Source organism: Thalia democratica, chromosome 9, assembly GCF_965202585.1.
Source record: "Thalia democratica chromosome 9, ktThaDemo2.hap1.1, whole genome shotgun sequence".
Classification (NCBI taxonomy): domain Eukaryota; kingdom Metazoa; phylum Chordata; class Thaliacea; order Salpida; family Salpidae; genus Thalia; species Thalia democratica.
In genome coordinates this window covers 10,094,314-10,166,402 of record NC_139173.1, presented here as the reverse complement: position 1 = coordinate 10,166,402, position 72,089 = coordinate 10,094,314, and the positions used below count along the sequence as shown (strand labels likewise).

The 72,089-nt window shown below is 25.7% G+C and overlaps 4 protein-coding genes across 6 annotated transcripts; 1 reads left to right on the top strand and 3 right to left on the bottom strand.

Moving 5' to 3' along the window:
* Positions 1–19,695: 19,695 nt before the first annotated feature.
* On the bottom strand, positions 19,696–21,868 carry LOC145844449 (caM kinase-like vesicle-associated protein). Its single transcript, XM_082951850.1, has 2 exons — positions 21,736–21,868; positions 19,696–20,856 (listed from the first exon to the last, which is right to left on the bottom strand). Exons 1-2 carry the CDS (start codon positions 21,858–21,860, stop codon positions 20,088–20,090), a joined length of 894 nt encoding a protein of 297 aa, XP_082807976.1. The 5' UTR covers positions 21,861–21,868; the 3' UTR covers positions 19,696–20,087.
* Positions 21,869–28,535: 6,667 nt separating this feature from the next.
* LOC145844165 (somatostatin receptor type 5-like) lies at positions 28,536–36,238 on the top strand. Of its 2 annotated transcripts, none has more exons than XM_082951534.1 (10): positions 28,536–28,625; positions 29,481–29,601; positions 30,563–30,715; positions 31,158–31,387; positions 31,628–31,691; positions 32,144–32,302; positions 32,943–33,112; positions 34,384–34,579; positions 34,974–35,105; positions 35,620–36,238. In XM_082951534.1, the coding sequence occupies exons 1-10, from the start codon at positions 28,550–28,552 to the stop codon at positions 35,714–35,716; spliced, it is 1,398 nt and encodes a 465-aa protein (XP_082807660.1). In that variant the 5' UTR covers positions 28,536–28,549; the 3' UTR covers positions 35,717–36,238. The 2 variants fall into 2 exon arrangements, with proteins under 2 accessions (XP_082807660.1, XP_082807659.1); XM_082951533.1 differs by having other exon boundaries at positions 35,617–36,238.
* A 2,033-nt stretch (positions 36,239–38,271) lies between these two features.
* Positions 38,272–43,102, bottom strand: LOC145844793 (choline/ethanolamine transporter flvcr2a-like). The gene is made up of 8 exons (XM_082952214.1): positions 42,832–43,102; positions 41,911–42,032; positions 41,289–41,508; positions 40,927–41,094; positions 40,653–40,726; positions 40,173–40,276; positions 38,619–38,724; positions 38,272–38,346 (listed from the first exon to the last, which is right to left on the bottom strand). The coding sequence occupies exons 1-8, from the start codon at positions 43,100–43,102 to the stop codon at positions 38,272–38,274; spliced, it is 1,140 nt and encodes a 379-aa protein (XP_082808340.1).
* A 4,911-nt stretch (positions 43,103–48,013) lies between these two features.
* LOC145844764 (cytosolic 5'-nucleotidase 1A-like) lies at positions 48,014–66,549 on the bottom strand. 2 transcript variants are annotated; one of them, XM_082952184.1, is made up of 8 exons: positions 66,439–66,549; positions 66,169–66,264; positions 58,045–58,212; positions 56,124–56,253; positions 54,640–54,762; positions 50,352–50,518; positions 49,176–49,337; positions 48,014–48,693 (listed from the first exon to the last, which is right to left on the bottom strand). In XM_082952184.1, the coding sequence occupies exons 2-8, from the start codon at positions 66,262–66,264 to the stop codon at positions 48,454–48,456; spliced, it is 1,086 nt and encodes a 361-aa protein (XP_082808310.1). In that variant the 5' UTR covers positions 66,439–66,549; the 3' UTR covers positions 48,014–48,453. The 2 variants fall into 2 exon arrangements, with proteins under 2 accessions (XP_082808310.1, XP_082808311.1); XM_082952185.1 differs by having other exon boundaries at positions 48,019–48,693; positions 49,191–49,337.
* Between the last annotated feature and the right edge of the window lie 5,540 nt (positions 66,550–72,089).

Genomic DNA, 72,089 nt, shown 5'->3' with positions numbered 1-72,089 from the left:
CAGGTGCTGGTTACTTGATGCAAAGACTCCTGCTGCCGACTAAAATGGTCGGTAACTGCCACACTCCGTGCTGTTTTTTCGCAAACAACAACCTTTTTAAAGTTAATGAACAATTTTAACTGCATTTAAAAGTGTACTGCTTAGCAATAAAGCTGTTAAAAATTATATTTAAAACAAATAAACTAAATAAAACCATCAATTTAACATTTCCATAACTTTTATTATGTATTTACCAAACAGAGTTTTATAATTTGATAATTTTTTTTTGTTATAGACACATGATGATACTATCATTTATAAGTTTTACAAAAATTGCTTTGTGTAATTTGGTACTAGACTGTTCAAAAATCTTTTTAAAGACAAAAAAAACATTAAAATAATTATACTTTTTTAGTTTCAGCAAACTATTACAGTAAGTATAATTTATACGCAAAGTTAATATACATATTGTAATTTTATGCAAGCATTAGAACCTCAACAATGCTTTTTAAGTTATAAGTAAGTAAAATAGTTGAACTTATAATAATGCAACAACACAAGATCATTGATTAAAATTTGAAGCTGCTACGAGCATATACAGCACTTTTTAAAATACTTTTTGTATAAAGGTATGTAAATAAATTTTAGACTTAGACTTAAGTTGCATTAATTTTTTTTGTTATAAAAACAAAAGGTGTTGTGCTTATTTTTTACACATATTAGCTTAGCAAGGTAGTTCTAAAAACACTGTTTTAGTTTCTCAAAGCAAAAGCTTAATCTTACATATACTATAGACATTTTGTAAGTTTTTTTTATAATAACTTGATATTTTAAGAAGATACATACTTTTTTTGATTTAAATTACACACAATGTTATTTAAAATATGACTATACAACTTTCTAACTAAAGATAAAAACCAAGTACGTAAATTTAATATGTGATGTTTACACAGCTTGGTTAAAAGTTTTTTAATGTTGCAACAGAGGCTAAGATAAGAATACTTGTTTAAATTATGAATTTTGAAATTAATTAATATAACTAGAAACAATTTACGATTTTACTTTCAATACTTGGTACTCAAAAGAAAATTATTGACAAAACTAAGTTGTCAAAAAAGCAAAGAACAGCAATAATACTTTTTTAATTGCTAAAATTTATTCAAAGTTGGACTAACTGTATTTGAAATTTGAATAAAATACAAATTAACTATCAATTTTGTTTATAAACTTAGTTAGGTTTAAATTTTAACAAAACTAGTAGGACTTCACATTTTTCGAGTTAGACAAAAGTGTTAGTTCTATAAAAACAGTTATTTTTTATACTGTTAAGTCTGTCAAACTTTAGGAAACAACATTTAAAGATAGTTTAAGTTTATTAATTGTTTAAATTAATTTAGTTGGATTAGTTATTTTAACCAGCAAATTAGAATAAAAACAGTATGCTGTTGCATCAAAAGTTATAAAAAAGTTAAGTGTCTTTTCATACATTTAAAAATCAATTTACCTGATTTTTATAAAATACCATTTGTTACCAAATGAAAAATAAAATAAAATTTACTAATTATCCTATCGCCAAAATCTTTATATCCTTTTCAAGTTATTAATCATGATCAAAAATTACATACTAATCGGAGAGTTTTTAAAATGCGTTTTATTTTTTCTTAGTAGTTATTTTATAAATTTTCCGATTCCTGCTTTAAAGACTAATAACATTTTTCACTGTTTTAAAATGTGTTTTACTAGTGTTGGTAATTTGTTGTCTCATATATTTGTTATTTTGGTTTTATTATAAAAAATTGTGTAACAAACATTTTTTCAGGTAAAAAAATATTTAAAATAGTTGTAATAACGATTACTTTAGTGATGTCATTCCAAAAGTTAAAATTTAAGTAAAAATTATAAAAACTCGACATCTTGTATACTTTTTCCACAGAAAAAGTAGTTCGAATTCCTAGAAAGCAGTTAATCTGTCTTTACTCAAGCAAGTTTCACTGTAAATCACCACTTTACATTCAATTAAGCAAAATGATCTCATCTAATAAGCCAAGTACTTCCAAGAATGCTGATGATGTTGCTAAAGTGGTTAGTACAAAAACATAAAATTCTACTTTTGTTAACTTCAGTAACTTTAATTTACATACAAATATTTTCTAAATTAGTATACTTATTTTTGTTTTTTAGAACGTATCTTAAATAAAAGCTAGAGTAGTAGAAATGAATATTTTTTATCTATTTTATATTTTATTTGAAAAATTAACAGCAACTTGAAAGTCGCTCAAAGGCTCTAACAATTATTCATAATCATCTTATCGCATTGCAAATAAGTTATCAAAGAGATTGCGCTAGACTAGCGCAGGAGTATAACGCAAAGTACTTTGATCCGTTGTTGAACCTAAGAAGCTGCATCTTACGTTCAGGGCAGAGCGAAAAACGCAAGTTAGTTGAGTTAGGCAGATATATGTTTGTATAAATGTTAATGTCAAACTTGTCAACACAGCTGATTTTAGTTGTAGTTATGACTATATAAAACATGTAAAGCTTTAGTTTTTTGGTAAAGATTACTCTTTTAAAGTACATTAATTTTTTTATATTGATCAATAAGAATAAAATAAGTTTGCGAAAGACAGTTTTTGAACTTTTATATAAACTGTTATAAATACTATCTTATCTAAAGTTATTTAACAATTTAAAAAGTTACTGTACTTAGTTTTACAGTAAAAAGTTTTACATATAGTTGTAAAAAACAAAACTAATTAATAAAAACTCCTAAGCGCAAGGTTGCAAAGTACACTCGAAGCCATAGAGGGTTCTGGCTTGGAGTCAAGTGACTGTGAATCTTTTCAAAGACTCACAAAGTATTGTAAAGGACTTACAATAGGTAACACTTAATTTATTTATATATTGTATTTTTTAGACAAGTTAGTTTTGGATTACTGAAATATTTTAAAATATTAAACTATTGAATGTTATTAATATGAAATAAATAAACTAATATAGTTATACGGTCAGTTAGATACATAAAGGTTTCTACATTGCTAAAACAAAAATACCAACACGATATTTTAAAATTTTCATTATTTAAGCGATAGTTTAGTGATATGTAATCTTATTTATGTTCAGTTTAAACTAGAAACCTATTTTCACTGTTAACCACTTAATTCACTGGTTAAGAAAAAATTGGAGAAATTAAAATATAATGTCTTATTATCTTCATATCGTAAATTATACAACTGAAAATTAATCTGCCAAACAATAATAGTTGCTTTTACATGCTGTATTAAAACTAGCGGTTATAAATAACATTCACGAAAGTAACTTCTTACGAAAGAGTTTTATATAACTTTTTTTTCATGCACTTAGTTGTAAATTATTATTTTTTTGCTTTATAAACACTTTTGAACCGTTGCTTTTACTTAAAACATTTATAAGTAGAAGATAATTCAGTTTTGCACCTAGCTGCAGTAGAATTTTAAACTTATTTTCGAGTAATTAAACAATAAGAAGTTTTTAACAACTAAAAGCTTTGATAAATTTCGAAAAAAAAAAGGTTTTAACAAGCTGAGTTTTTGGTCATTTCGTGTTTAAATCCATTTAAAACTAATGTTTTTATATAAAATAAAAAAATTGTTTATTCTTAAAAACTTAGCGACCGTAAAGCACAAAACAAGTTTTAAACTTTTATTGCTTTTAATAATTCAATAACAAATTAAGACTTATTATTGAAATTGTTAAGGCTTTTCAAATTTTACAAACAAAAATCAGTAACAAAAAACAATTTTAAAAATTAACTCTTGTTTGCCAAGGAATTTTGACCTTTTTATTGTAAATAAAAAATTATAACTATTTACAGAATCTCTTTTATCGTTTATAAACTAAAAGCTATCTTTTAAGATTAATTTCATCAGTTCAACTAGTTTAGACTTGTGAAAATAAAGTACTAAAACTAAGAATTTAAAAAAAAAAAACAGAATTTGTGTTTTGAGTAAACCTAAACAATTTATTTAGTCAATAAACCTGGGCTGAGCAGTAGGAGACGTCCAGGACATTTCTGGAAATCTGTGATGCTAAACTGCAGCCCGATATTTAGCTCATTAGTACGAAACGAGGAGCGCCAACTCCTAACTTATGTTGAGGACATAAAGTATGAGCTGATGCCGTTTAATGGGAGCAGTCACTCTTTAGAGGACAGTAAGTATTTTTTTATAAAACGAAATGAAAACCCTTTGTGGTAGTTTTATATCAACAAGTTATATAAAGTTTTATAATAATATATTCCAAAAATATTTTTTGTTTTCTTTGAATTCTGGTAAAAATATCCGAAGTAAACTTTAAAATTGATAGAAGTTAAACTTTTTTCAGGCGCAGTTCATGGTTTCAGGATCACTTTTACTTTTTGTAGAACCAATCCTCTCTTTTATAATAGGCAACTGGTGAAAGAATATTTTATAAATATTCATCCCCGGGAAAGTAGAGATATTTCATCAAGTATGCTAAGTAAGTTTTATTTAAAACATCAAACCATTACTAAGGTAAGAATTTTAATTGTTTTTATCTATAATTTTCAAGTTGTGTGATTTCTAGTGAATTATAATGTTCTTAAAAACTTTATAAGTTAAAATATTACTTTTTTAAACATGTATTTTTGCTTGCTATACGAACAAACTAATTAAAACAACAGAACACTCGGATGATACTATTTCTGAAGAGATATCTACGTACCAAGGACCCCGTCTTATTCAGATCACAGGCAATAAGATTGAGTGGGTGAATCACGGTAAGACTTATTTGTGTTTCTGAACTTTGTTTTTTTGGTATAAACTTTTTTTTTTGATAAAACTGTTCTGACTAATAACTAGATTTAAATAAAGAGGATATTTTTCGTTATATTAAAACTTGTTTTAGTTACCAAAGTTGTATACTTACTTTATACGTGTTCATAAAATTATTTTTTTGACAGTTTTTGTTCAAAAATAAGTCTAAAGACCATGTTCTGTCAAAGTTGTTTAGAACTTTTTTCTAATCATTAAGTCACAAGTTGAGTTCTAAGTTTTTAAAACTAATCAATTCTATACTAAATTAAATAAACTTTTTTTTAAATAACTTAGTTGTTTAAACTTTAAGTACTTTCTTTAAAAATGACTTCTATTTTTCTTATCTTTAAATTAAACGTTTACCCTAAGCTATGTTTATTAACAAAAATTAAAATGTACAAAACGTTAGAAAATGTTTTACTGCTTTAAAACAGAAAAAGTTTATATTATTTTTAATTCAAAACATTTTAAATATTTATATTTATCACAAAGATTCTTTTATTTTTCGTTTTGTCAAGTTTTTAACTACAATTGTTATTTTCAAAAGACTTGATAAAAAAAAAACTTATAACTTTTTTCTTTAGTACTTTTTTATAGAAATTTTAAAACATACTATTAATATAAAAAAAAATATTTAAGCCCTATTTATCGAAAACAACAATAAGAAAATAAAAAAAAAATCTTTTTATATGCTTATAATTTTTGCTTGTGAAGCAATGTTAATTGAATCTTACTAAAATGCAACAAAAAGTAATTAACTTTGTATTTCTTGATAATATCGTCCTAAATTTTAAATAAACATTTAAAGTACTTTTTACTTGTATGTATATAGTGTAACCTTTTTTTATTTGTCATTTATATTATAGATATTTATAATTTGTAGAACATTATTATTTTAGAAACTGCTTAGTCTTTTTTAATTTTTAATTAGATTATATATAAAGATGTTGATTTAACACCAGTACTTACAGTTTTTATAAAACAATTATCGCATTAGAGTACAAAAGGTACTCTGAGATTAAAAAATTTTTATAATTTTGATAAAGTATTAACTAACTATGTAAACTGTTATAATATCAGACTTTTGTTTGACAATTCTTAATCACCGGATGATTTTTTAGTAAAATTTTAGTAAAATTTAGAACTCATAACCTATCCTACTACATTCATGTAAATCCAATTTAAAGTTATTATTTTTTTTTTCATACAGAAGACAGTTTAAAGTTTGAAAACCACACGACGTTGAACAGCCTAGTTTCATTTTTCCAGTTTAGCTGGAATGAAAAGGAAGGATTCAATGAAGATGCCGAACGGTTTGTCAACAATATTTTAGCTAATTTCAATTAATCTATTTATTGCAATCAGTTCGTTACTTTTAAATCCGCACCATATACTTTAAGTGTGAAGTACGCTAAGCTCATAACATTTTTTCTGAATAACTTTTGAATTTATAAAAGACAACAAAAACTTTTTTGTACTTATAAATGTTAAACTTGGATCACAAATAATCTCAGTTTTATAATGTTTTTCATTCATAGTTTATAAATTTGTATGTTTAAAATAACAAATCAGATCAACATAATTTTATTATTTATTAAATAAACTAAACAATAAATTGTTTTTAGTGACTACATGGTGGGTACGTATATGAAGGATATCATGATCCCTAACGCTTACTACATCTATAAGAAGATAAAACCAAGTTAGTTGAAACTTTTAATTTTTTATTGTTTAAATAAAAAAAATAAAAAAACTTTTGTGTACTTTAAACTGGGTAGCTGTCAAATTCGCACGAGCGTACAAAATTGCACGAGGGAACAAAATTGCACGAAGGTACTTTTGCACAAAGACACTTTGGCTCGAGGGTATAAAATTGCACGAAGATAAATTTGCACGAAGACACTTTTGCACGAGCAGACAATTTTCTACGGGTTGAATTTTCTATTTATTTTTTAATTTAGTTTTTTTTTAACTTTCACTGTTACCCCTGACCCTTACCCTCGGTCGGTAGCTTTTTTAAAGTTTATTTTTATTTATTCAATTTTATTTTTCTTAATAATTTTATCTTTTTTTTTAATTTTTACTATCACTGTTAACCCTTACCCTCGTTCAGTAACTTTTTTTCAGTTTTTTTACTCTCGTGCGAAAATGACCCTTCGTGCAAAACTGTAACTCGTGTAAAATTGACCCTTGGTGCAAATTTTTCTTCGTGCAATTATATCCCCTCGTGCAGTTTTGTCTTCTTCCAGTTTTGACCTGTTCTTCTTTAAACTATCTAATGCTGCTAACTGTAGGCTAGAAAAAGTTGTAAGCATAACCTTGTATGTAATTTATAACAGATAAATAACATTCAATGCCTTATAGGAATAAAAATGTACGAAACATACACAAATTTTATAAGTTATCAAGTAGAATGTTTTCTAAAAGGAAATATTAAGATAACATAGTTGTATGTAAAGGTACTTACGCCGTAAATTGGCGTAAATTAGTTATTTTTACATAAAGTTAGTAATACTAAACAGTATTATTTATTTATAAAAAAATTCAATCTTATAGCACCTATACAAGAAGAAAGTCCTTCCCAGTCTTCAGAACTGCTTCCATTTAAGTTCAGAAAACCAACTTCGACATATAACTTAACAAACAACTCAACTCTAACTTCTAACCAGCTTCAAGCTAACCAACCCATCCTAGTGCCAAGCGCAAAAACTGACAAAAAAGATCAGACATCTTCTTTGAATGAGCAATCACAGATGAGTTCGGCACAAAAAATAAACAGCTTATTTCTTCAGTTAATTTCAGAGCTGAAAAAGTCTCAAGGAGAAGATTTACCGGAAGAAGTAGAATACAACGTTCCGATGCCAAGCTCAGGGTGGTGCAACAGCAGCGAATCCGACGTAGAAGAAGCAAAGTCGCTAGCTGAGACCTTGAGTGAAAGTAATATTTTAGAAAACTTATTTAAAGAAGCTACAAATGAAGTCGAGGTACCAATTAGCTTCAAAAATTGTACTGGACTGAATCATAAATCAAGGTCTGAAGAAATTATCAGTCATGCGCCTATAAACTATAAAAAAGTAGTAAGGAAATGTAAATCACACCACATATATCCTACATACAATAAGCCTTTGCTGAAAAAAGTATCACCGATTTCGTCGAATTCAAGTATCGAATCGGAAGATGTCGAAAAATTTGTCGACTCGTTAGTTAAGGGCAACACGAATGTGTCAATTGCGGAGTTGAACCACCTTGCTGAAAAAGATTCACGTTCCTCTCTAGAACCCATTTCATCGCAAAGTAGCATATCTACTATAAGCGAGCCTGCAAGCACTAGTACTCCCAAGTCAAACTCTTCAGTTGACTTGACCACTTTACAGGGTGTCAAAGGTGAAGATACTTGTTTGAAGTCTTCAACTGGGGAAACTAAAGATAAAATTACTCAATACAAAAAAGTATCAAGAAAACGTCGTACACCTTGGTAAGCTTTTTAGAACATATTGAAATTCCTTAATCTAAGAAATATAAGTAATAAACATTGCTGTTAATTTAACAGCGAATCTGGTTCAACTCAATCATCAGAGCTACCAAAAAGAAGAAAAAGTTCTGTGATCGAAAGTCAAAAGCATGAGTTAAAATTGTAAGTAATACAAATATGACATTATTTTGTTTATTTTTATAAAAGAGGATATTGTTTTTTATTGTAATTATTATATTTTTCACTTAATCTAGAGAAAGTAATAAATTTAGACATAGTATCGAGACCGAAAACAAGAAAGATTGCAACAAAAGAAAAATGAAGTTAGTTAAACAAAAACTTTTTTCAAAAACTTTATATAAAACAAATTAAACTTTTGTCTATTTTAATTTTAAAAATTTAACCAATTAACCGCTGTTACACTGATAAAAAAACTTATTTTTAACAAAAATTGATTTTAAACAGAGATACAAGCAACAACTATGATGATAAAAGACCAAAACTATGTAAGTTAAAAGTATATTAATGAAAATTTATATACCTTGTAATAAAATTTACTATTTTTCAGCTATGGAGCAAGTTAATAAACCTTTAAATACTAAAAGAAGGCGACCTGGTTTTTTCAAAGAAATTTTTTTGATATACAAATATGGTTAGTTTTAATGTTGTAGTTATTTGTGTTCTAAGCCTTAAAAACGTAAACCTTTAAATATGATAGTTAGTTCTCTGTAGTCTAGACATTAATTGGCAGCCAAATAATCCTTACTTATTTATATTATAATGGCTTGTACTTAAAAAACTTAAGGTATAGAATATTTTCGTCTAAATAAACATTAGAATTTTAAAAGTAAACATTTTCTGTTAAAAAGCCATACATCTAATTGGCAATTGACATTTTAGAAATTAAACAAAAGCTGGACAATAAATAATTTATTTAAAGACTCAAGGAAAGCCTTTTTAAAGCTAAAATAAAAACAATATCTCACAAAAACTAACTTTGAAAAATTAAAATACATTTACCCTAAATAATAAAATATTGCAGCTGCAACTTCAGCGTTCAATTGGACGTTCAAGCAGAAATCAAACAAAAAATAATTTAATAGATGAATGTTTTCTGTTTTATCTCGAGATGTCTGCCCAAAATTGGTTAAAAAACTTTGTGTTTGTATTTGTTTTTCAAGTTTTTATGCCTCACGATGTTAATACAAAAAAAACAAAAATACGTCTCTTATTCTAATATTATTTCAGTAGATGTAAATTAAATGCATAATTAAAAATCATAGAGTTTTATTTTATTAACTTGTTAATATTTAATATTGATTCCTCAAATGATTCCATATTTAGTTATTAGTCACTAATAGATATTTTTAGTTCTTGCTTAAGGTAAGTCCCTAGTTTAGAAGATTGAGTGTTTTCCAGAATAGAGCTAGTTAGAGCAGTGTTGAGACTGTAAGATCTTATTCTATGTCTGGTTGTTTATAGTTTGTTGTTTTTTTTTTTGTCGAATGCAGAATGACGGTTTTGCTGTTTTAATGAACGAATGTTTTCATACTACTTTATTTAATTTCAAAAGCTTATGTTTCTAGTATTATTCTTAATCTTACAACCTAAAATCGGTTTTTACAATTAATTACTTAAGGATAATATTAGATAAATACGAAATTATAAAACTGACTTTGTACCAACCTTATTTAGACAAAAATTATTTAGATTAGGTCGATGTAAAAGCTTAACAATTAAGTTTTTTCTGGTTATCATTATACATTGTTTACTAAAAAAAACCAGAGAAAGTAAAGTGAACTGACTTTAAATGTAGATAAAAACTAACTGAATTGATGAAAACTAAGAATGTTTAGACTTATTTAACCTATAGATCCAGAAAAGACATATCATTCTCCTGAACTGTTTAAAATTACACAGCACTCTTTCTTTATTAAACCAATACATGTTTCTGTTTGTTAACAAGTTGACACACTTCAACGGAGCAATATAAAAATAAATATTGTAAGGAAAGAATAGAAGCTAAAGTAAATTTGTTATTATATGTTTTAATGAACTTGTTTCGCTTGGATCTCTATTAGCAAGCATTAAAATTATGAATAGAAAACACAATTGTTCGTGAGTATAGTCTTTTCATGTCTTGTAGTAAAAAAACATTATGAGCTTACTCAATAAGTAAGCAATAAGTTTAAGTACATTTACTAAACGGGCGATATTCTACCTCAAATCAGAAAACTACTAGATTACATGATTGATACTTAAAAGATATCATGAAATAAATTCGTACTTTATCCATATTGGACACTAACCACTGCGATTTTTTCGATAGACTCTCTAAATATTGTAAAGGATTCGCACACTTTATGGTGAGAATTAAGGCTAGATATATTTTATTTATCTTTACTTTTTATGTATGTTTTAAATAATTTCTTAAATTCAGTCAAAAAATTTTCTTATAGAAATTAGTTTTAAGTAAAAACCCTACTTTGTTGCATTTATAACAAAAATAATTTAATAAAATGGTTTAATAAAAGAATAAAAAAAGAACGTACTTAAAGTGACCAACTTATAAGTAAGGTTTTACATAAAATAGAAGAAAAAGTAATAAAAACTAAAAACTGGTGTTTGAGATTAAAGCTCATCCATTATAAAATTTTAAAAATGTGAAAAGAATATTCCTTTTTTATACATTAAAAGTCCTTAAAGTTTAAGAAGTCATTGAGTACAAAACAACAAACTTAAAAACAGTCGTAACAAGATGCTAATCTTTTATCTATATAAAGTTATACAAATTAAAAAATGTTATGAATCAAAAGTTAATAGACAAACTGTTAGAATAACATTTTATGTTTAAAACGTTTAACGTGAAATACTTCATAGAACTTATTTTTTAATGAGCTCTTGGCTCTTTTTTTAAAATAAAACTTTGTAACAATTTAGTTTTACTAAATATTTCAAGGAAAGTCTTCTTCAAGCTCTAATGATACAGATATATTCAAAAAAAAACTTCTTTCAAAACAGTAAAAAAAGATATACTTCCTAATAAAACATTTAAGCTGCAACTTCAGCATTTAACTGGACTTTCAAACGAAAACAAAAATCAAACAACAAATAATCTAATAGATTAATGTTTCCTGTATTGTCTAAAGATATCTGCTCAAAATTGGTAAAGAAACTTTATATTTTTAAAGCTCTTATGCGGCACGATGTTAATAAAAGTCTCTTGTTTTAATATTATGGCAATTAAAAACAAGTTGAACTATAACTAGTAAATCATAAAGATTTTTTAACTTGTTAATGTTTATTGAACGACAAAAAAGCGCTCAAAATATTTGGTACTAAGACCTTGTGCACAAAAAAACCTTTCAGTTATCGAGTCGCACAACACGGATACCTTTTAACGTATTGTCCAGGAAAAGATGTCTGTTAGTATTTAACATTGATAGAAACTTTTATACAAGAACATCTCTGTAATTCTGAATTTTTTTGTTTAACTTTTGTGATATTATACTAAATTACGATAAGTAGTTATAAGAGTTGTATATAAGTAAACACAAAGACTTTTTTTGTGAAAAGTTGTTCAAGTATAAAGCATACCTTATTGCACTTATAGAATACTTTTTTTGTTGTAAAGTTTGTTGGTTTAGATAAGAAAAAAAAAAGTTGAAAGTAAACAAAATAATCAACCTAGATTAAAGGTTTTAGATAAGTAGAAAAAGTCAAAAAGAAGAAGATGTAAAAGTAATAAAAAAATGATGTTTTTGACTAAAAATCTGTAGAAGTTAAAAAAAATGTGAAAAAGCATAGTCGTATTTTATACATTTAAGTTTTGTATAACATTAAAAGCCATTGAGTATTAAAGTTAAGAATTAGACATAAATTGACAAGCTCAATTTCCTATAAAATAGTAGTGAATGCTTTTACAGTTTTGACAAGATGTTCATCTTTTTTATGTAAACTCATGTAAATTTAAAAAGGTATCGATATCCATGTTAGAATAACATTTTTCCGTGCATAACGTGTTTTAGAATGTTTAAATAAAGCACTGCATAGTACCATTTTATTTAGAGAGCTTTTGGCAAACGCTGTTCAATAATGATTTATGATTAAATAGTAATATTGTTCATTGAGCGACAAAAAAAGCGCTCAAAATGTTTGGTAAAGACATGGTGTACGAAGGAACCTTTTAGTTTTTCATACCAAAGCAATAAAATTGTTTTTCAATCGTGAATTAAGACTTTATAAAGAAAATAAGTTTCTTCAAGTGATATAAAAGATAAAAAGTTAAAGTTCAAAAAAAGCCTAATAGACGTACCAGTACTTCAACTATTTTCCGTGAGTTTTCGGTATATCTTTTAAGGATTTTAGTTTAAGTACTGATGAGCTCATTGAGCGAAACACTGTTTGCATAATAAAATTTAGAAAGATCTTTGTTTGTTGTTTTTTGAAACATCAAAACGTATAGTAAATGAAAGTAAAACTTATAAAGTTTAATTTTTGAAAAGTTAATATGACGTAATATTACAAGAAAGTGCAAAATGTGTTATTTGATTTTAAGCCGTTGAAACGAAAATATGTAAATATAATTTAGGTTTTATTTTAACTATCATTTGGAAATCTTTAATAAGTTTTAAATTTTATTAAATAAAACAATGTTTCACTTGTTTGAAGACGAGATCTTCAGTTGTTTAAAATCTGTAAAAATTTATATAATAACATGTAGGAAGACATTATGCTAGACTTGAAACAAAAGAAAAATAAATAAAATTATAACAAAAAACTGAATAAAATTGAATTAAAACTTATAGCTACGAAGGTTATGTTGTTTGGTTAGATTTAGATAAATGTCTACAATTGAGATTTCGTCTTCAAACGAGTGAAACATTGTTTTATTTAATAAAATTTATTATTGATCAATCTCCTTTTATTTTATTTAAATTGAGAACTTTAATTGCCACCTTTAAAGTATAAAGTACGCAATTTTGTAATCTTAATGATTTAACTTAAAACTACGTTTACATTTTCAGGTCATGATTAAAGTTACGAGAAGTTTATCATGTTTTACGGTTTTACGCCGCTTCTAAGTAAACTAACAACTATGAGTTAAGCAGTTGTATAATACAGTAAATAATTAGGAAACTTTCATCACGTCCTTGTAAGCCAATTGTATATTTGCAGTTACTAATATCCATTTATAGATATCATTATTTTAAACTGTTAGCACTAAAATATTTATTATTCTTAATGTGTTACTTTTAACAACTCTTATAACTACTTTTGCATAAAAAAAAACCTTGTTAAGATTTTATAAAAAAATGTGTTTTTAATTTACTTGTATATAAGTTAAATGATAATTGATGTTGTTTAACGTTTTCATTTAACACTACTAAAAACACTTTTGCATTTAAAAAGCAAAAAAATTTATCTTGAATTAAAAACTAAGCATTAAAAATTTGAAAAGTAGTGTATGCCTAATTTTTTTTTTAATATGTTTTAGCTGATTTTACTAAAGTATAATCGTTTCTACTAATTTTAAAGTATTGTTAAAATTATCAATTTATTTTTTTTTTTCTATAGTATATTATGGGAAATATCATCTCTTTTAAACTAAATGTTTAGAAACAATGGATATAATTTATTGTTTCAACTTGATTCTATAGTCATGCACAAGACGTTGAAAGGTATCCATGGTGTACGACTCGATAAACGAAAGGTTCTTTGTACACGCTGGTCCTAGGACCAGACGTTTTACGCCTTTTTTTTTGACAATTAATAAACTATGTATATATGTTTATTTATAATATTTTAAAGAAGAGTATTATAAAAAAAAAATGATGCAGGAACTGTTGTTTGTCTTGGTAGTTTACTTTTTAAGTCATTATGAATACAAATGTCAAAGTAAAAATTGTCTAAGTATTTGTAGCATATATTTCATTTAGATACTGACTTTAACAAATAACGAGCTTTAGTTTACCAAAAATTTAAATTTATGGTAAAATAGATTAGATGTTGGGGTTTAGATACCCTTGATATACTGCTCTGCTGTAATACTACATTTTGTCTAATACTATAAATGAAAAAAAGTTAAACCCTACCTCTGTAATTTAGCCATAATTATGTTCTACAAAAGTTAAGTAAAACTATATAAACAGTTTTTTGTTTATTAATTTTTGTTCAAAATGATTATGTGGTACAATAGGGATAGAAAACATACATTTATTCAGGTAGGATCCGGCCTGTGACAAAAATTTTAATAATAAACATTTTGTAAAAAAACAAGGAGCAGAAATAATCTTTTAGTAAACTTAAAATATTAATTTTTTTGACAAAAATAATATTTTGTTGTATTTTTATGCAAACTAAAAACTTTATTTAGATCAGTAGGTTTTTTACGCGTTTTTTAAGGATACTAGTTTTGAAGTTCATTAGTTTAGATACTTAGATTTGCTCAGTTATAGCATTATTTTACTACCTAAACTCAGTAACCGTTAACTTTAAATGACTAACGGTATCTAAAAGACAAACTTATTTGCAGGACAAACTAATTAACGAAAAAATATTTCATTTTGCATGTAGTAATCTTGCTTAGTATTTATTTAAATGTATAGAAAAAATAGACTAAAATTTAGCCTCACTGAAGAAAGTGTTTATACCAGTTATATTATATAAGTTAGTGTATAAAATTTAAAGTTACAAGAAAAGTTTTTGAAATTCACTAAAATAAATTTGCTTAAATTTCTGAAATTAGTTAAAATTGAACATATATTTTAACTTGATAACATTGTGCATATTTTTTATAATATATTGTCACGGCCTTAGTTTTAAACTTCAATATGTACTCACAACAAATAACAAGGTGTAAAAAATCATAATATTTTTGTTTTAGAATTTAGTTTCTCCTAATTTCTTAAATTTTATACTTAATGATTTAGTTTCAATTGATTTGTTAATTAAACAAGTTTACAAAACATGGCCGCTAGAATGAACAACTTCTTTTAGAACTAAGAAATACGGATGCTATAGCTAAGAGTGTAAGTACATAAAAAAATTCATTCTTAAACTCATCAGATATATGAAAGTTCTAAAATTGTAGGATAAATATTGAACTATTCTTTTCAAAAACTTGTTTTACTAGTCCAATAGGTCTTGAATTTAAAAGTTTATTTCTTTTAAAGTTACATTTACTAACTAAAATAATGTGTACAAACATAAATATATTTAGAAACATTTAACATCGTAAATCTAATGGGTAGATTTTAGTTCATCTGGAAACAGCGAAACATGCCAATTAATTCAGCAGCTGTAGTTAGACCACAAATCATTTCAACTCCAGTTGCCACCAACAAAATGAGTCTTTTGTTCACACAAACACTAGTTGCCATCAACAACAGGAATCGTTTGTTCACACAAACACCAGTTGCCACCAACAACATGAATCTTTTGTTCACACAAACACCAGTTGCCACCAACAACATGAGTCTTTTGTTTACACAAACACCACTTGCTACCAACAACATGAGTCTTTTGTTTACACAAGCACCAGTTGCTGCCAATAACATGAATCTTTTGTTCACACAAACACCAGTATTGAGAGCATCACCTGTAAGACCACTAAGTTATCAGTCCCAGGACCAGATGTTTTATGCCCTTTTTTTTGTCGATCAACAAACAATATATATATTTTCTACTTACCACGGATGTTTTTGTGTCAAAATTTTATTCCGACTAACGGCGTTTCACTGCTCTCAAATAAATTTAAGAACAGATCAACGGAGTCTATAAAACATTAATACACATTAGAAAAAAAGCATGTATAATATGTATAGTGTTTATGTGAGTAGTAACTATAAACGAACTTAAATTGAGAGCATCACCTGCAATACCACTAAGTTATCAGTCAGAAGTGCGAAGTATACCGAACCGAGTGGAAGAATAAAAACCGTTGCAAGATGGTCGACCGCCAAATACTCAGCAAAAAGATCTTCAGAACCAGTGTTTTAATTTCTATTCTTAGATTGTTAAGTAAAAAGTTTATGTTATTTTTTTACTTTGAAATACATTAAACATACACACTTTATGTCGTGGAATGTTTGTAATAAATTTAAATAAAAACAAAAAGTAATGAAAGAAATCATTTGATTTATGGGGTATGTTGTAGTTTGTAGCTATCAAATTGAGTTTTATTAACTTTATGGTACCTTTTGCTATTAAATAATAATTTTAAGATGGTAGATATTATATTAATCTTATATTAAATTTTTTTTTTTTGTAGAACTATTATAATACTGATAAAGTTAAAAAACTAATTGTTTTAAATATAGCAAGTAAGAACTAAAAAAAAATGTGCGAAGTGTTTTAAATGTTCGGATTAAAACAATTGACAACAAATAAAAATGTCCATAATTATCATACGAGGTCTTCAGAATTAAATAAATTTTTCCTACCTAGATTCAACAGAAAAATAGGTCATAAATCGTTATCCTACTAAGGAAGTGAGTTATGGATTAAGCTACCATTATGTTTAAAAACTATAAGTCATTTTGGAAAGTTCCCGGATAAACTTAAAAGTTATCTTTTAAAAAAAGGTTCTCAAGGTCTTTAGTGATCATTCCTACTGTCTATTTACTTTTGTTTAAGGAGTTATTAGTATTTGTCATTTAATACCCAAATTTTTATTTATTTTTCTATATTTTGTTTTTTTTTTTGATCGAAAGTTGATTCGTTTGGTTTCAGTAACATTGGTTTAGTCTAGGTTTTAGCATTTTCTATCTAGTTATTTTTTAAGATTATTCTTTAAGATTACTAATTTAATTAAGTTCAAAATACTTACAAATTTTTTTTTTCTTTCGCTTACAAACTTTTTTTAGCTTGCAAATGTAAAAAAAGTAATTATAGATGTTTTACTTTAGCAGGAGATAAATTATTTAAATAGTAAGCTAAGAAAACTGTTCCAAGCAAACTTAAGTTTAAAAATCTCTTTTTTTTTGAGGAAATCAAGGAAAAATTCTTCTTTTTTATGTTTGCAAATGTTGCTTGCTTTCTATTATTACAGTTTTAGACTTGGACAAGTATTCAAAAGGTAAGTTTTAAAAAACAAGGAATTTTGTTGTTGTTAATATTATTATTGTTAAAATTTTTATTTTTTTTTCTTTTTTTTTCTTATTAAAACCATAAATTTTACAGTACTTATCTTCATATTTTCATTTATAAAAGTTAAGTTCAGTAATTGTGAAAATCACTTCTTTAAGGTTCTGAACAAAAATTAACATTAGTTTACTTAACTATTCAAATGTAATTTTTTTTACTGTTCAAGTTAAACTATTAAATAAAATAGAAATGACATTTTTAGCACAAAAAACCTATAAATTTTTTTTTGTAAATATAATCAGCATATTACATTTTACATTCTTTAAGTTGTAACCTATAATTCAAGTATTCACACGTTTGTTATTAATGTTGTTTATATTTTTTTTAAAGTTAATTTAAAGTTAGATATGTTTTCTAGTTCTTATGTTACTAAACAAGATTCATAGTACATTATTAAACACAAAACTCAGTTAATTTTCGTTTAGTTTTATTTTATCTTATTTTTCTTTTCGTTTAACTGATTGTTTTATTACTAAATATTTAAATGATAAAAAAAAACTATGTGTAATAGCTCGTAAGAAACTTTATAAGCATGTGGTGTACGACTCGATAACCGAAAGGTTCCTTTGTACACCAGGTCCTTAGACCAAACTTTTTGAGCGCTTTTTTTTATCCTTCAATAAACAACAAGTCATCTAGGTTTCCAATTATTTTTATTCAAATTTACACTATGAAGTTGTTTTACAAAACAAGAAAAAAATCAAAAGTTTGCAAAAAACCTTAAGTATTAATGAAGATTGTTTTTTCACTTCTTGAAAAATAAAATAAACGACAAATAATAATAATAATAAATAAAAGCTTCCTATAAAGTCAATTTTAGTGAAAATTCATAAACTATTGGTTATGACAAACTTTAGCATTTAATAAATGCACAGAATATACCTAACATGATAAGAAATGAGAAAGTGTTACCATAAGGAGAAAACTAAAAAAAAAACTGTTTAAAAATTATATTTATAGCTTAAAATGTAATCTACGGGATCCACATCTAGCCTAACATGTAAGTTGTTTTACAAAATTTTATAGAACTATTAATTGATAATTAATCTATAAGAAACCTATTTAATTAGTTTTTACGAAATTGATTATAAAATGATGAAGGCACAGATATAAATAAAACTAAATAATATAATTAAATATATTTTAAACTGGATTGAAAATATGATTTTTCACTTTTTCTTGAACTTTAAAAACTAAACATTCATTTTTATGTTAAAATTTACAAACAAATGTTATTATGAAAAACAAAAAATCGAACATTAAACTTAAGAACATTAAGTTTCAATAATTAATTTTGAAAACATCCTAATTATCAACTTTGTAATGCTATTAAATATAAAAATTTTAGAGCAACAATAGTTGAAGCGATGTTATTTTTTATCATTTAAGTTTTGGAAAAAAAAAAAGTTACGTATAAACTTTTTTTTCAATTTCAATAATGAATATGTATAACAAAATTGAAAAATATTGGTAAGAAAATAAACTAACAGTACTTTTTTTGAACAGCCTCTGTAATAATGCTTTATGTCGTGAACGTATTATTGATGCTATGTTAGATTTACAAAGAAAAACAAGTTCACAAAATTTTTATTCCGCTCATACGAGTTTTACTTATTTAAAAAATCATTGTTCCAATTATTGTGTCAAACAAGAAAGTATAAAAAAAACTTCGCAATAACAAAAACAGCGTAGCGATGATTTTTCAGACTAGTTTACTGCAGATGACAGATACGGTGATGCAGATTGCAGATCACAACTTTTTCAACCTACATTAGTTCCTGTTAAGACAGTTATCTTGTTCATAGTTTTAACATATGTAAACTTTTAGTTGTCAAGGTAAGAATCAAAGTTTTTGTAATTAAACTACATTATTAGTTAGATAAATGTGTAAAACTTTAAACATAAAATTTACATAAGAGTCAACTTATTGTAGTCTAATCCATTGTCATTTATTCGTTTTATAATGTTAAAAAAATAAAGTATTGTTTTACTAAGTCAACTTTTTCCAATATAGATTAGTTTTTTATTTGATGACAATAAGACACACTTGACACCAATTCCTGGTAACAGAGTAGAAAAGCAAAAACTTCAACGAAATAATAAGTAGTTTAAGTGTAAAACTGTTTGTAACTGTAATAGTGTTTAAGTATATGTTAAAGAGAGAGCTTAAAAGCAAGTAATAAAAACAGCTTAGTAATCTTAATTTGTTTTTTGCATTGTCTTAAAACTATAATCAGCTATGCAAGATAAAACTATACTTAAAAACGCACAAAAACAATTGTGAAATATAGACAAAAAAATTAACAGTATAGTTTATAATTGAAAAAAGTAAGTTAGTTTAAGTATGTTTTTATTAAACTTTTAGGAAATTTTCGAGTAACTAGTAAACTTGTAAACTAAACTTTTAAGTTTGTAAAACTTTAACTTTTACAACAAAAAAAAAAAAGTTTGAATGCGTATTTTCAACTTGAATTAAACTGGCTTATTAAAATATATTTAAAATTAAGACATAGAAATTTTTTGCATGACATGACTCATTTTTTCCATTTTTGAATATAATTTTAAGCTTTGTTGATTGATTTTAAATGCTTCTAAACTTCAAAGTTTTAACTTTTGTAGTAAACAGTGTCTAAAAAAGTTTAAAGCTCATTATTTTTTTATCATAATTAAATAAGAACTTATTTATTGTTGCAACTTTTCAAATTGCGCTTTCCAATGTAGCTCATCACAACACCGAACACTGTAGACCTTTTGTGTGGGTTCACGTTGAGAAGCATCGAGAGAAGATCTTTCAACACTTTGCTTCTCACCACTTTAAAGGGGCTCCCGTCTCGTTTAAAAATCACAAAGTTTACGTTATTCTTATCCATAGCCATATCCCAGAGGTAACGACCCGAAATCAAGAAAGAAAGGACGATTCCGACAGACCAGGCGTCCTGGGTAATTCCCCTGTACGGAAGTCCTGAGACAATTTCAGGGGAAAGATATTCAGGCGCCTGAACTACGTCACTAAAAAAGGCGTCAGACGAAGAGTTTTTTGAAAAATCGGCGTGTTTGAAGTTTGATATTTTCACTTTTGTTCCACAGTTGAAATAAAAGATGTTCTCAACGCAGATGTTTCTGTGGATATATCCTTTGGAGTGCAAGAAGTAAACCGCGTCTAATATCTGGAACATCGTGCTCATCACCCATTTTTCACTGTAACTGTTAGAATTTATTCGGTATTCGAACAAGGTGAGCTCGGATTTTTCAGCGACAAAGTAGCTGAGAGGCGTGTCAACGACGGAAACGTCGCCAAAGTGGTGCAGGAAGTTCGGATGCCGCAGGTTCCTGATAATTTCCACCTCCGTCAGGTTTTGTTGGTTGAACCGGTAAGCTACGACTTCTTGGTGCTTCTTTAGAAATTTCCCGCGGTATAAGTTGCACTGGCAGTTGTTGAACACATTTCTGTTAGAATTTAAAAACATTAATTGAAAATACTTTTAAAATATAAGGCAAATTAGCCATAACGACTTAAGTATACACTATTAAACATTTAAACAATATTTGTTACAAGTTTAAGCTACACTTCTTTTGAAAGTCTGTTTTATTTTTTTTTATGTCATTAATCAAACCTTTTTACAGCACAAGAAAAAAAGTTATAATAGTGAGTTATTTTAATACCATTATTATCAAAACAAGCATATAAATATTAGGTATGAAATACTACTAGTCTTACAGCAATCTCCTGTACTTAAAGTTTTTATTTTTTAGTAATTCTTATAAAACGTGTTTAATTAGTTTCAAATAAAAACAACTCGTTCTAAGGTAAACATAACTGATCAAAGTATATTGTTACTTATTATTTATTTTTAACTGTTTCATCAAACTGTTACACTTATTCAATTTAACTTATATTGCAATTTTAAAGTTAAAAAAAAATATTAATACTTGTAAAAAAACTAAATACTTTATAATAAAAACAACGTTTTGCTTAATAAAAGTTTTTTTAGACACCGATCAAAGATTGTAAATGTCATGTTAAATAATATATTCTTGACCCTTAAATACCTAAATATTTAACCCATCGATAGTAAAAGTCTTCTGAATATCACAACATAATAATTTGCTGAACAACAAAAAAAAATAGTGCTTAAGGACTTAGATTACAAAAAAAAAGACCTTTCAGTTACCGAGTCGTACAGTTTTATCATCTTGTTAAAAACTAAAGCTACACTAAGAGTGCAGAGTGTGTTATATATTTAAGACTTACGTTTTTGATCTTTTTTAGAAAAGGTGTTATTAATTTTGCTCAACAACACAGTTACAATTGAAAGCTTTACTTACTCTTCATAGCCTTTAATGTTGTTTCTAATTTCAATCCATTTGTCTATAAACTCGTCAATAGCTACTTTGGTTTCAAGTTTGTCTTTCTTTTTGTAGTTTTTAATTCTTTCGAATCTTCTAAACATTTTGTATAAAAAATACTGTTTGTTTTTAATTTATAATTTTAAATATAAAGAATAAGATTTTTGTTTGACTACTACTTTTTTAAAGTCTTATATATAGTTATTTGTCTAACCTAAAAAAGATTGCTTAATTTACTGAAATGTAAAGAGCTTATTTAAATAAAGATGTGCAAAATTGTTATGTGCAGTTCACTATTTTATTCTACTTGAAAAAGTCGCAATTTTTTGTCACCGAAACCTGGTTGTAAATAAAATATTTAATTTGCACATCTTTATTTAAGGTCTTATATAAAAACGAAATAAAGTTAACCATTTCACTCCATCTAACTCAAAATCACTTACTCATTAGAAACACAGTTTCATAAAACGAATCTAAACAAACATGAAAAAAAAGTTTATGCATAAAAACTTTAGTAGTAATTATATAACTTACTGCATTATTAATGACAAAATGATTTATTTTTAACAGTAGAATATTTGAAAAGATTAACACTGCAGCTTAAAGACTACTTTTTTTCTGAAAATTAGTCCTATATTCTATATAGATTCTTTTAATCATAGACGGCAATATGGTCTTAAAAATATTATCCAAGTACTAAAATTCACAAACTACGGAAACCAAGTTTAACTTTACTCTAAGTTTACTGCTAATAAAAGTTAAACAAAACTGTTTATTTTTGATGCCTTATTCTTCAAAATAAAATTTACTATAATTGTTAATAAAAGGTTTTTAAAGCTACTGACAACAGCTCAATTAAGTACGTCGTGTGTTGTAACTTAAATATGTATAAACTTCCTTAAAGCAGTAAAATCAATTATAAACAGGAGAAAATAAAGTTTGAGCCTGTTTTAATTGTTTATAAAATATTTACAAGCGTTATTGTAAAGTTTTAAAACCATTTAGCAAACTGAAAAGTTTTCTAATAAGTAAACGTTTACTATGTAAGGTTTAACTTGTTTGTTATATTGCTTTAAAATTTATAAGAAATGTTGCGTAGGTTGCCAAAAAACAAGTTGTTTTTTTAGTAAGAATGGAAACATTTAATTACTAAACTTACATGAGTCCAAGTTTACAAATATGAAATTTTTCTATGCTTTACAAGTTTTCAAATATTAAAGTTAAAAGGTATTTGAGCAAATCTTAAATGTCAAAAAAAACAGTAATACTTTAAATTACCTAGTTTCTGTAACGGTTTAAATTATTTGACAACATATTTCATTTAAACAGCACATACATTTTGTTGGTAAGTTTTAATAAGTGCATATAACGTTTTTATATGAAGATTTTTTAACAATTAATTGTAATATAATGCAATTTACCTGTCATACCAACTACTTTGGACAGGTTATTGTAGCAAAAAATTAAAACCTAACAGCGTTAATTAATTTTACTAGCAATTGTTTTACCAGCTTAAATTCATAAGATCCGTTATATTAATGCAGCTTTGAAATTATATACAAATTAACCCCTTGCTATTTAGTACACTCGCTGTATATGATAAAATTTGAAAAGTGGAAAAAGTAATGCTGCTATGCTTTGGTACTTAAATCTTTATTTACTAAGTAAATTAGTCTGATTTTTCAAAATTTACAAACATTAAGAATGAGTTACTAAAAAGTCTATGGTTTTAATAAACTATGATAAAAATGGTTTATGTATATTGTAAAATATTTTTTTGGTGCTTACAAAATATTTGTCTATTAGATGTTTGTAATTTTTTTATTTAATAACCTTGAATATTATCATACTTAACAAAATTTATAAAAAAACTACAGCGTTATCAAAAATGTTTTTATTGTGCAGGAAAGTTTTAAATAAAATAATTTGATAGTTGTAAGGTATTGTTCTATCTATTTTTTTTTTTTTTTTTTGTGAATAAGTTGACTTTTAGTTTTAGTTTTTATAAGAAATAGTATTATAGCGACCACCTTAAAACCATTTGTCCTCTAGGTGTTGTTACTACGACCAGAGTAACCCGAAATCCATGATCTTAGTCGGTTTAATACAAAAAAATTCAAATACAACTTTTTACAAAAAATAATACTAACTTAAGGTGTTAGATAAGTTTTATTCTGTCATTTACAGAAATACGAGCTGTGTTTGTTTTACAAAAAAGTCTAAATATTTTAAATAAAATATTTTGTTTTTAATCTGGATATACTTTATCTTGAAAACACATTACTTAAGTTGATGACAATAGATTAAGCTAGATAAAGTATTTTTAACAATCTTTTATTACATACAATAAATACTTTTTATAACAATTATTAAAAAAAAAGTGTTAATAATTTTAAATATGTTTTTAGTAAAAATATTGTATTTCAAAATAACTTTCTAACTACAATTATCGACTATTCCTATATTTAAAGAAAGAAGTTTATTTTGATAAGCGTTTTAAGATTTTGTATACTTAAATTTTTTTTTTTTTGTAACTTAGATTTTCTGTTTTTAGAAATAAATAAAAAACACTTTTAAAATTTATTAAAGAGAGTTTTAATAATATATATATTTTTAATATATATTATTAATACTCTCTTTAATAAATAATGAAACAAATTTGTAAAGACATATAGGGAAAAAAGACTCTGAGTTTTTAAAACTAACCAAACGTAGTTAAATGAGTTTGCAAAGTATCTTATTTAACAACTCATACCCTAGGGTTATTTTTATGAGAATATATAAATAGCTTTGCCTTTTTTAAACTAGTTTTATCATTTTTAAGATTGTACAAACTTATAGTACAAAGCTTTACGTTTAAAAGGTGTTAGGGTTGAAAAAGTTTGAAGTATAAAATTCTATTCAAATTATTACTTGTTTTGAATTAAGCAGAATAATTAATACTTACGAAAATGTCATATAAAATAATTTTAAAACCTTGTGTATTGTAGCTTAAAATAAGTTTTTTTCGTTTTTAGTTATATTTTTTTATATTAGATAGATTACCTGCATTATGAAAACGTTAAGTTTTAGAAAATTTTATACTTAGTTATTAACATTATTTTAAAAAGTACTTACATTGTTATACCGTATAATGTATAAAAGCACTTTGTTTTTTTAAATACTTGAATTAATTAGACATTGCTTAGGTTTACTTAACTAACAACTTAACTAACATTGAAAGAAAATTAAAGAAAACTTCAAATCGAGATTAAGGTATTAATTTTAATAAAGATTAGCTAGCTAAACTAAAGTTATCTCTGAAGTCTGTACAACTTCGACGAGAAGAAGTTTATCAAAATAAAAACATGTTAATTGATATTAAAGTTGCAATGGAATACCAGTTACTCTGCTCTTCCAGCTAGTTAAATGCTGAAATATGTAGAACAAAGTTACAGTTAGGAGAAAATGAGTCTGATGAAATATTACTCAGGCTATGTTCAGATACATGTATACTGAGTCTGGGCAGTGACAATAGTTCTAGACCACCTTGCTGCTGATAACATGTAGACATTTGTATTATTTGCTGTTTATTGTAAAGTTCTTTTTTAAATAGTTTTACATCTTATTAGCAGTTTTTTTTATTCTTACTCAAAGTAGTTAACTCTTAATTTAATTATACATTTTCAAAGTGTATTTCTGTTAGACTTAATTTTTGTGTAAATGTTTTGACCACATCTAAAAAATTTTCTAAAATAATTTATTTTCTATTTTCAGTGTTTGATATTTTGTTAAGTATAAAATATAACCACCAAAAGTCATGCCTAGTTTGTATAAGTAGTAAAGAATAACTTTAGTTATTATTTAGTATAAGTCAAGTCTAATATATAATTATGGTTTTTAGTGCGGTTGTACACTACACTATAACCATACTAGTTTAATATTTAAGTAACCTAGATCTATGGGTTAAAAAATTTCAAAATAACTTTTTTATTTCATAACACGATATTTTGATTGTGGTTATATTGAGTATGTGTTAAATTGTTAGCAATTTCAAACATTATGACATATTTGTTAAAATCTGATTATGGCGTAACTCTATCGTTTTTTTTATTAGTCAAACGTCTCGTATTGGCTAGTTTTGGCCATAAAAAAAAGTTTTAAAACAGCTGGACTTAATTCAACTTAATTTACAACGACTCTGTTTTGAAAACGAGTTAGGAAAAATTTATGTAAATAATTAAAAACAAATTGTTTTGGCAATTATGTAATTGGTTATAATTTTCGTTGGTTGCTAATCTGTACAGCAAATTTTGTGTATGTTGTTGTCTTTGTAGGTTTGAAAATGTTTTTACAATGTGTAAAAAATTAGATAATTTATTCAATTTGAATTGTGATAAATTAAAGATAATGTTTTTGAAATTATCATTCGAACAAGTTTAAGTCTGCTTTGTTTTACTTTGAGTAAAGTCATCAGTAAATTTTAAAGTATATGTCTTTAATAGATTAGTTTTAATAAGTATTATGTCTACTGTGAATAAAAGTAACATGATTTTTTACTGCAGTCGTAAGTTTAACTTTGTTTATAAAGTTTTAGCGTACAATTAATAAAATAAACTTAGTTTTTAACTCTCAGTTTCAAAATTTATGTTTATTACTATTATCAATATTACGATTTGGTGTATCTATATAATAAAACTATGTTGTACAATATGCTAAAAAACTTAGTTTACACAAATTTTGATGAATTTGTTAATTTTTGTTATAATCTTTTATGTGTTAAATAAATCATAATTTTGGCTACAATAATTAAGAAAAGTTTTAAATGTAAAGACTATATGCTTAAAACGTTTTCTGAGTAATAAGGTGATCGAAAACTAATGCGTACTTAGTCAAGTTCAACGGACTGAAAACATTTGCTTAATCAGCAGTTTGTAAAAATTGTTAATATTTGCAATTTAAAAAGGTGTTTAAAATAAGCTAACACATTAGTTTTTTTTTAGTTTTTAAACTTTTATATCCATTATATAGTTATTTTAAAAAAGCAATTAAGCTAATCAATAGAGAAATTACTAACATATATTTTTTGAAGTTCTAGTACGTCAGTAATCCTAAAAAAATATAAAGTAATTTATAGTTATTTATGTACAATTTCTAGGCTTAGAGCCTTATACGTTTGCAAGCTTTCAATACTAAAATCTATATCTAATTATTACTCTTACTCAGTTATTCTAGTTACTTATGTTAATAAACTAATGTTGTGATATGTTCACATTATATTTGTTAAATACTTTAAAATATTTCTAAAACATTTTTTTTTAATTTCAAGAAACATTTGTTTAACATTTTAATGACATAAATAATAAATTAAAGTTTTATTTTTGCACCGTTTGATCGTTTGATCTTTGAAATTAATCGATTGTATAATCAGAAAACAAACTAATAAACTAAACTGGTTGATTTTTTTTTTGTGTTAAAGATACTGTTATATTGTTTCCTTTTTTTTTTTGCAAAAGGTTTAATTCCTTAATTTAACAGTTCTTTATATAAATGTTTTGAAAATGTTCAAGTACTTTATTAGATGTCTACTTATATGTTTTTATAATGTTATCAATTAAATCTATTTATGAGTACTTATACTAACTAACTTTTTTCTAGCTTTTTTTAGTTTGTTCAAACATTTTAGCCGTCTTAACATTACTTCTTTTTGTTTGTAAAATCTTTACTGTATATAAGTCGTTGTTTAGTATTTATTGACAAATAGCAGTCACTATTAAAAAAAACTTTTTTTTAACGATCTACTTTAATTTTACTTTATATTTCTTTTCTTCAAGTGACACAGGCTTTAATACCTCTTCAAAACTACTTACAAAGCATTTATATAATTTTTTTTTGTTCTTAACCTGGTTATAATTCAACACAATGCGGAAACCAAAATAAGGTTACAATTTTATATAATTTCACCTAGTTCTATTTTATAAAACTGCAGTAGCTTACAACATTGTTTGTAAATTTGAGAAGAGAATTTAAAGTCTTATCTAAATAAAATGAAATATAAGGTTGTTTTGTTATTTTAAAACTTAATCTTTGTTTTAGATTTGAAAGATGAAAATATGCGTGAAACTGTGTATGACATTCCAAATTATACTTTAATTAAAATTAGCAGAAAAAAGCTGCATTACTTTTAATTAAAAGTATTTAAGCTTTAATTTGTTCTGAATCAAGGTTAGTAGGGTGAATATACAACCATAAAAGTTGTTTATTAAATGTTGTTTTTCAAAAATATATTATTGTTTAGTATAAAAAGGTTAAAGTGCGTGTGTATAACTATAGAAATTTAGATATTAAAAATATTTAATTACTTTACAGTATTACGCTATATTATCGTAGCATTTAAAACTTACTTAAAACTATTTATGTGATTTCTACAAGAAGCAAAATAAGTGTTTATGAATTTGGTTAAAATTATAAAACTAATGTACTAAGTTTATGTAGAAACTTAAAGTATGTATGTATTTAGTTATAAATTGAAATATATATTTAGTTTTACTCAAACTCATTCTAAAATACGCTTTATAGTATTTTTGAATTAAAAAATTTTGCTTTTCAGTTTACTTGACAATATTTTCAATAAACAAGTATTTTAAGTTATGTTAATGAATTCAAATCGAAACTTTTTTAAGCCTACGAAAAATTTTATTTCAGCATAAAAAGATTGCAAGCGTAAAAATTAAAAAGGAAAAAAAAAATTGCTTTGCACTGCGCTATCTCAAAATTGACGTAGAAATTTGTCAGCTCGAGTGCGTGTCACAATATGAATTTATCAGAAGAATTGCCAGACTATTTTGAAGCAACTACTGTTTACGAACTTCTAAATGACTCTGCAAAAGGTTAATTGTTTACAAGTAAAAGTATTTTTTATTAAATGTTTTTTACTAAATTTCTATACCTAGTCATTTTTATAATGAACTTTTGACAATTACAATAAAAACAAATTTGAAAATTTTGGTATAGCTATTTATAACTAAATGCATTTAGCTTATAGAGTTTGAAAGTTTTGGTTTTTTAAGAGACATTTATCAAAAGATTTTTCTATTATCAATACCTCACAATTAATATGTTTAAAATCTAAACATTTACAACAGATATAGCAAATTAAAGCAGTTTGTAGCAGCAAAAATTTTCAAAATTTATAATAACTTTTAACTTTAGTTTTTTTGCGCAAAGTAATTTTAGTTCCATTAAAACCGAAGTATTTTACGTATTTTGCTTCCTACTATTTGCTGCGAAATTTCCGGCTTTTGTAGCAGTTTTTATAAAAAATCAATGTACATGTGCTTATTTTTCTAGTAAAACTTACTTTTATTTTAAAAATAAACAAATCAGAATAAGCAAAGTTTTTTTAAGGCTTTTTTAAAAAATTATTAAGCTTGTTAATTTTAAGTTTGTTATCGGAAAATAAACTTTTTTATTATCTACTGAACGATTATAGTCATATGTTAAAATAAGTGCCATTAACTGCATATGCCCTAAATTTTTACTTATAACTTTTTAGCCACTGATTTCTTTTGAAGCAAAAATTTTACTTTTGTGTTCCTAACAAAGCTTTACCGGAATTATTCTATTGTTACCTCTTTTTGTTTGTCTGTCAGCAAAAAAAATCTTTTTTAAAAAGTATCCAAGAACGAGTATTTTTCTAGTTAATACAATTACTAATTATAGTAACAAGATGTAAATGTTTTCAGAGACAGTTTCAGAAGAATGCGTTCCAAAGGAATTCACGACCATACCTATCATCTTGATATTAATATCCGTGTTGGGAATAGTCGGCAACTTGCTGGTCATATGGCTTATTGTTATTCTCCAGTGAGTTTTAAATTATAAAGTTCCATTGTCTTTTAATATGTAAAATTTTGAGCTATATTAACTATTTATCGACTGTAAAGCTTTATTATTAAAACTTGAAAATCATATTAAAATTTAATACAATCGTTTTTTTTTAAACTAAAGTAACTTTTCTAACTTCTTTTATTTAGTTTGTAGTACCAAAACGTTTGCTTAAAAAAAAAGACTTGTGCAATAAAACAGTCAACAATTTTACTTTAAAAAGATTTAGATATTTGAAGCATTACTCTTTACGACCACATGCTTACTTTTGCATTCTTTCTTCTTCAACACATCAGAAAACTTTAATTATAATGAATAAAAAAAGTTTATTAACTTACTTCTTGTAACTCTGTTAAAAAAAAATTAATGAAGGCTTAAATATAAATTTAAAAAAATAACGTTCACGTTTTTGGATTTAATTTAACAAACTAAACCAAATATTTGAGTTTGTCAATTATAAATTTTTAGATTGAACAGTTTGTAAGGTTTACTAAATTGTTTGAATATTGATAATTCATTTTTAGAAGCAGTTAACAATTTTTAGGAGTTTATATTCTTAAAATAAAATATACCTGTTTAAAAAAAATACATTATCGAAAAATATATTTCAATTTTGTTATTTAATATTTAGGTAGCTTAAGTTTACGTTTTTACATGCACTTATGTTGACCTTTATTAACCTTTTTATTATTAAATTTGTTTTTCTCATACCAAACATTAAAACTTAAAAATTGTAGTTTGACTTAAGTTTAATTATAAAAATCAAACTATAGTTTATTTACATAAAATAAAATATAATAGAACACTTTTTAACAAAACAGTTTACTTGCTTATTTTTCGAACATTATAATTTTAATACTATATATTACTTCATAAACAATATTCAAAAACATTTTTTTACTTATTTTAACCTTGTCCAATCGGTCATTTTCTACAATAGAGAATACAAAAAGACGATCACCAACTTGTACCTGGTGCAACTAGCGACTTCGGATCTTTTGTTCATGGTGTTCCTGCCCATTGAAGCAACGGCGCACGTGAAAGGAAGTATTTGGTTCGGGACTTACTTCTGCAAACTGTACCAAACGCTGAGGTTAGAACTTTATGAACACAAAAATTGAGATTTAAAAAGTACAACAAAGTGTTCACCCACAAAAGGTCTTAGAATTTACTTTGACAATATCTAGTGAAATTTGTAAAAATTTCTAAAATCGTACGTAATCTTTTATGATCAAACGATTTTAGGATATAAAAAATATGAATTTGTTCTTTCAAGAATTTATTTTACAAACCAAGTTTCGGTCAAAGACCTCGTCAGTGCTTAAATAAATTTTATTCAAGTAGAATTGAGATCTCTTTATTTGTTTTCTTAAACCCAAAACATATAATGTTATAAAAAGTATAGTAAAAAAGCTGTAATGTCTTACTCCAGATATTTTTAATTATTTTTTTATACTGTTTCTTTGACAACTTTTTATCAAGTAAATAATTTTTATTCAATTTTAAGAAGTTCTATCAAGCAAAAATGTCCACAGGTTCATGAGCTACTACTCGTCCATCTTCTTCCTCACCGTCATGTCCGTGGACAGGTACGTCGCAATCAGCCACGCGATGTCGCACTGGGGCACCAAACTGCGTTCGAAGAGGTCCGTGTACGTGACTTCGATGTGCGTGTGGGCGCTGTGTTTGGCCTGCGTCCTTCCGATCATGGTCAGGTCCAAAGTGGCAGCATGCAAGTGCTCCACCGACTTTTTAAACACAACTGGTGACTCTTTAATACTTAATTTTTTGTTTGCTTAATAAATTGTTTAGTTTTTTTTCGTCAAGGAAAATGCAACTTTTAACCGACCTAATTCAAAACAGTACATTAGTAGAATATAACATATTTTGTGTGCTTTTGTTAAGTACGTTAGGAAACAGTACAATAAAAACTCTTTTTAAATGAATTTTTATAGTTTATTTTCCTTATGTTACTAAATTGGCTTGTTACTTTTTATTTCTGCAGAAAGTTATGACTATGGTTATAGTGGGGACTACTACGGTGAAGATTATTTTAGTGGATCAGAGAGGTAAGAAAAAATAACCAAATACTTTTATTTTTTTATGCATATACTTATGAGAAAAATATTGAATACTACTTTAAACACATAAATATTTTAAGTATAAACAACTAAAACGAAATTTTGAGGTTTAATTTGTAAAAACATTGATTAGTACAGTTACTTTTAGTAACATACAGCTAAAAAATGTTCAAAAAAGTTAGAGCTTTTTTTAATTATGTGTACAGTAAAATTAGAAAACAAAAAGCCAAGTCTTTATTTTACTTGTAAAGTATTATGTTTTTTACAAGCTATAGTTTTTGTATAATTTACAAAGCTTTACTTTTGTTATAACTTTATACTTTATTAAGTAAGTAGTATTTTATCTGTTTTATCTATTTGTTTTAACAAACAACAATTTTCTGTTTCTCAATTTTTATTGTTGTAGTTTCTATAATAAATAAATGTTTTTGAACTAACAGTATTGGAAGTAATGGTACAAACATAACAACAATATATCTTAACTTGAATACAACACTTGAGAACAACACAGAAACATTAGATAAAAATAATGCATCATATTCTGAATACGGTTCTGGGTCAGAAGAGGACTTAGAGGTGTCAGAAGAGGAATACGAGCAGTTAGTTAGCATTAGTTTCTTTGTTAAACCTCAGAGTTTTTTTTAACAGTTTTTTGATGTATTAAAATTACTTAATATTCTTTGTGGTTTTTTTTTAAGTTTAATTTATGTAAATGAAACTGATTAAAACTTTTCAACAAACTTTTGTTGAAAAAAAATGTAATTATGAACCTGAAAACCTCTAGCACTTAATCATTTCTTATTATTAGTAATTATGGTGCACACATTTTTACACGATAAAGTTATAAAATGATTTTTACTAGTGACAAGTAAAGTTTAAACAAAAAATTATCATTAAAAAATGTTTAAACGTTCTAAATTATACTTAAATCTAATCTTTTCAATATTAGTTTTAGCGCTCACCTGAAACAAAATTATCTTTTATATACACGGTCTGTAATTGTAATTGGTCGAGTATAAAAAATCTAAGTAGTTTTACACAAAAATATAATTTTAAGACATTCTAAGAATAAATCATAATATTTAAAAAAAAAATCTACTTTTATTGAATTCCACCAGATTAATATTCAATATTATTAGTAGTTTACTAGATTGTAACTGTCAGTTTAGTTTTCTTTAGTTATTAACACACTTTTAAGACGTCTTTTGTTCATTAAGATTTCATTAGTACTTTTTATAGATATCTAAAAGGATTAAAAGAGTCCGGAGATCAATGTTCAGTGCAGTTCATACCGGCTGCCAAAAGAACCATACTGTTCAACTTCATCGGCACATTTACAATTCCCCTGCTCATAATCTGCGCCTGCTACGCGAGCATTTTAAAGAAGATTTTTCAGCCGAGTGTTTCAGGTGACTTTTGTGTGATGTGTTTAGTCTTCTGTTATTTTAATTTTTTCATTAGCTATGACAAAATACTGCACTATGAAAAAAAAATAAGACATTTAAGAGAAAAAAAAAAGGTTTAATGCAATATTTTGTTATGTACGCAAGTTTGCTTAGATATTTTGGAACTTTTTGAAAGTGATTTTTGACATAAAAGTGTATAAGTATATGGAAAATATCAAAAACTATGGCTATAAATAAATGATTTTTAATTTTCAAACATTAATGATAATACAACAAAGCTTAACTCCAATCACATAAAATAACATTTAGAAAAATACGATACCTTTTTTTAGTCTAGAACTTGTGCAATTTAAATGCAACTGATTCAGCAAAAGTCTTTGAAGATTGTACAAAGTGTCTTAGAAAAAACTTAATTCTTTTTAATTATCAACATACATAAAGAAATATTGTATAAAGGCTGAAAAAGTAATTCAATCCTAATAGGTGGGAGTTAAAGAATATAAATATAAATATAAGTATTTATTTAATCACTTTATGATTTAAAAGGTTGATTTTAAAAGCTTTTTTTTTATTAAAAATACAATACAGTTTTTGTACTCTCGAGTTTATTAAGTTTTAGCTATCGAAAGGGACAGGTAAAATAAACATGATGTAGTTTATTTACGCTCGAGCCCGATTTAAATATTTTTATTCTTAAAATTATTCTTTATCTCTTCCAAAGGAGCAAAGTCTCCGCGATCGCAGTTATAATAAGAATACTTTAAAAAATTAAGAGTTAGAGAATATAACATAGATAAAAAACTAATTTTCAATATTTTATAGTTTTCTATGTGGATCTTTAAAGCTAGAAAGCGTTTGCCTGACGATGTGCCAACAAAGAATACTTTATTTAAAGATATTATACAGTTTTGTTTACTATTTAGTTAATTAAGTATTAGGTATTAAAATAGTAAACTAAACGTGATGTAGATCAACTGCTTAACTGTATATAAATGCATAGTAAAGAGTGAGTCACATATTCCTTTTACAGTTAAAAAATTCCAGCCCGCACCTAAATTAAAGGATCCGAGCCCGCACTAATAACCTATTTCTTTAAAGCTTCATGTTAACCTTCATCTTTTTTTCAAGGAGCGAAATCTTTATATATTTTTCATTTACTCACGTGTCTCTATGTACAAGTGCATGGAAAACACATTCCCAGATGCTTTTAATTTATAAAAGAATGTTTCAGCGCGGTTTAGATTTTTATATTTCAATGTTTCATCTTGTTCAAGGAGCGAAGTCTTCGGGGTCACAGTCGACCAGGAAGCGGGTGACGAGGATGGTGATCCTGTTGGTGACCACCTTCATCATCTGCTGGCTCCCCTACCACGTTTTCCAGCTGATGAAGATATCGGGAGTTCCGGGGTTCACAGAGGATGATTGCGAGACTGTTGGCGAGTCCCTGTCGATACTTGCATACGCCAACAGGTGGCTATTGAATGTGTTTTGATAATAAACAAATAAGCTTTTGTCGTAAAGTTTGAAACTAATTATTAATCACGTAAATATTTTGTGAATATAAACTTTTGCCTACGCTAAAAGGTAGTTTTGAAACATGTTGAATTTTAAAGTGGTGAATAAAATAAAATTTAAACCCTTGTGTTTATAACTTATTAGATATCACAAAATTACTTTACGTCTGTATAAAGTTTTTTATATAGGTATACAGTAAATCTTTTTAATTTTATAACTAATAAAACTTAAAAATTTATTAAATTTAGTATCTGTAAACGATTCAGTCAAACTCAAAACTATAAATAAGTCCTTAAATTAGTATTAAGCGTTTTGTAGGCCAATTATCAACTATTTAATATAACTTTAGTGTTTTTAACCCACTGATGTACACGTTCATGGGATCGAACATCAGAAGACGATGGAAGGAAATGCTAAGAAGAACGAGATCTTTCAGACCGAGCATCGGGAGCAGATCGGACTACCAACCCGGGAAGGGCGCGTTAGTAACAAGTTTAATTAATTTAATAGTAGTCTAATTTTTTTGTTTAAAGCTATATAATTATGTATATAAGGTTTATTCGTAAAGTTTAAAAACAATAAAAAACTTATTAGCTGTTTTACTGTTTGAGTGGAGTTTTTGTATTATAAAGTTTTAAAAGTATAAAGAGTTTTTTATGGTACATTTCGATGTGAAATGAAATATAAATAAAGGTTTGCTTGAATTTTTTATTGATGTGGCTTTAAGAACAGTTGAGATCACTCAAAAAGGTTAAGAAATAAATAAATTTCAAAAATATTTTTTTTTAAATATTTAAACATTATTAGCTTCTGTAAAACTTAAAGTTTTATAAAAATAAAATCTAATTCCTTTAAATCGTCATATGTAAATTTTAGGTTTTTTAAAAACTAAAATTATTAGAACAAACAACTTAAAAGTGATAGTTAACATGAAGTTACTTTCTACGACTATTATAAAAAATCATTTTATTTAATTAAACAAATTTTAAAAGTAGCAAAAAATATCGATCACAAACTGGAGACTCGATGGGAAATTCTTTCAGCAAATCAAACATGAAGCACAATCAAACACAGATCAGCAGAATTTCGTAAATCAGCAGTTATCTTTTCTTACGTGAAACTTAAAACTAAAACTAGTTTGTATAAGCTGATTGTTAGGCTTCATAAATAGTTTTCTATATGTTTTAAGCTTAAAACGCTTTAGGTCTAAAGTAAGTTATCATAAAACTATAAAGTTTTCAACTTTGGTACAAAGACTAAAACAACAAAAAAATACAAACGAGGTTTATAAAACGTATAAAATGCTTTTAACATTAAGATTGTCCTTGGTAGAGAAAATATAGCTTTTTTTATATTTACTTCTGCTTATTTTACACAAGTTTTTCACAACGATATTTTGAAGCACTTACGTAAACATAAAAAATACTTCGTTGAAAAATTTTACCTAAAGCTAGTTTTAAATTAAATGCTTAAAGTTATTCTATATTTTATTACCTAAAAAGGAAGTATTTGATATTTTAATTTTTTCTATTTTTAGAGCTTTTTATGCTATGGATATACATACATTGTGCATTGTTTTTAACAAATAATTTACTAACAGATTAAATTGTAGAATTAAAAAAAAAAAACATTATTTTTTACAGATTTTGAACTTAAAAATTACAATTTAGCCCTTAAATTAGGTATTAGCTGAAAAAAAATGTTAGTTTTTGAATGTTTTCTATAATTTTCTGTTTTTAAATTCTTACTAGCGTTTTTTATTGTTTGTTCAATAATTCAGTGTAGCTTTCTTACAAGCTCTATTAAAAATAAAATTGTTACAAAAAATAAAGTAAAGTTTTTTAATATTTATTTACATCAAACAATTTAACACTGGATGTAAAAAGAGAAAATTATCATTTTTCAGTTATTAGCGATATTTTAGGTAAAAAAGTTACCGTAATACTTTATAAACGCAAAATTAAGTTTAAAGAAATATTTTTTTTGTTTCTAACTATAAATTTGCTTTAAAAAATTATCGATACTTCTTGCATGTGACTTAAAACATCAGACTTATTCATGCAATACTGTACAATGACGTTAGTATAAATGAGGCTAAAACCATTCTAAGTTTCGTATTCAATAAAATTTAAGTCGAAAAGAGAAACGTAGTTTTATGCTTTAAGGTTCAAATCAGTTTGTGCTAGCATGACTTGTTTAAGTTTATTATTTTCTTTGAAAACAAAAAAGTTAAACAAATTATACGAAAAGTTTAGCTATATACAACCAAGTTTTATTTAAATACGATGTGTTTATAACTGCGTATATTTGTTTAAAACTTTTAAAAATCTAACATCAAGAATGTTTATCGTTAATATTAAACATAATGATTTTATGCCTTAAAAATATTTAAGACTATATTTGTTCAAACAAAAAATATTTTGTACTACACAAAAAGTTTGGAAAAATACAAAGGTAATTAAAGATTTTTATATGTTTAGCTTGAAACTATAAAATATAAAACTATAATAACACGTAAAAAGAAATTAAATTGAAAATTGTCAGAAAAATTTTGTAAATTTAGTTTAAAATACAGTGAGTTATAAGAATTTACTATCATTTATGAAAAAAATTAGATTAGTCGATGTATTAATGTTTTAAAAGGTTTTCTTTAATTTTTAAAAAATAGTTGAAGTTACTTGAATTTAGAAATAGTTTTTTAGTAATATTTTTGTTTAATGTTGATCAATTTTATTTTAACGATGCTAATAATTAGACGTACACATAAACATTATAAAAAATATAAACGATTTAAGTAATACTTGTTTAAGAACTAATAAATTTAAATAACTTTAAAACAAATCAATATTGAAAACATTTTTACAGTCATAAATAAAAATAATAGCATTTTGTTTATTTTTCCGGTGAGCTTGTTTCAAATGTGTTTCCATCAAACAGTGTTTTTTTTAATTTAGTACAAAATTTAGTACAAATTAAATGTAAAAATTTGATAAAGTTTGTGTAAAGCATATAAATTAGTGCTAGTTTTAACAACTAAAGCTGAGTATTAATTTTAAAACAAACAACTAAGTTTAAAACACTTCGCTGTTAACAGGTAATTAGTTACAATACATTTTGTATTTATAAAGTAATGAGCTTGAATAAAACAAAATTACTTTAGTTAGTTATTAATTCTTTTTAGCAAAATAAAGTTAAGCACTATAGGCTAAATTTTATTTTTCTGTTTCTATCCACTTAAACATTATACTACAGTTTTATTTTTATTTCTATAGAACTAAAATACAGTATTTTGTAATAAAATTAAATGCACAATAAATTGTGAAAAATCGGCATTAGTTATCGTTTAACTTTATACTGTAATACAAAGTATTAAAAAAGTAACTCTGTTAGAAACTATTTATTATAGATAACTCATACTAGAATTTAAGTGACAAATTTAAACAAGGAGCTTACATACATCGCATTTACTACTAATTTGGTTTAGATTTAAATCGCTTCACTAAAGCTTTGAAAACAAAATTTCACAACACGTAAAAAACAAATACTAACTTGAGTTAAAAGCAAATATTATTATTAGCATTAAGCCTTTTAAATTTGGAATTTATAGATGTGAGCAACAAAGCTGCTATCAGTAGAATTCCCGCCATTTACATACTTGCAGCGATAAAAGATACTTGGTACATCAGTCCTTCCATTACAAACGTCGTTATTATTGTGAACACCTATTGAACGATTTAATAACAATATTGTTTTGTTTTTTATAACAGAGACATAGTTTTAGTATTTTATTAAAGTTCTTGATCTATAAAACTTAATCACCTTGTTTTTACAGCTTATGAAATTTAAATAACTTGTTTTAACTTTGTTTCTGAAATTTAAAATATAAATTTTGTTTGTTTTGTTACAATCAACACAGTTTTTTTTTTTAGTTTTTATGAACAACTTTTATGAAGCTTTTGAAATTTTTACAATAAATTAAAATGAATAAGTTAACCTGAGCTGATATGTTGAGAAGTCCAGTAGAGATGGCCTCAGTAATTGGATAAGTTATTTCTCCTGCTAACTCATATCCCACTGGTAAAAATCCAATCATAGTAAAACTGTTTGTACTTAAATGTTAAATAAATAGTTATGAGCTCGATTCGTAGTAGTTGAAGAACATAGCAGTTTGCAATAAAACTTTTGAATAAGCAGTTTTGCAAGTTAAAAAAAATTAAGTTTTAAAATGTTAAAAGATTGATTATAAATGATAAAATTGATTTTTAAGTAAGATTAATTGTTGAGTTATGACAGAAACCATAAAGAACTTACTTAAGTTGAAATATAACAATGACAACATATGTTTATTAAAGAACATTCTTTGCACTTTAATTCATGCAAACAATATCTAGCTTCTATTACAATATTTTGTAGAATTTTAAACTAATTGCTCATCTTTATTTTTATTTAACTTAAAGTTTTATAATAGTCTACTAATTTAGTGTTTAATAAAATAATTAAAAAATATATAACTAGTTAAAGTTTTTTAATAAGAGTTATTTTAAACACTAGTTAGAAAAGATAAATTTATAGGAAAAAACTCTAATTTATTTAAAACTTTATTATGCTATACTTAAAACTATATTTTCTTATTTACTACTAAAATTTTTTAACTAAAGTAGTTAGAAAATACATACTTTTTTTAGTTTCTTAAACAAAAAATAAAAAAGTATAAACATAACCTTTCTTTTTTAACTTACATTTTATAAATAACTTAATCATCTTTATTTAGCTTAATTTAAGTATAATTATAGCACTTCTTATGTAAACATTTTTTTAAATTAAAACGAGCAATCTTCAAATGTTTTTAATAGGTACTAGGCAACTTTTAAATATTTAACAATTAAGAAAAAAAACTTGCAACACGTACCTAAGCATTCCTAGGATCAAATAATAAATCCACATCTGTCTCAAATGCATAGTAATAGCGAAGATAGTAACGCCAAAAGTTGTTAGTGTCAACAGAACTATTGCAGTTGATCTGTTTTAATTTTTGACCAATAGTACAAACACAAGATAAGTTGTTTTAATTTAATAAGTTATTTTTTTACTTTGAGATTAAAATAAGCTACATTTTTTTAAAAATAACTTATTTTTTTAATATTTAATATTTAAATATAACGTTTTGCATTAAATAAGAAAATGAAAAATAGAAGTAGCTTTGTACTTAGTTGTGTCTTTGTCTTTATTTAGTAAATATTGCTTTACAGAAACTTAAAATTAAAAAAAAGGTATATTACTTAACATTTTTTCAACATAAACAGTTTTTGAAGTAAGTAAAAAAAAAAAATTCTAAGTTAATACCGAGCATTGTAAGTCTAAAATTTATTATTTATTGAATTACAAAAAAACGCTCAAAAAGTTTGGTTCAAGGATCTGGGATGCAAAAAATTATTTCGTTTAAAAGTCATTCACCACAGATACTGTTTAATGTCTTGTCCAGGACTCAATAAGTTAACAGTTTTAGTAGTTTTAAAAAAAGTTATATTTATTATATGATACGACTAACTTATAAGCTTTAGTTTTGTCGAGTAGGAACCCAACTGTTAGAACCCCAATAACACCCGTGGCCACCATGAAAACTGCGGAAATGTTTATCAAGCTACCATCACCCTGTTTGTGCAATATCCAAAAAGTTATGAAAATGAAACTTTAAAGCTTAATTCAAATAAACTATTTTTAAGAACTTTTTTTGCATATTTGATCTATTTTTTTATTTAATTTTCAGCTAGTTTACAATTTAAAGAAAATTAAGATTTATAGAATATTCTATCCTTAAATAGAAATAAAAGTTTGCTTTATCGTTATATGGTGTTTATGCATATGAGTTTATATTTTCTTTTTTCATAAATCTACATATTACGCGTAAAAATAACTATTAGTTTAAGTACAACTTTTTTAATAATTTTAGAGTAAACTGTTTTATTAGACATTATTTAAACCCAGAGGTACTTTAATTTACTAGTTAATTGTTATGAAAAATTCCAACCTGATAGTTGAAATAGGGAGCAGACAAAGGGGTTAGAAGTGTACTTATTGCGTTGTATGTACCAGTATTTATTCCTGCAAAATTATTTTTTTAAATTTTGAACAAACATACACTTTTTATATTAACCTAAAGTAATTAATATTTGCGCTTTTAATTTGTGTGATATACTTGAGTTTTGTCAGCATTGATCACAGTTTTTTTGCATAATAAGTGTATTTAATTTAACGTTGCACAGTTTAGATGAAAATAATAAATCTATAAAAAATTAAATTACCAAACGAAATTAGAAGAAGAATAAAGTGCTTATCAACACACAAGGTTTTCAGTGATAAAAGAAACCCTCCATCACAAATGTTTTTGTTTGAAATAACAGCATTTATTTTGTTTGAGCTTCTTCTCGACCCGGCTCTGCTAGGCGGACTTGATGGTTCATCAGTTACAACTGAAAAATGTTTTCTCAAACATTGTTAGAAAAATAAAATATCTTCAAGTTTTACATTTGTTCTCAAAACTACCTGTACTGAAAAATTAACGTTTAATACTAGGGTTTCAAAATAAATAAAAAACTTACTTTTATACTATTGTCTTATTAAAAAATTAATAAGAAACTTAAACTACTAAATGAGGTCATACTACCGACAAGATTCAACAAGGTAACAAGCAAGCAAACTCCGACAGCAGTGAGAAACACCAGGTTCATACCGGCTTGAACCGCAGGTCTCTCACCGACCTCTGCTGTCTTGTTCATCTTCACTATGATGTGGTTGTTTGTGGTGTTTAAACTCGTGAAGAAGACTCGGTTCGAATATGACGGTACTACGAATGTCGGAACTAGAAACCCTAGTCCTATGCCAATCTGTGTTTTTTATTAAGCGTTGTTTACGACATATATTTTCAAAAAAGTATTTTTACAAAAGTTTGCAAGCTAAGCTTTTTTTGTTTTTTATACAGACTCTCTAAGACTTAGAGTCAATAAAAAAGTTTTATTTTCAGTTTAACTAGTTAGTTTTGTGAAAGCATAAGCATAAATTAAAAGCAACAAACTCGATTTAGTAAATAATTTTCAAAATATGTTTAGTAATAGCCTAAAAAAGTAAAAACTTGTTTTTTTTTACAAGCTTCTTATTTATTGTTTTTTCAATCTGAAAAGTGTTATTACAGTGTTTTGAACTAAACATATGCTGGTTTTAATATGTATTTTAGGTTGAAAAATAACATTAAGTGTACAACTATTTTATAAAAGCAAAAATTGTCGTACTTGGTTTCCGAAAACTCCAATAGAAGTTGCTGTAGACACTTGTGAAGATTCGAACCACAGTGAAGCCAGATAAGCAGGTACTTCTATTACAAATGATTGAGCAATTGAAGCAAAAAACTGACCTTTTAATAATATTTTTTTGTGCATTATCTATTTTGTTAACAATAGAAATCTCCATTTAAATTACAACCAATGTAGATTGTTAGGTTACTTATTACTACGATCATTAAAACTAAAGTTATTAGCTTCTAACTAAGTTATTTTCTCAAACCATAGAAAATGTTAAATTTAGTACTTATAAAAAGATGTTTACGTATAATGCTTAGCTTTAAATATTCATAAAATTAATAATAATTTTTTTGATACACTTTTTAGTTTACGTTTTGTCAAAGAATTTTTATTTTTATGTTTTGTTTTTATTTTAGTACGTTTATTTAAACCTTATATAGATTTGCACAGTGCTATTGCTCATATATGCTAAACGTTAAAACTATAAACATTTATATACAAAGCTTGTACCTTTTTTTTTCATAGTTTTTGAAAATATTATTACTTTTTATTAAAATACTGTGTATTAAAAGTTTAAGACTTTAATGCTTTGGAATCAAAATATTTGTACAATTTTTTTTGAATACTTCGATTTTGACAGCAAAATTATTTTCAGTTATCAATATAAAGAAAATGTATATAGTTTATTAAAAAATCACGGTTTTATCAAATATTAGAATAATCTTAAATCTACAACTGTAAATTAATATTTAAGATAAAAAAAAACCATTTAAAGATAGCAAGGAAACATAACGATTAGGTACTAAACGGTTTTAATCATTAAATTTTTAACTCTAACATTAAAAAAAAAGTACTCTAACAATTAAAACTTAAAGTAAAACATTTTTAAGACTTTTAAACTATTAAAATAACCTAAAACGGTAAACGTTAGCCTGTGTGGGTCCACAGAGACGACCTTGAGCAGCGACCCAAGCAGGCTGACCAGCGCGCTGAACACCAGCACATTCCGCAGCCCGTGTCTTTCTAACGCCCACGACGCGACGAATATCAGCGGGATGGACAGGCCGTGGGACATCAGTGTGAGCGAGGACACGACCACCTCATCGGTGGACCAGTAGACGATGGCCGAGGAAGTGAGAGTGTTGTACTCGACCCATTGGTAACTGCAAGACGCTGATAGCATGCAAAAAACTGCGAGTATCAGCCATCTGGGTCATCGAAAAAAAAAATAATTCACTGTTAGTATTTATTATTAATTTGTATAAAGGTCTTTTTTTTTTGATTTTTTGAAAATATTTTTGCTTTATTTTTTTTTAATTTAAACAGATAAAAACTTTTTGCTGATATTTTTTTTATAAAAATATCTAGTTATGACTTATTTTATACTTGTTTTACTTATTGTACATTTCTATGTACAACGCTTCCGAAGTTTGTTAAAATTTAAATTTCCATGTATGCTTTTAGGAAATTAAACAACAAACTAAAGTTGTTAAATAAGATTTTTAAGCAAAATAAAGTAACGCAAGCTATAAAAAGACACAATAATAATTGTTTTTAAAAGGCAATATAAAACCACATTAAGAAAATCTAAACATATTTTGTTTTAACTAAAGATAGAAACAAATAGCTTGTTTTTGTCAGAAAATCATAACTTTCTCTTTATATTAAGAACTTTTTTAAAGGTTAACTTTCTTATGAAAACTAATTTAATTGGTGCTAGTTTAGACTAAACTTTTGTTTACTACTATTTTTGTTCATCCCTGAAAGTTAAAAGCTGAAAATATTATAAAAACTTAAAAGTAACAGTTATAAATTTATACACCTTTTTCTATAAACTTTGATTGTTTCGTAGTTCTGATTTTTAAAACTACTTTCCTCTACTGAGTAATCTTGATCTTCACTGCTTTGAAAAGCATTGTAAACACTGTAGTTGTTTTTAGCATTTATCTTACTTTTCTCATCATTATTTTCTGATTTTAAGCCCATCATTCATCTATTTTTTAATAACCTTTTTTTTAAACTTGGTATTAAACTACTAATTTATTGATAAAAAATCTTATGTTAAGTTGTTTATTTTTATTTTGTTTATAAATTCATAAAAAACTAATAATACTAAATTTTTTTTTTTCGTTGAGATGGAAAAAGTTGTTTGATTTAACTTATGTTTAGAGCATATTTTAAATATGGGTATTATAAGGCTAAACAGTTTGTTATTTGATCATTAATCTTTGATAAATTTATACACAAGTTCTTTAAATATTTAGTTTTGTTACAGTTATTTTGTCAAAACTTTATCTTTTTTTTGTAAAACTTATTAAAAATAGGCGCGTATGACCTACAACTATATTTTTTATTGACACCTTCTTTCAAAAAAGACAGACTGAATTGGAATGTTTGAATTTCAATAAGACGGATGTTCAGTACACAGTATGTAGTCTTTTTAAGAGTAATACTTCAGTTCTAAAATATCTTTAAGACAATGATATTATTAAAAAGAATACTTTTTTTAAACGTAGCTTAAACTATTTACTATTAAATTAAATGCGTAATTATAAGTTTCTACTACTTTTTGATTTTGAAAAAGTATGTTTTTAGCTAAAAACTACTTCGCGAGCCGCAGATCTTTTCTTTACAAGCCGCAATTTGCCGACTTCTAGTCCAGAAAGTAAGTATAAGTTTTAGTTTTCTCTGTTATAGTCATTAACAAAACTTATCTAAAGACATATTTAAAACAATTTTGGTTGGTAATATTTCAATTATACAAAATAAATTCGCGTATCTGCTAATGATCATAAAAAACATAACTACAAATTTTTAAGTTGTAGACTTTCTGCAAACTTAGTTGAAGGAGCTTATTCTATTTTTATCATGTTAAACTTTTTCTTTAACTTAAAAATAACTACTTCAATTGTATTGGAACAAATATTTTTATTTGTACTGTAAACTTACTTATTGATTATGTTGTTAGATATTTAAAAAATATCGGTTAAGCATGTTACTATAACACTGTTGTAGATTACAATATTTTTTCTAAACCAATTTATCTTTTAAATTATACTGATTTACAATGACTGATAGCTGTAACAAAGGTTTCAGCAACTAAGTACAATAAAAGTTAAAATTATGCAGAACTATTATTAAATGTAGTGCTTCTTTTCTTGTTTTTAACTATTTAGAGTTGTTTTAATAATAATAACTGAAAATAACTAACTTAAAGTTACATAAAAAACTAACCCAGTTTCAAAACAGTGTGTTATCCTTGACCTTTTAATGGTTTTTAAGGTGATAAAGCAAATTATAAAAAGTTAAACGATAAAATTAGAACTTGCAAGACTTTTAAAAACATTCTTTTATTTTTCATCAATCAAATTATGTATAATTAAACAAAAATAAACTGTTTCATATTTATACTTTAGAGTCAGTTGTAAAAATATGAAAAGAAAATTTATCTATCAATCTTCAAAATATATACAGTACTTAAGTTTTAAAAAAAGTAGGTGATACATATTATAAACAATAAGAACTTGTTTTAAAACTATTTCAAGCTTTAATACTTTATTTTTATAAAACTCCTAAAAAAATGGTCCTGATTATCTCTCAATTACTAAAATTTTAAACATAAAGTAGCTTAAAACTTACTTCTGAATATATTTTACACTAAACTACAATTCAATTTATATTTTACAAGTAGTTGTACTTTTTGCAACACTTATGTTTAGTTTTAAATAACACCCACATCATTTTGTTTCCTGTATGAATATTTAAAAATTTCGAGTGAATTTAGATACTATTTCAACTTACTAACTACTTAAACGACTGTATACAAAATATATAAAAACTTGACCATTAAAGACACAAAATTTTACTTTTTGGAATTCGCGACCAACTTTTTAAGATTACTAGTATTTTCAAAGAAAACATTGTTGAAAGTCTACTCGTCGAAAGAAATCATGAAAGTTTATGATATTTTACCATGAAGCTACAGTTTGCGTCCTATTTGTCATGCAAAGTTCAATACAATGTTTACTAGGCAAAACAGCGGGTACGCTTGTTTTGAAGAAGACCAAAGAAAACACCCGTAAAAGTGTACAAAGTCTAAGACTTTGTAGACTTTCTTGTGCCGCGAGACAAGCTCAAAGTATTATTAAAAGTTTAATAATGCCACAAGCTGTCGGTAGACCCAGGTTTTAGGTTACTATCTTAATTGATAAAAGAAGATATAGGTTATATAATTTTTTATTTAATTTTATTTTTTCCTCTCCAATAAGAGGTTCTTACTTTGACTGGCCGTATTTAAAAGGTTAGTTAGAAATTTTTACATCAGTAAAAAGAATTTGGAGGCTAGCTAAAGATTTATTAAATAACTTCAAAATAAAAACTGTTCACCTCTCCAACTTAATTAATAAAACGTTGTGGATCTCATCTAAGCCTTAGTTTTACATAAAACTTATCCTACTAAGTTAGTTCCAAGTTTATTTAGTATGATTATTTTAAAATTTTCAAATGTTATTTTCAAACAATTTTATTTATCAATATAGGACAAATCCATTTAAAACTTGCATGTAACTTGTTAGCTACATATTGCTGGTTTCAGTAATAAAAATTATCAAAAAAAATAATTAATCTTAGAAAAAAAATCCAAGTGTTATATATAAATAATGTAGGTAGCCGTTATTTTTTTTAAATACTTTAATGTATTCTGATGGTAAATTTCTTAAATTCTGGCGAAAATTATGGTAAATTTTTTTGTAAACAACTTTTAAGGAATTGTAAATGAAACACACAAAATAATATTTGTTTTGTAATTTTTAACAATAATGGCTTTTATAAACTTGTTATAACTTTTGGATTTGACAGTTTTCTTTTTGTATGTGTGTTGACCACTGGGTTTTGATCTTGCAAAATTCAACTTAGAGAGTAAACTTTACATACAGTAAACTTTTCCATGTATGATGTTCAAAAACTTTTTTGAATTCATATAGTGCTGCAGTTTATGCAGCTCCAAAATTAGGCCTTCCAACAAATTTTGTATATATTTAAAATGTTTGTATATATTATATTTGTTTAAAATGCAGCTGGCACAGATTGAGCATGCAGCTTTAATTTTACTAGTATTTGAAGGTCGAATATAAAAATTTGAAAAACAAACAAATTTGTCATTATATTCAATGAAATAATATCTGAGATTAATGGATAATTTATTTTTCCTTCTTTTTTTTTTTGACTAGGTGGAACAAAAGCTCCAGTGTGCCACGTCCCTGCTAATAACTGTTAGCTATCAAACTAACAGCCTAATTACAAGTTAGGAAAAATATGTTTGAGTAGATTTCAACATCGCGGGCCGCAGTTCGCCGACCCCTAAATAAAAACTTTGGTTAGTGTATAAAAAGAATATAAAAAAAGGTGTGTTGCTAATACTCTCAAAAAATACTACAAAAAAACACAAAAGTTTTGAATTATTAAACCATTAACTTTACTTATATTCCCATAAAAATTGTTTTTAACTTGTAGAGCAAGGCGACCAAGAGACAATTTAATTCATTTTAACTTTTTAAATATTTATTTCAATAATATTGTCAGAAAACTTTTCTGCCAAAATATGCAATGCACATGTTAGTATTATCAACTTAATTAATACAAAAAATTAACAAGATATCTTAATTTAAGAAATGTTCCATAAAGTTATTACGAGAACTATTTTATCAAAACTTTTATTGTAAAAAAGTTTCATCTAAAACAGTTCGTCAATTACAAAAATACCTAAAAATAATAGCATTATACAAATTTTGTTAAAAATATAATTTTAGTTTACAAATTTTTCAAAATAAAGCAATACAAACAACTTAAGTTTAAAACTATAAAACTGCTAAACATACAAAAAGTACGAAATGATTCAATGTAAACAAAAAATATACAAATATAAAACAAAACACAAAAAATTTTACTGAAATTAAATTTTATAAAGTGCTTAAAGTAATACGAATGCATTATAAGATAAATAAAATAAAGTCTGTACAAATGTGTATTGTTCATGATTAAAAATATTTTTACGAGAAATAGATGTGCAAAAAGTAAAACTTTAACGATACTTGAAATACATAAAAAATAAAATACACTGAGTTTAAAACTTATAACAATTTTGAGGTAATTTTTGGTCAACGGCAATTAAAATAAATCTATTGTGCTAAACAAAAATCAAAATTTAAAAAATAAATGTATATACATTTTTTTACATTATTATTTAAAATTTTGATTGCCTATCAAAGTTTAAAAACTCCACAAATTTTATTATTGCTTTTAAAATATAATGAAAATTTAACTTTATAACTTTTATAACTTTCACATCGCTGGTATAAATCAAATGATAGAAAAGTACAAATATACAATAAAATTGTTTTAGTTTCAAACCTCAGAGCAGATATATATATTTATCAAAGCAGAGTATTAACCTGATAAGATTGCAATATGTTAGTAGATTGTTGCGCAACAAAACATTAAAAAAGAGAATAAAAACTTTTACAACCCAAATCAACCTCATTGCTTGCAGCTCAAATCTCCACCTTCCTGCTTCACACCTTCCTGCTTCCTGTCGTACTTCCTCGCCACCCCGTATGGAACGTACGCGGCGTTCACACCATGCTGCAGCCCGCTGTCTATGTTCCTCTGCTGGTCGTCGAAGAAGAGGTGCGGGCGGATCTTCTCCAGTATCGGTCCCTTCGGAGCTCCCGCCAGGAACAACGCCTCGTCGATGTCCAAGCCCCACTTGCGCAAGGTCTGCGGTGAAGAGTTTAAACAGCTAGCGTTTTTAAACAGATGTGAGAAAAAAATTTGATGTGTATTAAAAGAACTAAGTTCCTCGATAAATAAAAAATACTTTTTTAGTGTTTTACTCCTAAATTGTTGGTAATAAAATTAGTGTGTACAAAGTTTCTATTTAGGATAAAAAACTATTTTTAAATAAAATCAATTAAACAGGACATAAAAGAATTAAAATGTATATATTTTTGTGTAAACCTAAATATATACTTGGAGCCTTTTTTTTTGTAGCCAAGATTTTTAGATCGAAGAAATCTCACAAAACATACAATTGTAACCTTATTAGTATGTGAATTAATTTAAAAAAAACACTTTTTTTCATTTAAATCAACATTTCAAAACAACAAAAGTATAGCGCGAAAGTTTGTGATACAAAGGTAAAAAACATTCTAATATAAATCAATACATTTGTAAAAAAAAATTAAAAGTAATACACCTACAGAACAAATACACACCCTGAGCGCTCTGAGGCCCGAGCTGGCGGCACTCCTGGCAGTGACCAGGTAGGTTCTGATTGGACAGTTGTCAGTGAATTTGGCGCGAATTTCTCCCAGAAGCATGGCGAACTTCTTCAGCGGTCCGTGCTCCAGTATCATGTCGGCCTGTAATAAATATTCTATTGTGGATAAGGGAAAACTTTTAATTTATAGTTTATAAATCAATTAGAACTATTTAACAACAGATTGAGCTGTTTATTAAATACTTTTCTTAACGTCTAGTGTGTTTTATTATTATATATACTTTATGAGTTTAAAATATATTCTATGGTATGAAATAAGAATAAACCAATAATATTAGATTGCAATGATCTTATTTCATACATAGTTTTTTTATAAGTCTTTATCTAATAATTTTTACGTTAACTCTATCTAAGTCTCTACTTATTAATTTTTATGTTAACTCTATCTAAGTTTGTATCTATTAATTTTTACGTTGCTCACATATTGATGGCATGCACAAAGCTATAAAATTTTTTGATTAAATTTTGTTAACTTCAAAACATATATCATTATCTTTAACTATTATTTTATATTATAATAAACTACTAAAGTAATGATGAGTAACTTCCTTAAATATATTTTAGTTTATACTCAAACTGACTTGACGCATACTGTTTTGAAGTTTGAACGTTTAAAACTACATATCAAAGTATTAAGTTATGTTTTAATAAAATTTTAGTTTATATTCAGTTAGAGGAACAAATAAATACTTTTATTAGTATTCTTAACTTAATTGTTTTACCACACTACTATATTTGTACTAAAAAAACAACTTTGATGCAAATAACTGTAAACTTTTTTTGACATAAACAGTACTTTAATATATCAGTTATAAAAACTATGGTTATCTTAATGTTAATTTAAACTTTTAATAAACAAGATTTATTTATCTTATAAATAAAAGCCTTGTAATTTTTTTTTTATCTATGTAAGAACATTAGTTTGTAAATTTTCCTAAAACCTTAACTAAAATAATATAACAAAACATCTTAAACATCAGAACAAAAATTAAAGTTAGCTTCAATATACATGAAACAATTACTTATAGAAAAGTATGTCATCATACACCGACTTTACATTATTTTAATTTAAAATTTAATTCAGTTAACAACCCACTTTTTTTTCTTCGTGCTTGAAGAAGTTTTCGAGGCCGGATTTCTTGGCTATTATCTCCGACTCGTCTGAGAAGAGAACAGCGTCTCCGTCGAACGCGATGCGAAGCTGGTTGGACAACTCGACAGTGTCCCTGTCGCAATTCGGGTACAACGTTGCTGCTGCTATGCCTTCACAAAAAATTATTTGATTGTTCAAATTTAAATTTCAACTGTTTTTTAGAATATGAACGGTTGGATTGAAATATTTAATGTTTTTTGTTAAATTATTGATAGTTTTGCAGATAAATTAGATTGTTTTTTGCCACAAAAAAATCAACTGGTGTATTTTTGCTGCTTTCAAAAAATGTTCATCATGACTGTGATAATATAAATACAAAGTTGTTAACTGTTTTGAGCGTACAAGCATATGGATTAAATTCAGTAATTTATGTAGATTTACTATAAAACGTAGGTAAATAACTTTCTAATTAATTTTTGAACACGCTTGTAATTGACAGGGTTTGAAGTGCATAAACTTTAGTAACTTTAGCCTGACATTTTAGAAGCTAAGTATATACTTTTAAATTGGCACAGCAAAATTGGCTGTCTCAACTCTGGATTAGGCGCTGGACGTTACACTAAGTCTAACTCAACATTTAAGGGTTAATTTTCTATTTTTATAAACTGTAACATTTTCCCTAACCCTTGTTATTCGGCACCCAGATGGGCTAAAAAACAGATAATACTATTTTGCTTATGATTTTAGTTCAAACGAGTATTTGAATGTATTTTAAAAGTTCACAATTTAATAATCTATTTAAATATAAGCTGATTTGCAATTCTGCAAAGTCCCCTGTATTTACCGCGATTTTATTATGGCAGTATTAGCAGCCACACGTCATCATAATACAAATATTTACAAAAAAATATTGGTTCAAATTTGAGTTTAGGTAAAACAAAAATTGTTTATAATAAAAACATATTTTAAACATAAAATTTAATCTCAAATATGCGTATTCAAAAGCAGCAAAACAGTAATTGTACAGTGTAAAACAGTAATTGTACAGTTGTTTCAACTTGTTGTTACAAGTTTACAAACAAGTTTCAGAGTAAATGCTTAATTTCACTTATTTTAAGAAAAAGAAAGGATTTTAAATGATAAAATTTGAAAACAAACAGCATTTTGAACAAACTATGCTTGACCTAAAGTTGCAAACTCAGAAAGTTGCTGTTCTATCAAAAAGCTTTTTTTAACATTTAAGGAAAGCCGTTTGAGAAAATTAAAGGCATACAAACTTTTAAAATATCCATTTAAGTGATAGTTAAAAGAAAACAAGAACTTCGGTAAAACTATATGACTAAACACTTTAATTTGCACTTGCTAACTTTAAAGTGTACTTAATTTAAACTACAAGCTTGACATTTTCGCTTATGTTTTTTTTATAATTAACTACCAAAGCGTTGCTAAATAAAAAAAATTACTAATTTAGTCTGATTTTATTGACGCGTACAAGCCTTGAATTGACTCTTATTCGTATTTTATCACTAAAGTTTGACTTCAATTGAAGATAATTTAAGGAAGTTTAAACGACATAAGGTTAGTTTTCGCTTATGAGTAAAAAACGCTGGAAAGCTTTACTTGCTGTAATAATAAAGTAAACGTTGTTGTATGCAAGAAAAAAAAACAACTAAAAATGTATTATTCAAAAGTTAATGGTACATAAAGTTTAAATAAACATTTTTGTAAGACGAAAAAAGGTAATACAAATTTCTTTTACCGATTACTTTTCTAAGTGATAATGTTTTTGCAAACTACAGAAACATCATCCATAGAAATAATAATAATTAAAGTCAATCAAAATAGTTAGTAGATTTTTGCCTATATAAACACTACAGCTTTTAATTCTATTAATTATGACAACGTTAATAACTATTTAAAAATTATAGGTGTATGAAGAGTTTAAAAAGCTATAAAAAAACTTTGTTTTAGTTAGCTTTACACAAAGCAAAATTGTCAACGCTGACACTTTGAACAACTTAACTTGATAAAATTCGATTTTATATTACCGCCAAACGTGTAGAAGTGTCGATATTTCAATTACGTCGAAAACTATGACAACAAAATCAATATGGCATCATGTTACGTGTGCTGACAAGTCACTATCAATATGTTTTACATCATCATCAACACTTTAATTATCAAGTTATTTTGTTGTATTTATTTTTACATTTTATAACTACTTAAGTAAAATGTTGATGACAAATTAAGTGTTGTAGGAAAACAAAGAAATTTAATTAGTTTTTAGCTTCTTAGAGTTTTGTTGTAACGATTTTAATTACTTATTTTTTCTTTGAAGTCCACTTGATAAATAATCACTTTTTTTTTAATGTTCTAAATTGCGCAACTAAAATTATATACAATATACATATCTTTTAAAAGAACGATAAAACTGTTGTATTAAAAGTCTATAAATAAGATAAATATAACTTTGTGTTAACGGGTTAACACACTTCAACAGCGCTCTGTAAAAATAAACACTACACATTATTGTAGATTAATGGTTAGTAATAGATACAATATCGAATGTTAAATCCGACTGTTATAAACTATATAATATTTGCAATTATTAAATCTAATTATTACTAGGTAAAGTTAAATACAAAATAAAATAACTACTCAAAATATAAAGCACTCACATGAAAGTTGTAAATATACTGATTCATAAGACTAAACCGTCGTTAAACATTCGTAAATATTTTTGTTAATTACGTCACAATATTATGTTTTAATGCAACACAAAAAAAAATCATTTACCTTGCATTTGCAACATAGATAAAACTCTTTATGTTTGGAAAAAAGCAATTAGGAACTTTAGTTGAAAAGTTTCTTTACAATTATTTTAAATACATAATAAGTAATCTATTGTAAATAAAAATAATTAATGTTTGTTGTTTTACTTCTTTTTATTTACAATAGATTACTTATTATGTATTTAAAATAATTGTAAAGAAACTTTTCAACTAAAGTTCCTAATTGCTTTTTTCCAAACATAAAGAGTTTTATCTATGTTGCAAATGCAAGGTAATTGACTCTTTTTTAATGTGGTGCATTAGAACATAATATTGTGACATAACTAACAAACATGTTTTCGAATAATTAACGACGGTTTAGTCTTATGAATCAGTATATTTACAACTTTCACGTGAGTGCTTTATATTTTGAATAGTTATTTTATTTTGTGTTTAATTATACTTTATCATAATTTAGATTTAATAACTACAAATATTATATAGCTTTATAATAGTCGGATTTAACATTATATATTGTATTTATCATTACCCACTAATCAATAATAATCTAAAGTATTTATTCTTATTTTTAATAAACATATATGTACACCTACTTATGTTTTATTCTTTCCTTACAGTATTTATTTTTTACAGAGCTACGTTGAAGTGTGTTAACTTGTAAGTTTAATAAAGAAAGAGTACTGTTTGAATTTGTTTTATATTTTCATAAATATATTAACTTAAATTTAAACAATATTGTTAATAACATTTTCTAAGCCTAAAAAGATTTTTTAAATTATACATATTTAAAACCTATTACATAACAACTCAAACCCCAGAAATTCAAATCTTTAGAAAAACTTGTAAGGGGCTATAATTAAAAATAAAATAAAATGTGTACCTGGATGTTTAGTAAATAAAACATGACGATAAATAAAAAGTTAAGTCATAAAAGTATCAACTCACAATAACTTAGAATTATCAAAATTTTAAATGTTGGAATTCAAATTTTGAGAATTTGGATTTTGTGCACCCTCTACACATAGTTTTTTAAATAAACAGGGTTGCCACTCGTTTTTTCAAAAATTTTTCCAGGTTTTTCAAATTTCTTCTAGGATTTTAAAAGTTCATTTTTGGGTTTATTTTTAGTTTAAAGTTAAATTTAAGGTAAAAAACAGTGTTAAACAGTATAAAAAGATTGAAAAGATACTGTAAAGCTACTTAAAATGTGCTTTTTATTAAAAAAAACTTTTGGTGATGACAAATATTTTTTATCTGTATGATAATTTTTTGAGTCAAACCAAAATTTTACTACTGAACATGTTAAAAATTCTTAAAATTTTCAGGTTTTTCCAGGTTTTTTTTCAAAATTTCTTAAATTCCAGGTTTTTCAAGGTTATTTTTGCCTAAATTGTCTAATTCCAGGTTTTTCCAGGATTCCAGGTAAAGTGGCAACCCTGAATAAAATACTAAAGCGCAATACCAAGTTTTACAATAGGTTAGTAAATGAAAACACAAACCTTCACCAATGGCTTCAGCTACGCTTTCCTCATTGGCTGACAAGTACAAGTCGGAACCGTACGCCGACAAGTAACCAATCACAGACTTGCCCGCCGTCAAGCAGAACCTCTCTATGGTCAGTTCTGTTGTAATTATTCAGTTTTAAAAGTTTAAGTGAACAAGTTATAAAAAATATGTATCTACTAGTTTGTTTTGCTATCTTCAAAACCTATCTTCAAAACCTATGTAATTGAAACATCTTGAGTTTTACCAATTAAACATGACAAAGTCATAGCTAATAAAGTAAAAAACGTTACTTATTTAAAAGTAATATTTTTATTTTCTACTTTTGATAGTCTCTTAAACTTTTCCAAGTGGCTGTATAAAAAAAAACTTCAACTAAAGTTTATTGCAGCTATTTTGACAAACTATTTATTAATTAACTTATGGACAATTTAGGTCGTTCTCTAAATAAAAGTATTAAACGTAAAAGAAATACTTTTGATTTTTTTTAACAACTAGTTTGTACAACAATTAACAATAAATTGATACAAACTATTATTTACTAAAGATGTATCGTATAAAAACTTAGATAGTTAAAAATGTAAAAAAGTTTCTCTATTACTTTGCATATTTAGTAAAAAATACACTTGGTGTAAACATACACTTTAGCCTATTTAAAGTTAAGTTTCTCTAATACAAAATACGGCATGAAAATTAATACGGAACTTAAACTTATACATCGAATGATTAAAAGCACTTTTTCTAAATGAAATACATTTATATAACTACATTGGTAATCTTAAATTTAGAATAAAAAAATTATTACATTCAAGACGTTTACACTTTTATTACATTCAATTTGTAATAAAACTGTAATTAAGTAATATTCTCGAAATTAGAGATATTCAACACTAATTTATGAATAAAGTTAAATTCAAAAATATATATACAAGACAACAATTTTTAAGGAAGAAAAAATCAAATTAAATATTACGAATTTCAAGCAGTAAATTAAAAAACTTATTGATTGTTTTTAATGCTATTTACCGTTTTGTATACTTAAGTGGAGCATAATAAGCATATTCACAAAGAAAGTGTTTTTTTAGCCAACAAATGGCTGCTTATTTAGCAAAAGAAGTATGATTTTAAATACCAAAAGCAGATGTTACGATTACAAACAAAAGCCTAGTAAAAACAAACAAACAAACTAAAAGATTATACGTTTTACAGAGAACTTTTTTGTTAACTATACAGCATTCTTAATTAAAAAATTAGAACTTTCAATTAGAAAAAAGCTTATTTTTGATTTAGTATTTACTTAGAACGCTATATAAAATCTATAAATATACGTAAGTGTATATGAAAGAATAATCAATCACGAGTTTTAAAAAGATATATTTTCTGAACACTTTTCAAAGTTTAATATTTTAAGTGTAAAAACCAATTTTATGTTCCGTACTTATTATAAAGTAAGTTTACAAAATGGTTGACAAAAACTGACTGTGATGGTTGACAGAGTTAATAAGCGAGATTCCAACTTGAGCGGAATTGTTGGACATCAGTACAACGTCGAAAAGTCGTTTCTCGTTCGGATTCATTTCCAGCAACTTCAAGTTAATGCTTTCCAAGGCCTTAAATCAAAATCACATTTGAATATTGAAAAATAAATATTATCAATATTTTTGGAATAGTTGCTTTGTATTTATATTTATGAACTTCTTCTTTTTTTTTTTTAATTGTTTTGGTAGAAGCGTAATAAAAAAATAATACTTTTTATCAATTTGAATTCTAAAAAAATCTTCAAATAGTTTGTTGAATTACTTAAAACTAATCTAAGCTTAAACTACAGCTAATATAATATATTTCTATAAGTATACAGCTGTTATAGAGGCTTACCGCTTCAAAAGAAGGTTTAATTAAATGATGTATTATATGGCTTATAACCGATTTACTAGTGATTTAAGTTGTAATACTATAATACTTAAGTTACTTCACAAGTAACTGATGACCACTGGTAGTGTTACTACTGTGAAACTGTAGTTTTGCAATCAACTTAAATCACTAGTAAATCGTTTGACTGAAGCTCTTTAATTTTGTAATTGAGAAAACTTTTATTAGCTTAATTAAAGTGATATTGAATAAAAATAATAACAATAATAACTATTATAATAATAGCAGTACTAATATCAATATTATATGACTTATAAATACTTAAGTTTATAAGAAAGTTCTAAATAATACAATGGGTCTAGTATAGCTACAATTTATTTTTTAACTTAGTTATTATGTAATAAGACACGTAGAAGTACGACTAAACTTGCTTGATAGCATTTTTGTTTTAGACAAAAACTGTTTATAATTATACCTCTTTGCGTTAACTACATTTTTTCGACACAACTTTGATTAAAGGTTTTGACTCCAAACATGTTGGGGTGTATTTATGTTTTAAAATAACTAGAACACTAGAACAGTGCAAAACAAAACTAAAAAAATAAAGTAATTTGTTACTGTAACTTTTGCACTTACAGTGTGCGAGTGTGAATGTTTATTAGTCATCTTCTGTGACGCTTTTTCACAAAATATTGACAACTTATTCAAATTCAAAAAAAAAAAAACCTACGTTTAAACACTTACTAACTACATTTTTATCTTTTCTTTATAATTTTTGTTTTCTCTCAAAAACAAAATGAAGTTTAACTACACATTTAAGTCAATTATTTTACAAACTAATTTATTTCATGTTACCATAAGTTATCTTTAAGAAAAAATAAAAATTTATATGAAAATAGTACTACGATTGATTAAGTATAATCAAAGTCTTAAACTAAGCTTAACTATAACGAGTTATAAATAAATTTTGTTAAGACTTTCTATATGTGTAAAATGTTTTAATATTAAAAATACTTCTAAGTTAAATTGTACGCCATGATATTTTTATTCACTTTATTTGTTTAAACATTTAAAGAAAAATTAAGTTATTTACTTTAATTTAAATCCTAGAAGAGTTAGCATGCTGTATAGAATAAATATATTGATCAAAGAGTTTCACTTTTTTTAAATTCAGTTACAAACTAATGTTTTGATTAGAATAAACAATAACACTAAACTATTTTTTTCATGACTTTATTATCAGGCCAAAGAAGTAGTTTAAAAATCATAATTATGATCAAAGTTTTATATACTAAGTCTAAGTTCTATATTATTATATTTAGAGCAACTATTGAGCTGTGTTTTTAAGAAGTGCGAAACTTGTGTGGAATAAGAAACTTTAAAGGTAAAAATAAATTTTGGTATTCAAACTTAATAACTGTTATTTAATCATGTTTGTTTAAATATCAAAAAAAAATTGCTATGCAATGAGTTTAATACGATTCTTCCTTAAATCCAGTACAAGCTAGTCATATGTACAACAAACTAAATACGTGAATGAACGAAAACGCGGCTCCCGGCTTCAGGGGCTTGTTTTCGTTGTGCACCATGTGCTTGATGTACGCCTGCGTGCCCTGCTCGTCCCAAATCTTCCTCTCCTCCCGCATGTCGAACAGCACTCGCGACGACACTGCTATTATGATGCAGTCCTTCGGCTTCGGCTGCAAGATTTTTTGATGTAAAAAGCTTTTTTCATTCAGGCGTTTAAACTCGGGTTAAAATGGTTTTGTAATTTCTAATAACAGTGAGAAGTGTTCTTTATATTTGAAAAAAATTAAACAATAAGATATAACTTTTATGTAACTATCATATGATTATCAATAGTACAAAAGTATGTAAAGTACAAAATGCTTAATCCCTACTTACAAAACTAAATTTTAACTCAAATTAAATTTGTTTATAGTCACAGAACAACTAACTATCGACAAATTGGTTATTCAATGAGTCAAGCTTTGTTTAGTATTTTCATATAAATTTTAAACAAAACACAACGGATTTTGTGAGACAAATGTTTTGTCAGTCACTTTTGTTAAATAAAAACATAGCCATAAGTATCCTTTAATCTTTTAAACTAAACTACCAATATCTTTTATCAAACTAAATTACCTGATACTTTACATAAAAAATTTAATTATTTAAAACTAGCGTTTAAACACTTTTATTTAACAATTAGTTAAAAACTCATACACCTTTCAAAAATTTGGGTCACCCTGTAAAATAATTGAACTGGAGGGTCATTTTGCACATGTAAATAAAAAACAAAAAAAATATATATAAAAAAAAAAACAGAAAAATAAATTAAAAGACAAATTATTAAAAAAAAAAGCTTACTGACCTAGGGTAAGAGGTAACAGTAATAGTAAAAATAAAAAAATAACTAATAAAAAATAATTAAGTAACTATTTTAAAAAAATTAAAATTTCAACCCCTGCAAAAATTTCTTTGTGCAAAAGTGTGTCTGTGCAATTTTATCTGTGTGCAATTTTGTCCCCTTGTGCAAAAGTGCAAAAGTTGTGTCTTTGTGCAAAAGTATCTTTGGGCAATATTGTGCCCTTGTGCAATTTTTTTTTGCTCATGCAAACTTGACAGCTACCTGTTTATATTAGATATGTTTGTTTAGATTTATACTTGTTTTCATTTAGATTTTTAATTAAATAAAAAAATTTAAACACAGCGAGTTTTTTTATGAAAAATCTTCAATATGTGTGCATAATAATATAAACGACCAAAAAGAATTATGCTGCCATTGAAGGAGAGTCACTTGCCTTGCCTAGGTTAAAAGTTTTCAATGTCCCAGGAAAACTTAAGAGTGGAGTACTAGAAAAAAAAAGATTGTTGCCAAATATTTTTGGTAAATTTTCTTCATGTTTTTAAATTACATACTTTAGGGTCTATTTTTAGTTTTAAATAAAGTTCAAGGTAAAAAACTGTGTTAAGTAGTATTACAACATTGTATAGATACTGTAAAGCTACTTTAAATGTGTTCTTTAATAAAAATATTTTTGATGATGACAAATTTTTTTTATCTTTACTATAGACATTTTGTGTCAAATTGAAATTTTACTATTTAACATGTAAAAGTTGTTTAAAATTTCAGGTTTGTCCAGATTTTTTAGTAATTTTTGTTTAAAATACCAGGTTTTAAAGTGATTTTTTTCGAAATTCATACTTATTTTCACAACTTCTCAAATTTCAAGGTTTTCCAGGTTTTTCTAGCCTAAATTGTCAAATTCCAGGTTTTTCCAGTACTCCAAGTTTTTTTGCAACCATGTATATATTATAGTTGAATATTTAATAACATATTTATACACAAGGAGATTTCTTTCACCCCCTAACTTAAGTAATATATCAACAAAACCATACATTTGAAACTCATATGTTTAATATTTAGTTGTTTATGCTCAATATAGCATATCACATATAACTATTACACTTAAATTGAAGTCCTCAGAACAGCAATTCCCAACCTTTAACACAAGTTATGTAAATTAATGTTTATTAATTTATAAGTTAGTACTTAACTTTAATTTTTTTTAATTAAATAAAGTCTTTAAATTGTACAATTCTATATACCTAAAGTTCAAAAAAATTATTTCTTTTTTCTTAAATTTATATTTTTTTACAAAATTAAACACTGTTTTGTGTAGTGGGGTATATTTAGTGATAACCTTCTAAAAAGGAGTAAAACATGAAAAAGAAAAAAGGTTATAGAACCGCTGCTTTAGAAAATGAGATTTTGATTTAATGATGTTCTAAAATTAAAAATGATACATATAAAGTCATTTTTAATCATTTTTTAAACTTTTTGTCCAAAATATTGTACACAGAGGAAACAATAAAAATAATATACAAACGTGATTTTTTAAATAGCCAGTGGCAAAATATGGCTATTTTTTACCACAGAATGGTGCTTTTGTTGAATAAAATACCACAGGATGTAGTTTTATGTGAGAAGGTGGAGCACTTTCATTTAAAACTTTAAAAACTCAAACAAATAAAATAGCTGTTAATAAAATTCAATAAGTACAAAAATATTCTAAAAACAAAAAATAAAAACTTAACTTTATCATAATCAGCTAACGCTTACAGACAATTAGTAACTATTTTTTGCATACGCTTCCCTAAAAAATGTTTAATTTTCTTATCAACTTGGTGAAAATTTATCTATTTTAAATCTAAGCTTCTAAATCTATTTGATAAGCTAAACTAAAAGTTTGCTTTGTCAAAGAGCATTATGTTTTTTAGTAGAATTTTCAATTATTTATTTACTTTAAAATATTATGCTGTTTTTTGTGTACAAATTTTCTTATCTTTTTTAAACAATAATAAACTTTTTTTGTAATATATTATTGCTTATTTGGTATTTTAATTTTATTTTATATTCTTAAATTAAGAACCTATTTTACATTAAATATACTTCTTATTTTTACTCGTAATGTGTCTTTTATTTAAATGGCTGAGGTTTAATACCTGAGACCAATCTTGCACAATAAACAACAAAACCAATTTTTGTTGTATATATATTTGAAATTGTTTTTTTTAATTAACAAATGTCAAACTTTTTGATGCAAATGCAGAGAATAATACATCTAAAATAAAAAACAACCAGTCTTAAAACTTTTTACTACTGTATCAATGCTTTACGCATACCCTCAGAAAATAAGTTTGTTAACAGTTTTTTTTTAAGATTAACAAAAAGACACATTGTGACATGTCAAATAAATTGAAATAAACTTAAGTAGCTTATTCTAAAATCAACTTTTGTAGCAACCCTGCTTTCTAACCAAAATATGTATTTTTTTTAAATTATAAAGCAATAACAAAAAGTAGAAACAAAATTTAACTAAAAATAAACAACACAAAACAAAACATAAATTAGCTTGTAGAAAAGTTGTATTTAGAACAGGCTACTTAAATTTATTTCACAATGTGTACTTTTGTTATTCTTTATTAAAATTGACAATAAACTTTGTTTTTGTTCTGAGGATATGTGTAAAGCATTGAAGCAGACGTGAACAATTTGAAGACTAGTTGTTTTTTTATATTATAAATATTACTACTTTATATTTAACATATATCTTCTATAAACAATTCAGAAACAAAAAAAAGTTTTAAGTTTTGTCTCTTCAGTTCAGGGTTTCCCTAAGTGGGCCATGAGCAGCAAAGGGGCCAAAATGGGGGAGGGGTGTGCAGTTAAGGAGCAACAGGGGTGCCATAATTTATATTATGAAAAGCAAAAAAAAGGGGGGCTTTTAATGGTAGTTTTTTGAGTAATCTTGTTGAAGGGGGCCATAGTTTTTTTAATTTCTTTAAAGGGGCCATTTGAAAAAAGTTTGAGAAAACGTGTTTTAGTTTAATTCAATTTTTTATCTCTTTCCTATACATTGTGAATAGTATTGGATATTGAAAAATTTCATTAAAAATTGTTACACTTCATAAGTTTTATCATTGTAATCTATTCAGCAGTAGAACTTAATGACTGTATGAATGTTAATAAATACATTTTTTTAAAAAGAATACTCAACTATAATTGATTCCTTTGTTAAATTCTTTTTTAGTACAGTGCTTATTCACTTATCCGGACTTCACTTATCTGTACAGTTTTGATCAAAAGAAAATTCAAAAAACTTTCAATATTAAACACTACATTTTTGTATGATGCAAATATTTAAGTTTTCATGCTGTAAGAAAATTTTAAGTGATTTAATAAATTCTACAACTAAAACTATAAATGTCTATTCTTTCTTATTTTAGTAAAACTTTCAATAAAAACTAGTTTGTTAGGAATGATATGTTTCTGTTAAATTGCCTTTAATTTTAAACTTAGTCAAAGTTTTTCGTTTTTCTTTATGCTTATTTTTTTTTCTTTGGTTAAAAAGATCTTTTATTATTTAGAAAGAGAGGTTTACATTATTTTTTGATTTTAAGGATTAACAATTTATATTTTCTCTTAAAAAAATCAATCTTTTTTTATAATTAATAGTGAAGGCAGATGGAATTACAAATGATGAATTTTACTTGCTTGACTTTCAAAAAACATATATTGTTGCAGAGGGTTAGTAAATTTGATGTTTTTCTACCTTTGAAAACATAAATAAATAAACTTAAAATTCATTGTTTGTTATTTATCATTTTATTATGTATTACTCATAGTTACTATGTATTTGTTTTTACCATAACACTTTTATTATGCATTGCATTATATGCAGCGGTTATACTATTATATCAAAAAATATATTATTTGTTCTTATTGGGAATTTTGGTTATGCGGACACATGTACAGAAAAATTTTGCCCAACATGTTCGGATAAGTGAATAAGCACTGTACTAAGCATTTAGAATAACATATAAGTAGTTTTTTTAAGTTGTGATAATTAAGGAAGGGTAATATAGAGGGCTCTTAAAAAATTACATGGGCTCTTTTATGAACTATAAAGTTTCAAACATTATCAGCTAATTCATATTTAATGCAAAAACAAATAAATAAAACACTCTCTCAAGTTTTTTGTGATAGTTTATACGTATTACACTACTTTTCGTCAGAACTTAACAGTAGAACAATTCTAAAACTATGAATAAGTTTTTAAACAAAAACACAAAAAGTCAAAACTAACAAAGTAATAAGCACAATAAATAATCAGTGTAAAGTAATAAATAATTAAACTCAAATACTACTAACGGATAAAAAATAGATAATTTAACTAAATAAAGACACTTTATAATCAAATTCCTTCTGTTTACACAGTTCTGGTTTCTCCAAAAATATAGAGATAGCCTCCAACTTCACGAGATCAAACACACTATTGCAATGATGGATTATTCTAAATCTGGATATGTCATATTTCCTAGCACAATCTCTATTATTTATTAGATGATCTGCAACTGAAGATCTTTTTGCTGCGTTTTTTGTTGCTATTGTCTTTATTTCAGGTTCTTGTTCGATGAATTTCAATACACAAGCAGGTAGATGTTCTTTTATCCTGGTTTTTAAGTGCCTAGAGGTCTGCCCGATATAGCTCTTTTCGCAAGAGCAATTAAACTTGTATACTACACAACTTTTGTCTTTGTCTGGTATCGGGTCCTTCAACTGCACTTTTAATAAAGATTTTGAAAGAAATATAACTCTTGGAAGCACTTGATTGTAAGATGTTTTTGTTAGGTCTTTTAGTTTGCTCTCAAATACTCGTGATTTTTCTCCAATATAAGGTAGTTTTAATATTGCTGGGAACTTCTCCGGTCCAAATAGTCTAGGTTGATTTATGTTATTGTGGTGTGATTTTATCACCTTCTTAATCAGATCTGGTGGGTAACCATTTTTTATTAAAATTTCTTTTATTCTCTCAACCTCTGAATGAAGTAATTCTTTCGAACAGATTCTGTATGCTCTATGGTACAGCGTTTTGATTAGGTTTACTTTTCGTTTCTTGCTACAAAACGATTGGTAGTGTAAGTATTGCCCAGTGAAAGTTGTTTTTCTATAAACATTCGTTAAGAAGCTTGTTTTATCTTTTATTATTAATATATCCAGAAATGGCAGCTGGTTGTTTTCTTCTACTTCTTTAGTAAAAGAAATCTTTTTATGTAAAGAGTTTATTTTTTGAAAAATATCTTCATTTTCACTTTCTGTTTTGGATATGACCAAACAATCGTCGACGTATCTTATGTAGACAACTTGTGAAGACAAGTCGTCAGCAATTTTGGATTCTAAATATCCGATGAAAATATTTGCTAGAGTAGGACCCAAAGGTGACCCCATGGCTACGCCGTCTATCTGACTGTAAATTGTATTGTTGAAATTAAACTGCACATCACTTGTTGCTATTTTCATCAGCTTTATAAAATTATTCTTCTCTAAATTAGGTTTACTTATTTCATATAATTTGTCAGCACTTATCTTAATTGATTCTTCTAGTGGTACATTTGTGAACAATTGCTTTACGTCAAAAGATGTTAAAACTGTATTAGTTGATTTAGCATGTTTAATCTTTTCGATAACTTCAAAAGAGTCTTTTACAACAAATTTTGAGTAATAAGCTAAAACTGGTTCTAATAAAAAATTAAGAAATCTGGCTAATTTGTGTTGTGGAGACTTGATCATCGACAGAATAGGTCTAAAAGGAATATTTGGTTTGTGTAGTTTTGGAAGGCCATACATCCTTGGCCTAATTGAACCAATAGGTTTAATGGCATTAAAAACAGATTGTTCTATTTCTTTATTATAAACCAACTTTTTTAGGAAATCAATAATTGATTTCTCTATTTTATTTAAGTTGTCAAATTTACTGGTCGGTCCCAACTTTACAAACTTTGTTGATTCATCTAGAATTTTGTTCATTTTATCTAAGTATTCAGTTTTATCTAATAAAACAACACCTGAGCCTTTATCAGGTTTTGCTATGACGATTTTATCGTTCTTTTTGATAGTATTAACTGTGTTTACTATTTCTTTTATATTGATAAACTGACTTTTTTCCGGTATTGTTTTAGTATAATTGTGGGCTATAGCTACTAAGTTAGCCTTAAATGTATTAAAATCATTGCCATTCTTAGTTTTAAGGCCACTCACCTGGTTAAGAAAGCTTTCAAACCCTAAATAAGTTAGTTCTTTATTTACTTTCTTTGTAGGAATTGCGAAGTTCAGTCCGTAGGATAATGCATTTAAATCCTTCTCTTCTAACGTATAAGAAGACAGATTTATCACACTATGTTTAGGGTAAGATCCATATCTACAAGAAACTAATCTTTTCAAGTTTTTCTCATTTTTTTCCTTAATTCTTTCCATTTGTTTTGTTTCAATACTTCTTATATACATATTAAACTTTCTTGAATGGTCTTCCTTTAGTTCATTTTTAAGCTTGATACTACACATATCTATTACCAATCTCAAATTGCTCAAATAATGATTGTTTTTACTTATTTCAGATTTAATGAAGATAAAGTTGTATAGATACTTTCTATAAAGTTGCTTTTATAGAAAATAAAATTTCACTTCATTCATAATACATACCTATTTATTTATTATTAATACAAACATAAGAGCTTGACTATCAAAATTTTATTAACAAGTGTTATTTTAGCTGACACTTTTTCTCCTAAAAGAATCTTCAGAGCTTTTCAGTAACAATAAAATAACACAAAACACACAAATGTATATATTAAGATCAAGTAATGAAATGTAATTAGTTAGTAATTAATTAGTCTTTGTAATTATAAGCTAAAGTAATCATAAGGGAAACTATTAATTTTAAAATATAAACTAAGCAAAAAGACTTGTTAAAATAAAGTAATACTTACAAATAAAGTGATAATAAAAATAAACTGATAAAACTTAGGGTGGTATAACCGAACTATGAAAAAAAACTTTTACAACAATATACAATAAATAGAAATAACTAGATCTAAAGTGGGGGCACATGGAACAACTTCCATGTGCCCCCACTTTAGATCTAGTTATTTCTAATTTATCTGACAACTACAATAAAACTCAACAAAATAAGACAAAGTAAGGAAAATAATTAGATATCTCCATGACCATAAGCTTGGTACTTAAGTTTTTAACTTATACTCTCTAGTTTCCTAAATAAAACAACATAAAAATTAATTTAAAAATTACTTACAATTTTCCATTTACGAGATGCATATGGATTAACAACATGTGATACTTGACTTTCAGTTGTCTTTTCAGAGATTTTTGTCTTTCCAGTTGAATCCATCTGAAAAAAGTAGTAATTTTAAACTTGTTTCTAGTTTTCTTCAAATAAAATCTTAAATGTTAAAGCTAAAACTTAAGAAAATAATTTGAACTATTGTTGCACAAAAACTTTGAAAAAAATTAAAATTGTTTAAATTTTTCTTAAAAACTAAATGCAATTCATTTCAAAACTTACTACTTAAAATTGAATGTTGCTTGAAGCCTAGAGCTAGCTTGTTTTTATTTGATTTACAAAAAATATCTAATAAAAACTTGTGTAATACAATTTCTTTTTAGTTTTAAACCTGTTGAAAATTATTTTATAAAAATTATAAGTATCACACATGCTTAAGACTTTTAAAAAGCTACAGATAACATACAAAACTAATTGATGATATTTATTGAAAAAATCTTTGGAAAGAAGCACAAAAACAAATACAAAACTTCATTTTAACACTGACATTAGTTAAAACTAATTATAAATATTTAAGAAAAAGAACCTAAAAGGAAAAAAAAAATATTAAAAATTAAAGGGGTTATTGTTTATAAAATTTTTGTAAGAATTTGTACTTATTTGTATACTACAAAAGAAGTTTTTATATGTTGATAACTAATGACTGTTATTTTATGATTTAATATAATAATATTTGGGAATGGGTCAGATATGCACAAAGTTATTTTTGCCAAAGGGTCTAACATGCACAAAGGGACATTTTTGCGCAAAGACTTTTTTGCACAAAGGGTCATTTTGCACAGAGTAAAAAAGATAAAAGACAAAAAAAATGACCAAGGGTAAGGGTTAGGGGTAAAAATGATAATACAAAAAACTAATAATAAATTTAAGTCAAAAATAAATTATTAAAAAAAATTTCACCCCTTTTTAAACAACTTGAAAAGTAAAAGTTGTTTAAAATTCCAGGTTTTTTTCATGTTTATTTTTTTAATCTCATTCAAAATTCCTGGTTTTTAAAGAGTTTTTGTTCAAAACTCCTGGTTTTTTTCTAAATTTCTTAAATTCAATTTTTTTAAACTAAGTTTTCAAATTCCAATTTTTTCCAGGTTTTTTGGCAACCCTGAGTTTAACAACTACTGAAAATTTATGCTAGACATGCCAGTCTTAAATTTGTAATCGAGAGCAAAAAATCATTAAGTAGAATTAGAAGGAGATTTGAAATTAACACCAGATAACCAGATACTTCCGGGTTTATAATGAGTGTGGACAATCATTTTTAAATTTTCTGAAAAAGTTTTTTTTTTAAATGAGTTTAAAAAACCCTGATGTAAACTAAAAAAACTTACTGTGAACAAAAGGTTGGTAACAAATTGAAGTACTTTTAAAATAGTCTATGTTAGTCGTAATTCTTAATAACCTTCTACATATTTTATATCATCAATTGAAAAAGTCTTCATTAGTAACCCTACATTACAATGCCACACACTGCTTTTTTTAAGTTAAAATATTTGCTATGTACTAAACAGTGTCAATTTTTCTAAACTTTAAATATAATTTAAGAATTTCTTGTTTAAAACCTAAAATTTTTAGTTTAAAACAATGGAATTTTTCTATCACTTAATACATAATGCAATCCTCATGCACATATTTGAAATATATTGAATGCAAGTTTTAAACAAATATTTTTATTGCTGCAATTTAAAGCAGCAAAATTTAAAATAATAAAACTAGCGTAACAAAATCGTAAAGTATTTTAGTTTTTGAAACAAACAAAAATCAGTGCCAAATCAGCAGAAGATAAAACCTTTATTCATAGAATTAGTAGTAATATAGGTTATTAAACGACAGAAAAAATGCTCTCAAAATATTTTCTACTAGAACCTAGTGCATGAAGAACCTTTCGGTTGTCGATTGAAGGCACAAGCACAAATTTTATTTCCATGATTTAAAATTTTTGTTGTTATGTTTTAAATTTTATTTAAATTTGATTTTTTTTATTATTTATTTCAATAAAAAAAATGAAACTGTCCCTTTAAGTTTGTTTAAGTATTCAGTCAATTATATAATGAATAGAAAAATTGTTTTTAAAATGGTGATAACAGTGTTATCAGTAACACGTAAAAATAGATTTTAGTTAAACAGTAAGCTTATCAAAAAAAGACTAAATTGTTCAAAAAATCTCAGTCTAAAAACCAAGATGTACCAAAAGACCTCTCAGTCATCAAATAAAGTTGAAAAAAGAAAATTATTAGCTGTTGAAAAAGTTTTAATTGAAGATTCAGATTACAAAGACAAAACTCTTCATTAATTTACTTTTAAGTTTTGTAAAATTGTATTATGTACATTTTTTAGTTTAAAAAACAAATTTTCTTTAGAAACATTTGCATTTAACTAAAACTTATGTTCGCCTAAATACAAATAATGTACCTTTTTTTAAAACATCGTAACGCCACTAAAGCTTTAACAAAACGAAAATGTTTCCGCTTTTAAAAACATTAATTGGTAATTTTTAGTTAGCATCATAAATTTCTAAACAATATTAGTGTGTCATTTAAAAAATCTTAATTCTTAGCTACTTTTTTTTACTAAACTGAGGTGCGTTTTGCTGTCTTAAAAATTAGCAAAGTTCACAGAGTTCTTTGTAAATAACTTTACTATTATACTATACTAATAAATTTAATTTTTTTTTTTCCTTCAATAAACAATATTGTTATTTATAATCCTAAGAACTTAATTTAATAGGATCTTTTTAGCAAAATAGTATTAAGCAATTTTCGCCTTTTTTTATGAAGCTGTCAAGCTAAATAATAAAATTAGTTAACTATTAATTATTTAACAGTAGAAACTCTCTGTCATTTGTAGTCGACTATACTTTAAATTTTGAATTGAAAAAAAACCTTTTGATTACATTAAACTACTTGATTACCTAAAACAACTTCTTAATAGTAACTTTCAATAGGAAAATACTAGAAGATTATGTCAATAAATACATTACGACAATAATTTTATAAAAGCTATCAACAATGTTCAAGGTTTAAGTTAAACAATTTAATTGAAGTAATTAAAAAAACAGTCTTGGTTGTTTCATATCTAAATATTGATTTTATAAAACATCTAGTAGGTAATACAACTTTAACTGATAGATAAAAAACGGTGTTTTATAGAACTTTTATGTAGAAGTAGTACAAATTAATGAACAAGTTAGTTTTTTACTTTGTCATAAAATAAAAAATAAGTTCATAGAATAGAGTGTTAATCATTCCTACATCATGCTTAAACTTAAAATGCTGAACAGTCGTTTACTTAACTTGAATTTTTTTTTAGGTTTTAAATTATTGTTAATGATATATAATTGGTTTGTAATAAATAAACTATAACGGAATAAGTTTTTGCTTCTTTTTTCCTAGCAATTAAAATTGAATTTACGACCATATAAAAATTAGTAGTGTCAGAAAAGCACAGCATCACTTTAGCACGGTTCATCTATTTAGCACGGAGTGACAATATAACACGGCGTCACTTTAACACAGAGTGAAAATTACGAGCGTGAACTTGGCTTGAATGGCTTTTTTTGGATTTTTTTTTTAACCAAACTTTAAAACCAGTTATTTTCAAATTCTTTGATGCTAATTTAGAACTTTTTTATTTATGCTAAAGAACGTTCTTTGCTTTGCACGAAATTTCCATCGAATTGGGGTTTGACTTTTGTAATGGGGCCCCTTAAAAAAATTTGAGTTTTTTTCTATGTTTTAATTTACAAGTTTTTTTTCAATTATATAATTTTTTTGGTAAATTTTTTTTGTTTTAACATACTTTTTAAATTAAGTTTAAACTTGTAATTAGTTTTAACAATTTTTTTTTCATACCATAATCCTAAACAATTTTTTTATAAAAATTCCAATGTTGCTCGATTTTTGATTTTAAGGTTTACAAATTTTTATGCTTAATTTTTTTTTTTGAATAATTTTTCTTTTTAACAGACTTGTATGGTTAAGTTTCATGGTTTAATTATATTTTTTTCCCAATTAATTATTGTCTTTTAAATATATGACCCATACAAGTTTTACCTATATTCTTAGCAAAGCTGTTTGAGGGATTTCTTGCTCAAGTGCTAAGAGTTTAGGTAAAACTTGTATGGGTCATATATTTAAAGGACAATAATTAATTGGAAAAAATATATAATTACATCATGAAACTTAACTATACAAGTCTGTTAAAAACAAAAATAATTCAAAAAAAAAAATTTGCATAAAAATCTGTAAACTTTAAAATCGAAAATCGTGCAAAATTGGAATTTTTCGGGAAAATTTATTTAGGTTACGGTATAAAAAAAATGGGGAAAAAAACTAATTACAAGTTTAAACTTAGTTTAAAAAGTATGTTAAGTCAATTAAAATAAAAAAATTATTACTTTTCGAGAAAAACTTGTAAAACTAAAAAAAAAGAGAAAAAAATAAAAATTTTCAAAGGAACCCCACTACAAAAGTCAAACCCCTATTCAATGGAAATTTTGTGAAAAGCAAAGCAAAAGAACGTTATTTAGAATTTAAAAAAAAGTTCCAAGTTAGCATTAAAGAACTTGAAAATAATTGGTTTCAAAGTTAAGTTTAAAAAAAATATTTTTTAACCATTCAAGCCAAGTTCACGCTCGAATGAAAATTTAGTACGGAGTGTCACTTTAGCGCAGATAGACACTTTAGCACGGAATAATTTTAAATTTTCTAAAATGTTTATTTAAATAAAGTTTAATTACTTTATATTTATTAACTTAACAAACAAATAAATGTGAAAATTAGTTCTTACTTTTAAAAAGCATAGTCTTGATAAATTAAAAGTAAAGTTTTTACTGAAACACTATAATTTAAGTTGTTTTTGAAAGTTTTGAAACAATAAAAATAATAAAAAAGCTAAACGGGGAGAAAAGTTATTGATTTAAGTTTATTTAATCTTGTAGTAGTTTATATATAATTTTATAACACGTAGGTCAGCATTAAAAAAGTTGCGAGATGCGTGCATGTAGAAAAAAGAGGAGCTTAAAATTTTTATGTATTATGATGTTCAAACCTATATGAACTTTAAAAATGAACTAAGTAAGTTTTCAATCTTTATATATCTCACCTTCTGTTTAAAATTTACGCATAAAGTTTAACCTTATTGAATATAATCTAAGTCTTTTATAAAAGTTTTAAGAATCCTACAGCTTGTATATATTGCTAGCTTTATAAAAATATTTTTATGACGAAAACTTTCAAGTAAAAGTATCAAAATGATTTCATTTAAAATTATATAGTAAAATCAGTTAATAAGCTTTGTAAATTTATTTTTGTTAAAGTTTTAATTATAGCTTAAACATGTAACTCATTTAAAGCTTGTTAACTTTGAGTTTACATTTACATAGTTCGTTTTTAGAATAGTACATAATAGTACAAGTGTTATTTAAGCATCGAAAATAAAAATGCAAAACAAATTCTGTGCTAAAGTGATACTCTGTGCTAAATAGTCACTCTGTGCTAAAGTATCACTCCGTGCTAAAGTGTAACTCTGTGCTTAAGTGACGCCGTGCTTTTCTGACACGTTCCCATACAAAAAACAGCCGAAAAATATTATGTAGACAAAGTACATTAATCATTCTTTCATATATTTTAGCCATGTGAGTTGTCATCAAAACTTATAAACTACAGTGCAATTTCACGCTAACTAAATACAGTTGGACAAGTAAGAATTTAATTATTTGTACTGCGCTGTGAAAGAACTAAGATCTTCTGAGAAATAAATGTAGTATTCTGCTTTGTATGTAATTTTTTCACTGGTGTTTAGGTATTGATGTTTAAATGAATCTTAGATGAACACCTAATTTGAGCTTTAAAACAAGAATCAGCAGGTATTTAGTGGTT

Bases quoted from the DNA above. Each gene is read 5' to 3' on its own strand.
- LOC145844449 (XM_082951850.1), bottom strand. From the start codon at position 21,860: ATGTTTAGAAGATTCGAAAGAATTAAAAACTACAAAAAGAAAGACAAA. The intron at 20,857-21,735 runs GTAAGTAAAGCT...AAATTCTAACAG, and splicing joins AACATTAAAGGCTATGAAGA to AAATGTGTTCAACAACTGCC.
- LOC145844165 (XM_082951533.1), top strand. From the start codon at position 28,550: ATGAATTTATCAGAAGAATTGCCAGACTATTTTGAAGCAACTACTGTT. The intron at 32,303-32,942 runs GTTAGTTAGCAT...TACTTTTTATAG, and splicing joins TCAGAAGAGGAATACGAGCA to ATATCTAAAAGGATTAAAAG. The intron at 35,106-35,616 runs GTTAGTAACAAG...AAATTTTAAAAG, and splicing joins TACCAACCCGGGAAGGGCGC to TAGCAAAAAATATCGATCAC.
- LOC145844793 (XM_082952214.1), bottom strand. From the start codon at position 43,102: ATGCTATCAGCGTCTTGCAGTTACCAATGGGTCGAGTACAACACTCTC. The intron at 40,727-40,926 runs GTAATTTAATTT...ATAATTTTGCAG, and splicing joins TCTTCTTCTAATTTCGTTTG to GAATAAATACTGGTACATAC. The intron at 40,277-40,652 runs GTTGGAATTTTT...TTGCACAAACAG, and splicing joins CTCCCTATTTCAACTATCAG to GGTGATGGTAGCTTGATAAA.
- LOC145844764 (XM_082952184.1), bottom strand. From the start codon at position 66,264: ATGGATTCAACTGGAAAGACAAAAATCTCTGAAAAGACAACTGAAAGT. The intron at 56,254-58,044 runs GTATTTAGTTTG...TTTTGATTTAAG, and splicing joins CCGCGTTTTCGTTCATTCAC to GCCTTGGAAAGCATTAACTT. The intron at 49,338-50,351 runs GTGGGTTGTTAA...TATTTATTACAG, and splicing joins TCAAGCACGAAGAAAAAAAA to GCCGACATGATACTGGAGCA.